Source organism: Falco rusticolus, chromosome 6, assembly GCF_015220075.1.
Source record: "Falco rusticolus isolate bFalRus1 chromosome 6, bFalRus1.pri, whole genome shotgun sequence".
Classification (NCBI taxonomy): domain Eukaryota; kingdom Metazoa; phylum Chordata; class Aves; order Falconiformes; family Falconidae; genus Falco; species Falco rusticolus.
The window spans coordinates 1,899,974-1,970,974 of record NC_051192.1 but is presented as its reverse complement, the minus strand read 5'-3'; the positions used below and the strand labels follow the sequence as shown (position 1 = coordinate 1,970,974).

General features: G+C 45.5%; 1 protein-coding gene across 7 annotated transcripts; it reads left to right on the top strand.

The window, feature by feature from the left end:
• The first annotated feature begins 13,888 nt into the window (after positions 1-13,888).
• On the top strand, positions 13,889-60,925 carry PELI1 (pellino E3 ubiquitin protein ligase 1). Of its 7 annotated transcripts, none has more exons than XM_037391585.1 (8): positions 13,889-14,265; positions 14,969-15,020; positions 51,713-51,857; positions 52,919-53,048; positions 54,614-54,715; positions 56,725-56,922; positions 57,037-57,225; positions 58,188-60,925. In XM_037391585.1, exons 3-8 carry the CDS (start codon positions 51,787-51,789, stop codon positions 58,752-58,754), a joined length of 1,257 nt encoding a protein of 418 aa, XP_037247482.1. In that variant the 5' UTR covers positions 13,889-14,265; positions 14,969-15,020; positions 51,713-51,786; the 3' UTR covers positions 58,755-60,925. The 7 variants fall into 7 exon arrangements, with proteins under 7 accessions (XP_037247482.1, XP_037247483.1, XP_037247479.1 ...); XM_037391586.1 differs by having other exon boundaries at positions 13,912-13,944; XM_037391582.1 differs by lacking the exon at positions 13,889-14,265 and adding an exon at positions 27,525-27,689 and having other exon boundaries at positions 14,281-15,020.
• The last annotated feature ends 10,076 nt before the right edge of the window (positions 60,926-71,001 follow it).

Below are 71,001 nucleotides of genomic sequence, written 5' to 3'. Positions count from 1 at the left end.
CTGGGCTTATTGCCTGCCTTGCTGTGCAAGGGGGCTCCCGCAGCATGGCATGGGGCCATGACCTTTGGGCACAACCCCTCCTTCGTGCCTCACCCCCCCCCTCCTCTAAGCAGCACCCGAGATGAGGTTTGTGGCACAGCCCATGGTCTGAAGGGCTTTCCGAGCCCCCTCAGCCTGGACTTTTGGGGGAGTGCAAACTCCAGCTGCAGGGAAACATGTTCTTTCAACAGCAAGCTCTGGCTTTTTTGGCTGCCAACTATTAATTGCTTTGCAGGGAGCACATCGATACGAGAGAACCTGTCACTACCCGGCTGCTCAGAGACCAGCCACTGGACCAAGATCTGGGGTTTGGCTTCTGTGGTTCCTAACGCACAGGGGCCAGAGCACCACAGCCGCGACCGCCTCTGCTCCAGCGCATCACACGGGGGTCACTAGCCCACCTGGGGCTTTCTGCACCGCACAGCAAGGCCCAGGAGCCTCCTCCAAGCTTGCCGCTGGGTCAGGCCACCTTCTCATCATCTGCAGGCACACGGAGGATGAAACTGCTGGTCAGGCCAGCGGCAGCCCACAGCTAACCATCAGCAGTGGCCTCCATTCACCTGCCTGGGTGTCACTGCAGATGTTACTTATTTGGTTGCCCTTTTTGTTCTGTATTGCATGACCTAGCAAACATAAATAATTGACCGTGGCAGGGATGAAACGACAAGTAATAACCAGGTAAGCACAGGCAGATTTGCACAAGAAAGAGGCAAAGTAGGTGGGGCCGAGGTTGGAGGCATTAAAGCAGTTTAGGAGCAAACTCAGTGCAAAGCCCCGTTCATTCTTTTCTTCTTTTGGTGTAGACCCGATTCCAGCTATCTCAGGTAACTCAGAAATCCAGGCTAAGCTTAGCAAAACACTTATAGAGCTTTACAGGACCAATTTCAAAGCTCACACCTCCAAAACCAGGCAGCGTTCAATGCAGACACAGACCCTGCAGGCCAAATCCTGCTTCAGGCTTTGCCGCTGATACTCCTGGACAGGGAAAACCAGTTTGATGTGGTTGAGCCTGTGAGTGTCTCCCTTTGCCAGAGCATCCACCTGAACCCAGTAAAGCAGTGGTGCGGCAGGGAGGGGACGTGTGCTTGGGTGCTCCTATGGGTGCTGAGCCACCCTGAGGTGTCCACTGCCAGCCATCCCTGCCTGGCCATGGATGGAGCTACCTTGTCCTGGTGCGGTTGTTTTGGGACTGGGGCTCCAGGGGACGGTTCACTTGCCCCCTCAACCCACCTTGCAGACGACGGCTATCCCTTTGGGGTGAGAGCTGCGCTCCTCACCCAGCTCAAATGATACATCTCGTCTTACAGTTAGGAAAGGATGCGGTGGTGTTCCACTTTCTCACATCTGCTGCCCACCTGGGATGTTGGGGAAAACCCCACCTTTTTCTCTCCCCTTTTCTAATCTTTGTTGTAGGAGAAAGACTGCGACTTCAAAGCAAAAAGGGATAGGGAAGCTCAGCTTGAGGAAATGTTAAAAAATAAATTAAAAAAAGCTTTTTCTCTTCCCAAGGCCTAAATTAAAATGTTTTGTTGTGCTTTATGTGGTTGTTTTTTTTAAAGTTAGGCCACAGCTCTGCTGGCTCAGACAGATGTGAGTTGCCACAAGGGCTGACCAATGCTTTGCAACGATTGCCCAGCTCCAGGACGGAGCGTGGGGAGGCAGCGGGCGGGCGGCTCTGCTGGCAGAGCAAGCTTTGCCTCAGCACCCTGGGACCTGCTCAGCACCCTGGGACCTGCTAACCACCCTGCTTACAGCCCCTCGAGGCTGAGGACAGCTAACAGAAACCCTTTCCCTTCCCCAAGCCAGATCTGCAGTCGCTTTGCTCCAGATTTGCCAAGCACCGGCAGAGCTTGCAAGCCTTCCTTGAAACAAAAGCTCCATGGGACCATATGAAGCTGAGAAGGGTCCTAAATTAATAAATGTAATAGTAAAAGAAAGCCACACCAGGGCAGTGACTTTAATGGAAATAAGCTGCTTGCCTTTGCCCTTGAAAGTTTATGGCGTTTAAAACAATTGTAAACATGTCAGTGTACATGGATACGGTTTCTATAGCAGCACAGCAACAGTTAAGGGCTTGCTCCCAAACATACTCCAAAGGAAACTAAAAATAGTGTGTCTGTTGTATCAAAATCTGTATACATATTCGGGAAGATATACAGAAAGTAGGAGTTTGTGAGCCTTCATCAGCTTCCGCCCCGCCCCCCCCCCTCCGCCCCTTTTTTCCCCTTTTCTGGAGGAGGACTGGGAGGAGGATGCTGAATTAAGCAGCAGCGTGTGGGGAGGGATGAGCCTGATGCTGGCGGTCCCCTCCCTGGTCCTTCCTGGCCACGGGGATGCTGTGTCCTCTCCTCCCCACCCTGGCACAAACTGACCCTCCAGCCAGCAAAGAGAAATCCGGTTCCCTCCTCTCTGCTCTGTCCTCATCATCACCTGCTTGCAAGCCATGCCTGCACGTGCCCAACGCCCTGCCACCACCTCTGCCACAGCCTGCAGACCAGTACAGCTGCTGGTTTTCACTGGCAGCAGCACCAGAAGGCTGGAGTACATGGCGTACATTGTCTACATGGCGTTGCCCGTCCCTTCCTGCAGCGTGGCAGGGGGCCAGGTGGGGTGCAGCCTTGCCCGTCACTGCAGCAGGGTGGGTAGCACGGTGGTAACGGGGTGCAGGTGCATGTGACTTTAGGATTCGGGGCAGTTTTGTTTTGCAGTGGAAGCAGCATTTAACCGTACAGCTGGTCACCCTGTGAAGCAGGACCCTGCCGGGGGGCAGCAGTGCCTCCTCGCCGTGGCTTTTGCCCACCAGGGCTGCCACCAGCAGCATCTGCTCCGGCAGCCCAAGGTGGCCTTAGAAGCAGAGGGAACTGGGCTCCTGAGGTTTCGCAGCAGGAAAAAGGCAGTGAAGGGCCTTTCTGGGAAGGAGGGCCCCTCCCCGAAAGAAGCCTTCAGAAACACTCGTGCAGCTGCATGGGAAGGTTTGGCACTTCCAACGTCCTTCTCGATAAGAGTGCAAAAGTCCACTGCATTCCCAAGGGACCGTGTGTTACGTGTCACAGCAAAAACCAAGGCACACAACAGAGAAGCAGACCAAAATACACAGCAGACACAGCACATCAGAGCCAGCACTGAGAAATGGAACCTGATGCAAAGCAAGGATTTTCAAGGTAGGTATGGGCACTCAGGACCTGCCATGGGCTATCCCTTTCCCAAAGAACACAGTCTTAATGCCACCTTTTTTCCACGTGCTTTTACAGGCAGGAAAATGCCAATTATAAACGTTAAGTGAAACACAGGAATACATAAATCCCATCCTTCACAGCAAAACCGTCTCACTTCTTCCTTTCTTTTTTTTTCTAAAGCACCGCTCATTTCATGTCGAAGTACAAAAGATGCTGTTAGAGCTAAGCGCCCAGCTACCCCCCGGCAGCAGTGTCGTACCCAACGCATCCCTCAGAAACGCAGCATCCCACCAGGCGTTTGGGAGAGCCGCAGGCACAAAGATCATTGTTCGTGCCCGCTATCTTGACTGGCTCTACTCACGCTAAAACGATGCCACTTTTAAAACATAAATGCTTCATGCTTTTTATTTATTCTTGGCTATAAGCAGGTGCCTTCCTATGTTTTAAATAAGCTTTGCATGCCATAGCAGTTAATGAGTGACCAGTCCCTGCTAATAAAATCTGCATGAGTTGATTTATTGTGGGCATTAGCTTGCCAAATAATGCCTTAATAAAGAACCATTGCAGGGGAAGGCTTTTGGACTGCGGTCAGTATTGGGGGAAATCACTTACTAGCAAGGTGAAACATCATCCTCTTCAGCTTTTTGGGGGTTCTCACTGGGATCCCTCAGAGAAGAGTGGCAAACGGCACCTAGTGCTGCTGCAGCACCTCTAACTGCAAAGCAACGGCATCTCACCTCTCTGCCTGCTTCTCTTTTGCAGAGTGCCAGTTCCTCTGCTTTGACAAATGTCATTACTGAAAGTTTTGTTTCTGTGTTCCCCGAGCAGCATACCCGGTAAAATGGGAATCACAAGCTGTAGATGGCACATTAAACCATAAGGAAGGGAAAATGAAGGAGCTGCATCCCAGCACCTCATTGCCTTTGCGATCTGCCTGGGATCTTGTGGTTTGTCTACATTTCATTCCAGTTTAAGGTGAGTGAAGCGTGCTGCTGGGAAGGGTGATGTGACTGCAGCGGTGGCCTTGGTGGCTCCCATGGGTGTGGGACGGGGTCCAGCTTTGCTATCTGGCCATGCAGCCCTGTGCTCAGAGAGGTGGCTGTGGCACCACATGCCCTCCTGCCTCCTGCTCTGCCCTTCCAGCGGTCACATCCCTGCGCGGTGTGACTGCCACAGCGTGACCTGCATTCCTGTTTGTTTGGGGAAAATGGGTGCTGGGGCAAAAATACCCTTTGGCTGAAGCCTGGTTATGGCATCAGCTACGTGTTTATGCAAGAGGAGGTGTAGCAATGGCACCATTCCTGAGCCAGCTGGGAAGATGGTGCCATGGACTGAATATCTTGACTTCACCTGGTCCTCCCTGCACATCCTCTCCCCGCTTCCACTCAGTCATTACCCTCAGTGCCAAAGAGAAAAGCTCTCCCCACCCCAAGACATCCAGAAAAAGGTCATGCCCATGCTCAGCCAGGGTTAAACTGCAGTTTTGGCTTTGGTCTTGCATTCCCAGCCACCTCCGCGCAGGCTATGCCAGAGCAGAGCCCAGACACACTGTCTCCCAGCTGATTTTACTCATGGGTTATTTAAAGCAGACATTGATAGCTTTGAAGTCGAGGCAGCTGAGCTCGGCCGCTAGTGGCTAATGAAGGTGAATGTCAGGAGTCATCATCGAAGTGATTAGTATAATTAAACTGAGCCGCGAAATGCCAGCATGAGCAGCAGAGAAGTCCCTCTGATGGGAGATTTTGCTTCACTGCATTGAAAAGTAGGTGCTTCCCTTGGATCTCCTGATGTGTGTGCTGGTCTTCCTTCGGTCCTGACACCGTCACTGAGCGCTGCCTGCATCTTGGCAGCTGCTCTTGCTGTGACTGTGGACAAGCTGCTGCTTTTTTTTGGTCTCGCTTCCCCAAGCTGTAAAGCACGGATGAAAATATTTAGCTGCCTACCTGACAAGGCTGATGTGCAGATTAATTAATATTTCTCAAGTGCCTTGAAAATTGCCAAGTATTATTGCTACATAACAACTGTTGCTATGTAGGGAAAACGCCTGCCACCGGATCCAGGCACGGACGCCGCACCTAGGTTTCCTGGCCTTGCAGAGGTCAAAGCCCGGCTTTGCTAAGAGCACGTCGCCAGAAAAATCCTCCTTTTGGCACCTCTGATGCTTTGCTTGTGTTGCCTCCGCAGCTTTTGTTATTCCCTTTGGTCGGGCGGTGCAGGACAATGCCATCAGATGCATCTGCGTGCCCCATCCCCCAGCAGCACAAGTGATGGTTTCTGCCAGCACCAGAGCCCAGGAGCAGCGGGTCTTGGCATGGCTGGGCTGCATGACAGCATGGCTCGCCCCCGCGGGGATCTGCTGGGCGGCCATGGAGCAAGCCCACCTTCCCTGGGTGATGGGCTGTACCCAGAAACTGTGCCAACACCCAGCCCTGAAGAACTGCTTGGCTCCTGCTGGGAGGCAGCGAAGCAAGGGTGGACCCGCCAAGCTCCGCGGGCCGTGATACCACACCTTCACATCCGAGTGACTCACGAGGCGCTCCACGAGCAGATGACATCATTTCTCTTTCCCTTTCCACGCAACCGGGATATGAGTTCTTAAAAAATACCATGTTTCCCTCTCCATTCCCTAGTTTTCCTTGCAGGAAAGCCTTGTTTCCCATAGATGTGAACATTGGCTTGGTGGACATCACGCTGGACACTCCTGCCTCAGTGTTGGGGGCATGGAGGCAGCGGGGTGAGCATGGGTTACACCAGTGGCTCTGGGACCATCATCAAGCCTCCAAGACAAGATATATTAATAAATTAAGTGTTCCCCTGGTGGTTTCTTGGTCCTGAGGCCAGCTGGCAATGCACTGCTGCTGTCAAAGTCTCCTGCAGCCCCAGACAGGGTGGCCCCACCCAAACTGCCTCCCCCGAGTGTTCCCCAGCTCACACAATTGCCTGGGCAATGCTTGGGCTTGTTGGCCTGGTCCAGAACAATGCCAAGGCTCCGGCATGGACCATTTTATTGCCATAGACACAGCCAATGTGTTTAGGGGCCATTTATCATCAAGCCATTACAGGCCATTTGGTGATGGGGTCCTGGCAAAGACCACCAGCAGTGGCTGGAACAGTGTTGCATTTTCCTCAGCATCACGCAGGACCCAGTGGAGGCACCAGAGCCTGGGCTGGTGGGCAGGCAGGGCTGAGTGTTTGCCGGGAGGGTGGGATGCTGGCTCCTGTTAGTGAGCCTGTGCTTTCACAGCTCTGATTCATTCTGGGTTGCAGCAAGCTGCCGTACCCTGAGCCTGCAGACACCAGCATGGGACGCGGTGTTCTTTGTCGTCTGGATAACATTCAGAGCAAGGCTTTTTCTTCACCAGTATCACAGTGATTTCTTTCAGGTGAGCCCAAGTAAAATGGAGGGGCTGCAGGAGGGGATTTTTCCCAGGTGCAAGGACCAGATCACATCAAATGACATTCAGTGATGGTAAATGCAAATTAAAGCACAGAGGCAGGAAACATTTTGATCTCTTCAGTGAAAGCAAGGGGATTTGGTATTGGCTTTATCAGCCCAGGATTGAAACGTGGCTATGAATGACAGAGTCTGGACTCTAAAATCCACCATTGCCCCTAAAAGCAATAAGAAATCCCAAACCAGTGGTAGGGTCCAGATGCAGACCCCAAGGAAGGGGCAAACACAGGGGGTACTGGCTGGTCTAGTGCAGCGAGACCAAGCGCTGCTGCTAGCCCTATCTCACAGGAGCCTGCAGTTAAACGGAGAAAAGCAGAGAACTGAAATGCTCGGCACACAGTCCTTGGAGCTCTCTTGTCCAGCGCCTCTGTGGTTGGTAGGAGCCTTCCAGTTCCTCCCCCAGAGATGTTGCCCGTGGCACCCATGGTCTGAGCCCCGCTGTGGGTAGTGCTGGAGAGACCAGAGGAGACCTGGTGGGTCCAGGCCCACCAAGCCACCATGAATCTTGCCTGCGGCATCTTACCCCCCTCGAAATGGGTGGAAGGGTTGAAGGTGGCCGTGCTGACCTGGCCCCGGCAGGGCTTTTGATCGGGTCCTGGCTGCAAATCCCCCTTGAGCAATGATTAAACAGACCTTGTTTTACAGAGCTCACGGTGGCCTCCTTCCCTTTAACTTCTCCCTTGGACTGCCAGCCTTCAACCAGCCAGAAGACACCATCTTCATCATAATTTTTTGAGTGGGAAAGCTGAGGGAAGAGTATTACTCTGTTACCACGCAGCCAGCTCATGTGGCTTAAATCATAGCTACAACGGGCCCTCTGGCATATGGCTCCCAGGCAGAAAGCACAGGATTTTTTCCATAGCATGGGGGGGTTAGGGAAAAAAAAAGAGCTTTGGCTGCCTATATTGAATGCAAACAAAAATACATAGACATCTGCGGTTTTGTGTGTTTTCATGGGATTTAAGGACTCAAAAGCTGCTTTGTTTCTTCAACCAACCTGTGGTTAGGCAGCGTGGACCTGGACGTGGCATAGGCTGGTCTCTAAGTGGTAAATCAGCAAGGGGATGGGGGTTGCTTTGCTCAGAGGAGGGTAGAAGAGGGGAGGATGAGTCGTCTGGATGGGAGATAGGTGCTATGGGTGTCCGCACTGCTTGCCAGTCTTTTTAATATATGGGTAAGGTACCATCCCAGCATGTCCATCGCTCATGCTCCTGAGCTGGCCCTGATGCTGCTGATTCTCTGGGCCAAGCCCCTTCCTTTTTCTCTGCCTCAGTTTCCTCATGTGGAAAAGGAGCTGTGGAAGTCACCTGTGAAGTGGACCTATCCTATGGGCACCGACAGCACTGGCAAGCTGATGTTTATGTGCTGATTTTCTTGTTACCTCACCCTCCAGACTGATACACCAGCTCTAACAAGTGACGCATGGTGTTTTCATTTCACCTAATTACACATTTAAATGTGCCTTGCTAAAATAACACCTGCCTCCTCCGTTTTGCTGGTTGTGTCGAGGGTTGGATGAGAGGGAGATGTTAGCACATCCTCCTCTCTGGGAGAATGCATGGGGTTGATGTCCTCCTAGCCAGCAGCTTCAGAGATCATGCTTTAGAGAACAAAAGAAAAAGAAGAAAAAATAAAAAGTAAATTTAGGGACTGGGTGTCTAGAAAAGCTGAGATGTGTGTTTGCACAGTCCGTGGGAGGACCGCAGCAGCCGAGCACCTTCTGAGTCACCCGCAAGATGCTCCTGGGGTGCTGCTGGTCAGGGGCTGACTGCACCTAGTGGGGTGCAGTCGGTGGAAAAATCACTGCAAATGCCCAACAAACTTTCCCTCTAGACCCACGTGTGAGGAAAAGCAATGAAATCCACACCAGAGCCCACAGGGCACAATCCTGTCCTCAGCAGAGGGGCGAGAGGCTTCACATGCTGCTTAAGCTCCTCTTTTGCAGTTGTCTTCAAGGGGAGGTCCTCTGAAAGGACTGCAGGTTTTGTCCCTCCTCATTAATTAATGTACATCAGCCAGATTGACCTGCATCCATCCGGGTGGATGGCTGGGATGCAAGCGCCAGCATCCTTACTAAACACCGTGCTGGTGCAACAGCTCCATCCCTCCCTCCCCTCTGCTGTTATGAAGTGCCTCTTGATTTTACATCTCTGCCAATATGCTTTGAGAAGGTAGATGTTTGCTTATTAACTTAACAAATTACATTTCTAAGAACCGGTGGAAAACCATGACTTAATCGGTGCACACAATGGGCCTGGCTGATGGTGAGCGATGGCACAGCCACCCCTTCACTCTGCCCAAGTGCTGGCGCGCGGCCCCACCACTCTGCCTGAAAAAGGAGGGACCGGCTGCCGGGCTCGGGGGGGGTGTCAGTTTTTCTACCATCATTTGATGTTGAGTTCTGGATGGACCCAAGGCTGAGTTTGCAACGAGCTGGTGGATTCGGCACGTTCCTTTCAAAGAACTCAAAATCTGGTGATCAGGGCGATGCCTGCTTTCTGGGTTGCAGCATCATGTCTTATGTGTGACAAACTCTGACCTCCTGTCATCCAGGGCTAAATATTAATTTGCTTAGCCCTTTCAAGAAGGAATTCAGCATTGACTTGTAATCTCAGATATTTTCACGCGACTGAAGCCTGACTAATGACTTAATCACAGCTCGTGGCACTGAGCCATGGTGATTACCCACGCAGACATGCACGGCAGCACGTTGTGCCATCAGCAGCTGCTCAGCGCCTTGTCATCACACTCCATCCCAACGGCTTTGGTCCCTGATGAAGTCTGTTTGGGTGTGGGTTTGCATCCCTCCAAATGTTACAGACTGGATGGGAACGGCGATGCTAACCTCCAGCCTGGGGAGGCGGCTGGTTCAGAGGGGCACAAGGACACTCCTTGGGGACACAGGTTCTCCACTAAGAATGAGGGACCTCTCCAAGGTTTTGGGGAGGACTTGGTGAAGTATCCTGGCAGGCTGAACTTGGCAGCCCTGGTCTAGAAGATGACCTGGGCACAGCCAGGAGATGCACTGGAGCCAGAGGGGGAGTTTTGGACCAGCCACATGTTTTGGGGGATGCAGGGTATTTAGCGGCATGACTGTGAGCCCAGCAAAGCCACTCCGGCTCAGGGTCATTTCATTTAATAACGTAGGCAGGAGCAGCACGGTGCGAACGAGCTGTTGCTGCTGGGGCCATGTGCAGCTCGGAGCAGGCACAAAGCTGGCCAAGAGCCTTTACTGTCTTTTGTCGCTGCAGTGATCTCACAGGACCATACGTGCTCTGATGGGAACATTAGAGGGGACCATGTGTCATTTTATTTTGCATCTGACTCAGAAAGCCTGTTCGACACGAAGGCTGGAACAGTGTGTGGCTGTCAGAAAACAGAAAATCGTTTAAATATCAGAGATGATTTCAGAGCTGCACTTCACTGGGTGGCAGCTCCCAGTTTCAGTGCCATTTTTCCCCCTCCAAAAATGGTCTGAAACGATGTGGCTCAGCAGAGGTGACGCTACCCACCTGCCCTCCCTTTGCCAACCGGTCACCCACGGTGCCAAGTCACCCCAGGACAGCCTGGCTGCCCCAGAACACCAAGCCCTTGATGTTTCAGGTCCCTGGTGTCTCACTGTGGAGGGGTACAGGCTAACAGGACACGGGGACTCGAGGAATTGGCTCAGAGGACTGTAAGCCTCAAGCGTGGTTGCTCTTTTTCCATAGCAAGGGACGTGTGTTAAATATAAGGAAATGGCAAAAGCAGCCACCAAACTCAGCTGTTTCCTCCCCCTTATTTTTCTTTTTTTTTTCTTTTTTTCTTTTTTTTCTTTTTTTTTCTTTTTTTTTTTTTTTTAAGTGGGGAAGGAAAAGCTTTCTGAAAACTGTTCCTACAAGAGGAATGCTTCATAATGCTGGTTTGTCTTTTCATCTTCCTCTGAACTGTGTTTGAGAAAGAAATGAACCCCGAGGAAGCCTGGAGATGGGGAAGAAAACTGTGGGGACTGAGCCAGGGGGTTGCGCGAAGGATAAACGCCTGCACAGTTTACGACGGTATCGGGGCAATAATGATCCAGCAGCCCATCAGAGGCTATTCATCTAGAAGATGCTAATTTGGAGTTAAATCAAAAAGGGTCAGCGATGGGACGTGAGCCCTGCTCCTGCTGCGGGTGCTGTGGATGCTCCCCTGGGACAGAACCAGGCTCGGCTCTGGCTTTGGCACCCACGGGCAGCAGGGACACAGCTGGAGCAGGGGAGCTGGGAGACTGCACATCCCTCATCGGTGCTTTTGGCTTCTGCAGGAGGGCGGCACGGCTGGGCAAAATCTGGGAAAAGCATCACAGGGGTCGAAGTGATAAACTCATGGGCTGCTACAGAGGAGCGCAGCAGGGGACAGCAGCCCAAAGCAGCTCTTGGGAGCGGACCAGGACCCACCCACCATGGCAAGAGGGACCCGTTGCCGTGTCAGGGCACGAATGCCAGGGGCAAGGCTCTGTACCCTGAGTGCTGAGCTCGTCCTCTGTCCCCAGGCTTTCTTCAGCATTCTCCATGGGCTCTTCTGCCAGCTACACCTAATTCCTACAAGGCTTAGTAAGGTGAGCATGGGACAGTAGCATGAGGTCTTCTGCAACCTCACCCCTGTAAGCCCCAGGCACAATATTCACCACTCCGTACCTCAGTTTCCCCGAGTAAATTGGTTAATAATGAGATCTATTAACACTGCCATGTTACATCACATGTGACAAGTGATTCATTACACACAAAGCTCCGAGCACGTAAGGCAGCGCGCAGATGTCAGGCAGCTTCGGGCTCATCCTGGCATGACGCCGGTGCATGATAGCAGTGGCTTTCCACCCACCCCACACCTTCTCCCCCATCTCAGCTCCCCCAGCTTTTGCCCCCCATCCCAGGGAAGGAAACACCTGGTCCCTGGCAGGAGAGATGTGGCTTTTTCCCAGGCAGGACCCGCCTTTGGTGCCGGGGTTCGTGCCAGCAGCTATGGGGAGATGTGGGGTGGGCTCCTGCCCAAGGGTGAGGGTACCACTTGCCCAGTAGAGAGGAATTAGGGGATGCTGGTATCAACAGAGAGGAGATTAAAGGATGCCTCGACCAGAGGGCTGTAAATACCTAGGCTGGAAATAAAGCCGAGATAACGGGCTGCAGAGCGCGGGGAACAAAGCCTTAGCGGATCCAAAGGCAAACCAGTAAACGCTCCATGGAGGGCTCTGCTTCCACACTGGGCTTTGCCGGAGGCAGTCACCAGAGGCGGGGGTGAATTTATCATCGGGGCTGGTTTTATTGCAGGTGCCTACACTTCTTTGAAAGAAATAGTGCCTTTGAGGAAAAAGCTGGTTTCGGGATTCCGAGGGTTACGCACTGGAGGTCAGAAGAAGTGATGGCCCTGACCCTTCTGTTCTTCTAAGCTGGGAGCTGCGCGTTTTAGCTCTTAATCTCTTTTAAGAATCCCAGGGCTGATGAAACTCAGGTTAAGGGCTGGTGGAGCCGTGCTTACGCAGCCCAGCACTGCCACCATTTCCAACCCCTGCTAATCCTTCAGCAGCTCTCGGTGTGACGGCAACAAGAGCATCTCCACTGCATCATGCTGGGGCAGGACTGTGTTGTTTTCTGAGCAATGCCATAGTAGAAACTCCCCATTTCCCTTAAAAATCTCTTTATTTGTTTCGTGCTGTGTACAAGAGAACAAAACTGAGGTTGAAGGCCACAGCCGGGCTGTGATTTCCCTTAAGCTACAGAAAACATAGAGGAAAACCAATTGATGTGGTTCTTTCCATTGCTAGAAGGGTCTTTCAGCTGAAATAGGATTTCAGTTCCCCCATGAACATATTTTTGTCCAAACCGATGCTCCCGCAGCACTCCCAGAAGCAGCAGGGCTGCAGCACCCTGCCATATGGTGCGAGCTCCCTGCCGGGCTGGGATGCGGGTTCAGGTATTACCCGAGCCCCCCCACCCCGAGCCAGCCGTACCCACGCAGGACAGGGCAGCGCCCCGCGGGCTCCAGCAGCCAGGCCAGGCCTGTTTCAGCCTGGCAGAGCAAGGTGCCAACACCCCCGGGGGGCAGGGCCGCCAGGCAGCCCCTCTGCTGCGGGGGGAGGGGGCTGCTGCGGAGCGGGGCCACTGCGCGGGGGGCTGCGGGGCCAGTGCAGGACCCACCGGCTGAGGGGTGCTGGGGCACCCCGCCATATATACGTGCCTCATGGGATATGCGCATGTGTGTATTTATGTGCAGGTGTGTCTGTGTGCGTACATAAATACACATAAACTCATATCCACATGCATAGACATAGACATACATGTGTACTTATGTACACATATATGCATATACATACCTGTGTATATACACATACCTATACATATATGTGTATACATATGCAGACATACATGTGTGATGTATAGACACATGCATATTTATGTATAACTGTATGCATGTACATAGACATCTAAACACGTACATAAGTGCATGCGCATACATATATACACATGCATATATACCTATGCATACATACATATGTACATATGCACACATATATGCATATACATGTGTGTGCATGCACACAGATATACACATATATGCATATATACACGTGTGTGATACACACATGACATATTTATGTATAAGTGTGTGCATGTGCTTACATATATACATAAATACATGCACATGCAGATGTATGCATATACATACACATATACACATATATACATATGTACATATGAACATATGCAAGTATGTGTGCACTTATACATTCGTGTGTGATATATACACACATGTATATTTAAGTCTAAATGTGTGTATAATCGATACACCTGATTATAGGCGATGCATAGACATATACACATGCACAGCTATATACCTATATGTATGCGTTTATACACTCATATATGCATATGTGTGTGCATTTATACGTATATGAGTGATAAATACATGCATGCATAGTTATGTATGGGTATGCATGTGCATATATATTCGCGTGTGTATACATGTATGCACATGCATAGAAATATGCATACGTAAACACACATATATACACAGACACACACACACACGTGCCTGTGCAGAGGCACGCACACATGTGCGCGGGAGCCACTACAAGTCCCGCCATGCCGCGCGGGGGGCGTGTCCGGGGCGAGGCCCCGCCCCTCCGCCCCGCCCCTCCGCCCCGCCCCACCCCGGCGGTGGGGTGCGCGAGCGCGAGGCGGCAGAGGCAGAGGGCGGGCGGCGCGCTGAGGCGAGGCGGCGGAGGCGGCGGCGGAGGAGGCGGAGGCCGCGGCTGTGGTGAGGGCGGCGGGGCCGGCGTCGATCGCGTTGTTCGCTCCGGTCGCTTCCCGGGCAGCTGCCGCCGCTGTTTTGGTGGCCGTGGGTCGTAGCGCCGGGGCCCGCGGGGGCGGAGGGAAGCGCTGCGGGGGCTCCTTCCCCACTGGGCCAGCCGCGGCTGCTGCCCGCCGTGGGGCCGTGAGGAGACGGAACGGCGGCCGGGGCCGGTGCCCCTGCCCTCCGCGTCCGGCCTCCCCCCCCCCCCCCCCCCCCCCCCCCGCCTCGGCCGCTTGCGGCTGCCGGCGCGGGGTGCCTCTGCCGCCTGCTCCCTTCCTCCCTGGGGTGAGTATCGCGCCTGTCGCGACAGCCCCTCCGCGCGCCTGTATCGCGAGGGGGGGCCGGGAGCCTGCCCGCTTCTCGGGCTGCTGCCCCCCCTCGCCCCCCTTCCCCGCCGCCCTGTGCGCTTTGTGCTGCGCCTCGCCAGGGCTGCCTTTCTGGTGCTGTTCTTAAAACAATTCTTTTTTCTCTGTGTGGTTTTTTTTTTCCCGGGCGTTTGGGGAGCTTGTTACCTTTTTTTTGTTTCGTCCTTTTTTTTTTTTTTTCTTGTTCTTTTTTTTCCTTCCCACCCACCCGGAGTTGCCGAGCCCCGCTCTGGGGCTGGATGTGCTGGGGAAGCTCTTTGTCATGCCCAGCCGCCTGCCCTCGGGAAAAACAGCGCTTAAAAAAAAAAAAAAAGACAGAAAAAAACCCCAACAAAACTCGTTCAGTATTTGGACTCCCGGGTTCTGTTGAATTCGGGCGGTGGGTTTTTTCGGGCGGCAGTGGTGTTACATTTATTCTTTTAGGGGAAGAAGGAGCCCCATCCCCCCGTGAAAGTCCAGGCTCCATTGATCGCAGCCCCCCGTGCCGGAGCGCTGGCTGGGAGCAGCATGCAGGCGGGGGAAAACAAAACAAAGGGGGATTTTGTTTTGCTGTTGGTAACCTGCAGAACCTTGGTGGGAAAGCTTGCTTCTGTGTTTTTTGTTGTTTTTTTTTTTTTCCCTAGTTCTTTCAAATTTGATGTTGTTTTACTCTGGAAGAATCCAGACTCCCGGTAGGTAAGTTGGTGTCTTTTTTTAATTTTAGTCTTCTTGGGGGGAATCGCAAGTTTTCTTTCCCGTATCCTCAGCCTTGGCTCTTTTGTGAGCAGCCTGCCATCCAGTGCAACTTCAGTCGGGTTTTTTTTTTTTTTTTTTTTTTTTTTTCCCCCCCCCCCCCCCCCCGTAGTTAAATAATGCGGTTTCAGGAAGAGCTGATAGCAGGGGGACATTTCTGCTTGTAACAGCCGGGAGAAGATTTTTAAAAGGGAGGAAGAGGAGCAGTTGTGTTTTCAGTTGAATAATTTTTGTGTCTTGAAGGGGATATTTTAAAGCAATTATTACGTTTTTATACTGAAAGCTTGTTGGGTTTTTTACCCCCCTTTGTTTTTGTTTTAACTACCCTCTCGAAAACTGCAGCTACTTCACCTCTGCAAAATGCAGCTTCTAGAATACATGCAAGCAAAACGCAGCCTAGCTGTAACGCTTGTGTTTCTACCCTTACCTTTCAAAGGCCACCCATTTGTTTTTGCTGGGACTCCTCTGCCTTGAAAACACACCACATGGCAAGTAAAATTATAAAGCATTTCAGCTAGACAGAGCTGGTGGTTCTGCATCCGAAGGACGATGGGTTTATTTTTTCCATTTTGAACACGCATAGGGGGTGGGGGGAGAGCCGGGGGAAAAAAGGCTGTTTCCGGTTTCTGTTCAGCAGCTTTTCATATTCTGTTTTTTACAAAGAAGCAGCCAGATGACCTGTTGATGATACATCTTCTGTCACTTTCTGGGTGGAAAGGCGCCGGTAGGTTAGTGGAGATGAAAGCTTCAGGCGAACAGGCTACCCAGATTTTCATTTGCATGTGTCGGTGTGGCTTTGTAATGTTCTAGGCTGACAATTTTGGAGTGAGTAATGTAGTGCCAAAGTTCAGAGGACTGCACGGGACACTTCTCCCTCTTCTCTGGTGCGTGCCACCCCTCCCCCCCCGAAGAAAAAGCCTGGTTTGTAGAAAATTGAGCACTTGTAGTTGGAAGATTAGACCCGTAAGTGTCCTAAATCATTTTGAAGTCGCATGAATGGCCAGACAGGAAGCTTTAGGAATGCATTCGAGTTGTAGGTAGGCAACTACTGGGTACCTTAAGCTTAAATGTCTCCTATTTCAAATGAATTAAACCTGTAGGAACACCTACCTTATGCAGACTGTAGTCCTGTGAAGTGTGCCTAGTGAATGTTTCAGTTCTTACTAAACACTGAAATGTGTTTCGCAATGCAGCAGATCACCATGCTAGTATTCATCTTGGAAATTAAAGTTTTGAGCAACTGTTGGTATTTCAGTTAAAGCAGAATTTCGTGTAAAGTATGCCTGCCACAACCGTTTTGTATTTTGGTATCAGTACTGGTTTCTGTTAAGAAACTAGGCATGGAAAACAGGATCCTTTCACTTCAGGACTTGTAGTTAGCTGTTGCGTTCATAAATGCAAAATAGAGCATCATCTGCTTGGAGCCAGTAGCATTTAAAACTCTTATTCATTTGGAAGGAACTAATTACAAGTATATTTCGATATGAAATGTCTTCTCAGACAGGAACTCTGGAACACAGGAAGGCAGAAAACTTGAAGCTGTTTATAGATCCTAATCCATGCCCTGAGCTAAAAAAGGAAGAATGAGGGTATTTCATGAGAAATCAGTCACCTTTAAGTGCATACTTGCAAGTGAAATTACACAGTTGATTGGGAATTCCTGCAGGATGCCAGTAATTGGAGGTACTTGTTGCTAGCTGGTCACTGTGCGCCTTGCTGGCTAGATCATAAAAGTTTTGACTGTACATCAAGAGGAAAAAGTCCAGCTCTTTTGCTTTCCAGACGTTCGTTCCTTAATCTCCAGATTCACAAGCATCCTGACAAACTGTCAAAGGAAGTGACAGCAAAGCGATGGTGTAGGAAGTAGGTCGAGCGTCACTAAGTACTGCTGAGAGAGTTTCAGTGGAAAAAAGTAAGCGTGTTTCCATCTGATCTAGTTTCTGTTTCCTTTCAATCTACTGGTTAACAGGATGCACCAGTAAATCTCATATTCCTACTGTAGTACCCCCATTCTACTGAAATTAATACTGCAGCCCTAATTGAGCCCAGTTAGTCTGCCTGGATGGAAAGGTTCATGGAGGAGAAGGTAAAATAACAATTTATTTCTGATTCTGTGGGGTGCAAATCGTGTCAGTTGGACAAAGCTGAAGTGACTCTGTCTCCCAGGAGGCTGTGGGCAGCTTGTGGGGTGGATTTCCCCTCTCCCTTTGCTGCTGTAGGCTCTCTGGTGGGTGGCTGGGGATGGGCTGGGGCAATAAGGTAGCATCACGGGGCGTTCTTTGTGGCCTTAACATTTTCCGGTGGATGTGGCAATTAATAGTCACAACCAATTGTGTTTCTTGTTTAAAATGTTTGAATTGACATATTGAAAAACCTGCCTTCCAGGTTAAAAAAGATGCAAGATTCTTTGGCGTGCTAGAAATCATCCTTAAACTAAAAATCCACCACCACCCCCCAGTCCCCCAAGCTTTCAGTACGCTGTTGCCGCTTTCTGCTAAAAGCAGTAAAAACTACTGACAATAACTTGTTTTGCAGAAGAATTATAGCTTTGCACTATGAATATGTTCTTATATTTATATTGGTTTGAAAAGGAGATCTTGCTTCCAGTAGGAAGAGGTGCTTCCCTGCTTTGCATGGCTTATGGGCTACCTAGGTGAGCTCTGTGCCCTGGACTTCTTTTGCTGATCCATGTCATGTGATCTGGAGCACCAAATATTGTTAGCTGCTCAAAATGACCTTTCTGGCATAACCCCGTAGTCATGAATTAATGTGAAATAGTTGCCTGGAAACTACAGGCTTTACAGGAAAAGTCTGTTGTCCTCTCCTGGCACCCAGTGCTTGAAGGTGTAGGTGGTCATCCATACCAGTCTTGCTCCAGCAGTGTCTGCTGGCTGGCATACTAGGTGTAAATGCTGTCAGGTGGTGTTGCAGGACATGGCTCAAGCGTGAACTAGTTGGCAGCTGGTTTGATTCAGGCTGAACGCAGCACCTGGATGGAGGCATTTGGTTAAGGATTGCTGGTATCTTCTGGTCCCTGCCATGCAGGAGCACGGTTCAGTTCATGAATAGGTAATAAAAGTTAATCTGCTGACCTTGTTTTTTAATCCATGCTGCTGAAGTCAATCTTCGTGACCTGACTGCCACCCGTGGTACATACTTATATAAATGCTGAATTTTTGGGCTTGAATCTCATGTACTCAAGAGCGGAGTGGACTGAACCTTGCAGTGCATTTCTGGCTGTGGTTTTGGGATTGGGAGTGTCCTATAATTTTACCCTTCTAGTTGAAGTTGTGGTAGTTGTTGAGAGTAGGAGTGATCAAAACCTCTTACTCTGGTCTCGCACTTGTATTCCTGTTGGGAATAGGATTTGTTTGATTCACACTCACATTGCAGTACATTCCTTGTTCACCAGTAGAGTACCTTGTAGAAGATTTTGGGTATATGTCGTGCTGGCTCAAAACACTCTTGATGTCTCTTGATGTTAGCTATACAGCTATGTCAACCAGATGTTTTTGTGCGCCAGCCCCATTTGTAGTGGATTAATTGCGTAGTTGTGGTTTTAGAAGGGAGAAAAGCATTCCTTTCGGGAGAAAGTTCTTTAATAGCATAGAGAAGTTTGGGCTGGAGAGGTGCTGTCTGGCTATATTGGATATTATGGGCATGTATGTATTGGGGGGGGGAGCACCATTTAATTGATGAAAGTTAAAGTCCCAGGTGTAGGCAAGCTTTTGCTGATGGATTGGGTTTGTCAGCCTGTTAGTTTACATATTCAGTATTCAGGGAGGTAAGCATAGCTGTTATGGCAGAAAAGCTTTTGTCACTAAATGCTGCATTTCCATTTGTGGGTCTGTAACATTTGCTATAGTGGCTGAGGCTCTGCCTGGTAGACAAGTCTACAGTGCAGCACAGAAATGAACAGGTAGGAAAAAGCTGATGTTAAAAAGACTTAAACCTGAAGTGATATACAGAATATTTTTTAAATTACTAGGATAGTTGATAATATGAATAGCTACTAGAGACTGCTGTTTTGTGGGTTGATTGAGCTTCTGAGTGGGATATTATCAAAATATTTTGTAGATGCTTGCAAGATACGGCATCGGGGCAAGTTGGTTGAGTAAGATTCTTTGAAGGATGGCTTATTGGAGCTAGGACATGAAGAAAAGATACGGGGAAAAAATCCCAAGCAAGCCCTCCCCTCCAAAACCAGAACAATAATAAAGCACAAACCTTACCTATCCAAAATGGTCTTTAGGTAGATCACCACCAATGTTTTTTTGCTTCCATTGCCAGTTGATTCTTCTGGGTGTACTTAGCTGCTTGTATTTCAAGTATGCAATGTTTCTGCAACTGTATAACCCCTTGGGCTTTATTAAAAATGCTTAAAAATACTCTTTCCTGAGCTAGGATACCTGTTTTCCTTCGTGGGCATGGTGGGGAGTAGAGAACATTTTTGAAGGGACTGCTTTGTTTTATGTTAAGGTGACTGTTAAGGTTTGCCATTGGCATCAGTGGAGGTCAAAGCCTGCAAGAGTTTATGGACACACAGCAAGAGCAAACTTAGTAATCTGGCTTCAGGATCTCACCCTGTCCTTCTTGCCTCTTCTGTGCTCCTACTTAACAGTCTGATGTTTTGCCTGAACAGAGTAGCGAGCAACTGGAAAGTAGCAGATGTTGAGTTAGTTTCTCCCTTCCTCCTGCCAGCTTGTCTTCTAGGATCGTAACCCCTTGACCGGGGTCAACAACTTGAATGTTTTAATTGTTCTTTGGGTCAGGGCAGCCAAACTGGCATCTCTGGGTTAGGTCTAGCTTGTAATGTTTCCACCCAGCTGGTCATCTTTGCCCAAGAAGTGATCACTAACGGCTGGGGCAGTACACAAAGCACCTAGATGGAACTGTGGACTTCAGCTGTGGGAACTAGTGTGCCTGTGTAGCCTGCACATATGGCCCCCTTAACCATCAAGTCCATTGCGATATGCTGTAAGACAACATTAAACTATTAACAAAATTAGGCTTAGGGGTTTGTGTATTTGTAGCTCCTTTTCTTGTGTTAAGATCGTGCCTCTAACAGTTACAGATCTGCTCCAAAGTGCCCACTTTCCCTGCACTCAGTTCCTCCAGCTTTCAATGGTCAAGCAGTACTAAGCAGTAAAGATTTGATTTTAAAAGTGTACAGACTTGAGTACTTCATCTGTATTTTCTTTGTCCCAAGACAAACTATTCATGTTAAGTGATTAAAGTGGTCCCTGAAGAATTCCTGCTGAGAAATCTCAAGGCTCCTTTTCTCTTAAGTGTTAATATGTATCCTGAGATTTTTGTCTGATGCTACCTTGATATCCTTTCCACTTATCTGAAGCAGTTGTAGTTCAGTACAATATTTTTACAAGAACAGATGTTGCCTTAATCATGGTTTAACACAAGGTTCAACTGGGAAGATAAGTAATGGTTCTTTTGTCATGTCATGTAGCTGAACTATTTATTTGGTATGAGGTTAGGGGAAAAAATCCAAAATGCATCACACAGGGAGGCCTACTATAAAGTAATTTGTTTCCTTTTAAAGAACTTGTTGCTCATTTTCCTTCTTTAATGCACCTCTTGGGATAAACTGCTAATTCTAAAAATATGTCAATTCCGCCATTTCCCACTAATACATTTTTTCTTTGTTTGGCTTGGTTTGCTTTTTCCCTAAGCCACTTTAAATACTCCAAGGAATGCTCAACATGGAAGCAAATAAATGCATGTAGGTAAGTGAGTTGCTGTATTTAGATTGCTGCTGTATTTCAAGGCTAGCGGAAGATGACTTTGAACTTCTGATTTACAGTGAGGGTACTTCAGCCCGTAGCTAATGTTGCGGGTAGGGTATCTGCTTCCTCTTGGAGCTGGCTCCTTTCTGCTGGGTGAGCACTCAGTTTTGAATTTAGGAAAGAAAATGTAACATGCTCCTAAGGATGTCAAAATCTGGTAGAAACTGGGAGAGTTCCTCATGCGTAGGAAACCAGGGTTGTTGACTGTTTGCATGTGGGAAACCAGAGTTATGGACTGTTCAGCTCGTATTTAAGATATGCAGATCAAATTTTGATGGTAATTCAGTTTCAGATTTAGGAATGCTGCTTTCAGAACTCAATGCTGCATGATGCCCACCAGTGGCATGAGTGCATTGGCTGTCCATGCACAGCTTCCTAGGAAATGTTTTTCCTTAAACTAGGTGTGCTCTGGTATAATCAGTCTCTGCTCTGGTATAATCAGTCTCCTGTGCTTGAGTGGTAGGTGGCTGTGTCAGCTCTAGGACTCGACCTAGGCTGGAATGGTTGAGATAGATGAGACTGATAAGCTTGGGATGGAGAGGAGGAGGAGTATCAGTTGCTGTACACTTGCTAACAATTTGGTATGTTCAAGTGATGCACTGTTTTGTCTTTTTTTTTTTTTAATTTCTTCAACAGAATAAATTAAAGCCACATGTAAAGACTCTATTTTTACCCAGAAAATGTTTGCAGGTTGTTACCACATTGGATATTGGTTCTATTTAGTTGGCATTGTAATGTTAAAATATTTTAAACATTGATAGTGATGATTAGAAGTTGAATAGTTAGAGGGGAGAAGATAATAGTCAAACTGTAAAACAAGTCATTGCATTGTGATAACACCTGACTTTGACACCTGCTATTTGTGTGTGTTAAGGGGATATTTATTTAATATACCTTCACCAAAGAGCTGGGAGAGAGCCAGCTCAAATTCCCTGAAGCTTTTGGGGGCAATTAATAAAAACTGCTTTTTAACAGGGAAAAAGATCTAAACTTTATTTTCCCCCCAGTTTTTCAGATGGGTAGTGTAGGGAACCAGAAGGCCCAAAAGCAGGCTCTTAAGAGTGTTTTGTTTGTTCTTTTTCTCGTGATAGGTAATGTTGAGGCAAATTTGTGATGGTAGTGCTGACACCTTAGATAAGGATTGCTTCCTACTCCACTCTGCTGTCCCTGCACCTCTTCTGAGTTAAACCATTAGAGTGGTTTTATATACATATATATAGAAACCATAGATATATATATATCTGTGCACTTCATACCCTGGGATTAGCAGACCAAGTTTAAGACAAATTATATTGTATGCACATTAGTCTGAAGACAGTTGATCACCCCTTTGTGCTTAGGTGACTTTCATGGCCAAGTCATTTTCTCTTGATTCCTGTGGTAGGTGGATCCATCATACTGGGTCTTCATTCTTTGGTATCTTTTGGGGTTTTTAGTAGGGTAATTACCATGCTGCTCATAGTCCATGCCAATTCATTTGATGCTGTATGTCATTGATTAGAAATACTCCAGTAGAGCTTTCCCTTTTGGTGCAGCATGAAGTGTTGGTTAAGGTTTCTGTAAACTAGTCAAGGTTGTTGCAGAGGGCTGGAGTGTACCAGTGTACCATGGTAAGGATAGCAGCTGGGTGATTTTCATTTTGTGTTGTGTTTGTTTTTTTTTTTTTTAATGAAGTGATGTGTTATTCTGCTGAGGCAGTCAGCCACTTGCTGAAGTTGAGAAACTTGACCATGCAAACAGATAAATGCACGAGTAGTTTTAATTTTTCTCCTTTTATCTTCTTGCACATGTATATTTTTACAGTCAGTACTGTAGCCAGTGTATTAACTTTGTCTGAGGCTTTCTGAGCAACAGATGTGAACATAAAGTAGGTCCATGTACCTCTCACTGCTGGCTGAGAAAGACCAGGATGCTGTAGTAAAATGTGGGGGCTAAGCCACTTGTGACTTAGATAAAGCAACTGCTTTTGAATTTCTATGCCAACATATATAGACTATTTAATTTTTTCCTCATTGAAATCACTATTCATATTTTACTGTTCTGAGACATGCATGGTTAGCAAGGGAAACTCCTACCTCTAGAGGGAAAGTGTTACAAGCATTTTTCCTGCAATCTTTCACTTACTGTAACTTTGGGGAGGAGCTCATTTAAGTTGGCAATGTCTAAACAGGAGCAGAGATAGGAGCCTGATCTAAAAGATGAGGGAAGAGTTAACCTTTACTTTAAAGCAAAGAGGGACCAGTTGCAGGGAGAAGTGAGGAGCTTATTTACCATGTCAGTAATCATGTATAGCAAGCATCTGGTGTCTTTCAGTCTCTTAAGAGTCAGCAATAGCAAGTATTGTAGGCATGCTGCTATTAATGTATCGCTATTAACGAGGAGGATTAACAGTCAGATTTATCTGGCTGTATATACTACATAACCTCAGTCATCAAGAAGTAGCAGTTTTGAAGATCTAGGTAGTGCTTGGGTTATGTGTAGAGTGAGGCTTATGTGTAGAGTGAGGAAGCATGAGAAGTTTCTTGCTTCATGCTGGGCAGATGTCAAGTGTAGCATCACCTGTGTTTTCTCTTTCTCTCCAATTTTCCAAGGCAGGGCTGGAGCTGTGGTTCTTCTGTGCCAGCACCTTACACTGGCCTTAAAGACAGGAGGGGTCTTTGAGGGTGTGGGAGGATGTGGGGAATGATGTGTAAGCCCTCCCACACATAATAGCAGAAAGCCTTACAGAGCTAGAATTGCGCTCCACTCTCCTGTCCAACTGGCAGCTCAGTGTGTGGGAGGTGGTAGGGAGAGGAACCTGTGAGCTGGGATGATGGATGATGTCTCCAAAGCCCCAGATGAGTGTTAGGTTTGTCTTCTACTCCCCCCCCCCCTTTTTTTTCTTTAATTTGTCCTTATTTTAATAAAGGTAAGGAACCCACAGGTGTGTTGATGCTTAATTTGATAATGTTTGGAGGCTGCTACAGAAATGTGCATTAGTATTCAGTTACTAATCAAATCTTGCTCTGCTCTGAGGCATGTAAACTAATGAAGTACCAACAAATGTGAAGGTGGGGGAAAAAACTGATGGTGTAGTGTGAGTTCCCCAAGTTCACAGTTCCCATTTCTTCTGCCTCCACTGTGTCAGATGTGTAGAAGTGTCAGCATGAACAAGAAGCAGGTACAGAGCTTATGTGAGAGACAAGCTGGATGCTGAGGAGGAAAGCACAGTGATGTGGAATGTGGGGAGGTATAACAGCTGTTCGTAACCTTTGTCACAAGTGGAACGGATTATAAAATGACAAATACTGATTCTCTGCCAATTGGCATATACTCAATTCAGTATTGCACAAAGCACACCAATTAGATTTAATACAAATGTTCCCTCAGAAAGATCACCTTGATTTAATTCTTTTTCAGATGCATGGAGTAGAAATGGTCTGAGGCTTTCTGTTTGTTCTTTAAACACTAAGTGCTATATTTCTAGCTCTTGGCAGACATTGTCCACAAGTACTTCATGTTCCATTGGGCTTATGCCAAATTTAATGTACTGTGTGTACCGAAAGCATCAAAACCAGACTTACTTTAATTTTAGATTTTACAGCTACCATTATTGATTTTTCTTAGAGCTGTTCCATTCAGTCTGCTATTGTTTTAGTTCCTTTTCCCTGCAGGAATTTGGGGAAGGATCTTGATAGTCTATTTGTGTGGCTAGGGACTGTTTATGTGAGTGAGAGCTGTAGATCAGGCTTGTCTGCCGTGGCCAAACTCTCCATTTATAGAAGCTAAATCAGCACACTGCATTATTTGTGAGCTCCTGTCTTTAATACTGACTGGTATGCTGTGACTAAGGATAGTGTTATAAACAGATTCCATCAACTGACTTTCAAGAAACTTGAATTTTATAAAAACCTGAGACGGGAAAGGACTGATACCATCAGCTAAACATATCAAAAATTGTGAACTTTCATTTTGCAGTGCTTGTATGCTGTATGACTAGAAGTCTGCCTGTAAGGCCTTGGACTCTGAAGAGACCAAAAAGGGAAGAGATGGGGGAGAGAAACAGCACAAATAGGGGTTACAGTAGGTAAACAAAGAGAGGAAGGAAATAATTGAGGGAGAGAAATAGGGTGTAGTGCAAAACAGCCAACCAGCATCGGCTGGAGCATTCATAACACTACAGTCAGGTCTGCTGTGATCCCTGCCTGACAGCTGTGTTTGCTGGCCTCATATTTTGGCTGTTCATCTTTTATTTTCAACCCTCAGGGCCAAGTAGCTGTGCATAAGCATGGCTTCTGGCCAGGTGGCTCAGAGCCCTCAGAGTGGAGCAGGATTCCCTTCCATTGTGCTGGTGTGGAAGAGCATGGTACTCTGTGGAGCCTGGGTTTTCCCCCTCCTCTTCTTTTACTCCTATTAAATGACAAGTCTGGTTTGGTTTCTGCTTTGCAACTGTACCTTCTGGTGGTGTTGCTAGAGTAAAGTTGCTCAGCTCTTCAAAGACATGCATTTAAATGAGGAAGAGAGGTGTCCCTTGATACAGAGAGACATAAAATCCCAAGGAGTTCTACGCTCCTTGTTAATAGTCATTATTGTAATTAGGATGTGTGGGAATTCCTAGTTAGCCTTTATTGCAGGCTTAACCATGGCACTTGGTGTTTCTTCTTAGGCCTAACTCTTAAGCTGAAGGTTTTGAGTGTGGTTTTGAATCTAACTTCAGTTGTTCAGTCCTCAGCCATAGTTTATAGATCAGACTTTACTCCGTCTTAAAGATGGTGATTAGTGTTCAGAAGCATTACTTAAGCTTTCACAGACTTCTTCAGAAACGCTATTTTCTGCACCTGTTTTCTCATTCCACCTTGGCACACATGCTGGAGTCTGTTGAGGCCTGTTCAATTTGTGCCGTTTACCTTTGCCGAGCAATGTTAGAAGATGCTTTCCCAGCATGCAACCAAAAGACCAATTTGGAAGAATTAACAGTAGAGGATTTTTTGCAGCTGGACCCCAAGATGTGTTAATTTTATTGTAGCAGCTGGTTATGGAAGTAACTTGCATTAATGTTAGCAAACAAAACTGTGCCTCCTTTTTGCCTTACAGAAGTGTTTTGGTAATTTTTATCTTGGTGGTGTTCCTCACCAGAAGAATTGGTGCTACAGCATGCCACAGAACAGAGTAGGAGACTATGGTGCTTGTGCTCCTCTTGTCTCTTGAGTTGTTCCAAGTCCTAGAACCCCAAGCATAGCAAAAACTGTAATAGAAAAATTGTCTTATGGGGAAATGCACAGGGAATTACTAAACTTGATCAAGACAGAATAAAGGGTTGTTACAAGTGTGCTTTTGTAACTGAGAATTTGAAATTTTTTTATTGCTGTTAATGTGCTTGTTTTCAAGCTTAATTTTCAAACATCCTTCATATAAGCTTAGTATTAACTCAGTATGTACGCTAATAAGATTATTGCTGTACTAAGCTGTCTTTTGCTGATGAATATAGCTTTTGTTACCTAAAGGAACAAAATGAGTTGAATAGAAGAGCGAGTATAAAGAAAACAAAATTAGCTCCGAAGTTCAGAATAGCAGTAGTTTTGTTCCCTTGTTTTTCAAGATTAAACACAGCTTTTAAGTACTGCTTAGGAACAAACTCTTTATTTCCTGTCATCTCACTGTTAATTAGTCCATGCATTTAAAAATACATCATTTTGCTCTTTCTGGAAGTGAACATGAAGTCCGCTGTATGAAAGGTGGTCCCACCTCACTGTCTCTGTCCTGCGTTCAGATGTATGTGTGGAACCTGGTAAATCCACTGGAGGAACAGATTGGGGCAGGAATCTGGACACCATGGTGGTGCAGAAGCCTTATGTCATCTAAATGGAGGGCAGCAGGCAGGACTGCCCTTTTTGCAGGCCATGGTATCTTATGCTGCCTTAAAATTGCTTAACCACAGAATGTGCGCTTGCTATATGTTAGTGGTAACAGCTAAGTGCAGGCATTCCTGCAAGTCATGAAACTAGGTGGTAAATAATAGTTCTGTGATGCAGTAGTTCTTTGCATGCAAAGCTCGTGTCTCTGCACTAATGGCCAGGTTTGTCAATGAACAGAATAATGCTTTTTGTGTGTGTGAATTGGGGATTGCCTGGTCCAGCTCACCCTACTCAAAGCAGTTTGAAGTTAAAGCCAGCTCCTGCATCCCTTTATTTTGCATGGTCTCAAATAGCGTGCAGCCAGGTTGCCTGCTGACAATACTTGTCTAATGCTTACCTGCAACTGTCAGTCTTCTGTAAATGTAAAACTTAGGCTTATCCAGTATAATTCTGGAACATGTTCTTAAATTTCAGTAACTCTTGATCATGCTGAAACCAACTGATGGGTAACTGGGTTCTTTGATTAATTCTGAACAGCTGAGTGTTTTGAGTTGCTCTGCACCGGGAATACTGACCGGACACAAGGATATATGCTACGTTCAAAGATGTGTTAAATGCACTTTGAGAAAAGCACAAATATTCCAGTAGACACTGAGCCAACATTGATAAACCTCTACAAAATCGTTCTTCAAAGAGGCTGTGGGCAACAGGTGGACTTCCCAGCTGACAGTTCTCAATTGCTGATGCTAGCCTTTTGGTGCTAATGTGGATGGGGCTTAACCATATGGTCTCACTCTGACTTTCTCTCACAGTGTTGAAAAATGTTGTCCTGTCTGCACTAGCAGCTAACTGATCTGAACCCATTGTTGACAGTCACCATCATCAACAGGTCATTTTCCCTCTGCGAGTGTGACTTTTGATTATGTATCGTAAATCGAAGTGGAAGTGCGGTTACAATCTCGTGGTTCTTGGACATGGTGAGTTTACATCTACACAGTTGCTCTAAGAACAGACTTTCCTACTTGCATCTGAACTGCTTCTCTAGATGAAAAATTTGAAGGGAAAACTCAGTAACAAGGGAACTTAAGAGTTAAAATGGACCTTTTATTTACCTTTAAGATTTTGATTCAGCGTAGTTGCTAGATGTACAAGTGTAGAACAATACAAAATATTTGTATTCTCTTGCTGTTACTGTCCATAGTGGTATCTGTTCTTTAAACATTGTCTTTTTTAGTTAAGTGGGGAGAGAATGCTTTAAGTTGTTCATTGGACATAATCTCTCTACAGCAACCACCCCCAGCTTTTATAAAACTGCAAACGATTGTATTGGAGAGATGCCTCCTCAGCTGTACCACATTGTACTTTCTCATGCCCTAGTGTTGGGTTTCTACTGCAAATTATTCCCAGAAGCTCTGAGCTGATACAGGATTTAGTGCCTGCTGAGGGCTGTGCCTTCTCCCTCCCATCTCCCTGGGCTGCGCACACACAGCTGCCCTTCCCCAGATCCAGGTTGTGCAGCCCTGCACCCTTCTTTGCTCTGGACCTGCTGACCAGAGTTTTTCCATGAGCTGACTTCTCTCACTAACTGGAGAAAAACAAATTCAATCACAGGAGTTTTCTGAGAGGTTCTTTAAGTTTTGTCATTACGCTGACTATATACCCTTCTGATGTGTTAAGCTTAAAGTTCTTGCCTTGCTTTCCCTAGCTTTGTCTGTGTATGTATCTGTGGCTTGTTCTTTTTCCTTAGCCCTCTGGTTTGAGGATGACAGCTCCTGCCTCCTTTTCCTATTGCTTGCACCAAAGCAGTAATGTAGGGTTGTGAGAATATCAGCTGTTCCTTGCTTGAACCAGTTTTCATACCAAGTTAATGCAAGTGGAATTGAAAGTACAACCTCAGGTACAGCGGGTGTAATTAATAGTGAGAAGACTTCTAGCATATAACTTTGAAAATGTTTACGGTTTTAGTTTGCATCTCAGGGGACTGGAGCAAGTAGGCATGAGATGCTAATCATAATAGTGTTTTTCATGATCAAAGGTATCAGTACTTCAATGGCTGCTATTTTTGTTTCAACTGGCAATGCCCTAAAACTGGTTATGAGCAGTCAGTATTGGTCATTAACAGCCCAAAACATTTTAAGTACAGAAAACACCACTTCATTATTGATTTCCTGTGAGTTTGCTGACTTGAATTTATGCTGCATATTTATTTTAGTTTCTGATCAGCTGTACGTTCTGCTGCACCTCTCTACTTTCTGTCAAGTTTCTGTCATGAGTGAATTCTTATTTCAAAATCACTTTGCCATTGCATTTCAAGGTGAAGCTCAACAGATAGTAGAATATGGCTTTAACAGTAGTGTAGCTGTTAGAGATTTGTTTTATCAACTCAGGAGTCTCATCTGTTAGGAAGAAGGTTCTATCAAATGAAATATGGTGGGTCAGAGAGGACTTGCTGTGTTCAAGTACTTGTGTATAAGCCAAAATGCTTGCAACAAACTTAGTGGGAGCGTCTTTCCTTGAGAGTTGTGGGATGCCATTGAAGCTGGTGGCTTGAGAAGCTGGAAGGTACCTGGCACTGGAGTGCTTCATCTCTTCAGACAAACAGTACGCAACTTAAATACTGTAACCGACATTGAGCATTGCTTCTGACGGCACTGTAATTATTCTGAAGGTCTGGACCTTATCCAAAATCAGAGCAGTGAGTTAAATTACACGTCCAGCCCAGATTGCTCTAGTACAGTCTTGCCTGTGTAGGCTGATAGTGATCTTGCTTATGCTGGTTAATTCAGTTGCCTTCGATGCAGTTGAATCCTTACTTGCACCTGCATAATTGGGCTCAGGTATCAGGGCTGATGGCGTGACCGGGTAGACGAACAAAAACAGAATTTGGACTTTACTTTCTTTTCCTTGCTAAGTATGCTTTTACTTTTTTTTAATGCATGGTATGTGTAGAAACAAAGTTCTGTTGCTCAATACAATTGATCATCTGTTAAACAGATGAGCTACAAACCTCAGTTTTATTTTTGCGAAACACTGTGAAGGCTTAATGTAATAATGAAAAGAGAGCGAACTCAGTCTGTTGCTACATTACTGTGCCAGGAAATAATCCTTCCTCCCTGACCAGTCCCTTAGCTGTTCCAGCCATGGTATGATGTAGTTTTATTTTTTTAACAATGGCTTTATTTAGATTATCCTTCTAACTAATGGTTTTGGCATGGTTTAAAAAGAGTCTTAAGGAAGAGGATCTTGTTGCAGTATTCCAGTCTGGGCTAAACTTACAGGCTGCAAGTATTTTATTTTTTTTTTATTTAATTAGAGATTCTTCATTTGTGCCACAGTATAAACCATCTTTGGAGCATGTTTGCAAGCAGTTAGCCAAAAGGCTGAAGTTTTGTCAAAGGATGCAGTCTTCTGTAGGCTGGAGCTGTTTTAGATTACTCTGTGCATTTTTGGTTGGGAAGAGATTCCATGTAACAAGAAAGCTTTTCTTACGGTCTTTGATTTCAGTTGGCTGCCACTTCCCTGGGAGTTCCAATTGTAATATTTCAATGCCTCTTTGTGTTAGGTCTTCTGCTATCTTTGCTCAACTTTTGTGTCCAGGGCCTCTATTTTTTGCAGGTAAGCAAGACAAATCTTGCTGCTTCAGTGTATACAATTATATAGGGTATTGTTTTGAGGGTGGAGATTGCAGCCTTTCTTTTCCTTCTTATCTGATTCTTACGTTTTAAGTAGACTTCTGTATCAAAAGGTAAGGAATAAGCACTGTGCTATACATTTGGGAAACACAGATATTTAAAACTGCTAATAAAAAAATTGGTAAGTAACATGTGAGGATGTTGGGACAGAAATCACATTTATTGTGATTGTAATAACCTTTCATTTTGCTGAATGAGGGAAGGTGACCTGGAAAATACAGGTCTAAGATGTTTAAAGAGGCCTAGTAATTCCTAAACTCACACCCCTTAATGTTAGGCTCAGCCGTGTTCTTAAAAGAAGGCCTTAGGACAAGTAAAACGCAGTTACTCCCATAGTTGGGACTTTTGCAAATCCCAGCCCAGCAAATACAAGCATGCTTGCTTTTAGTACCAGAAGGAGAAAAAAATAACTCTACATTGCAAAACTAGGATTTTAACTATGATGGTCACAGGTAGGTTTTAAAGTGAACACTTTTTTTAGAAGATAGGCTTTTTGTATTTGCCTGGTTTTATAATTTTTTACTTTTTCTGCAATTAAAATGAAGTGCCTCCCTTATAACAAGGGAAAAGCCTCAGTCAGCTTGGAAGTGGTTACTGAAAGAAAAATGCTTCACATCAGAAACTAATGAAATTATTAATGCTGATACACTCCATACACTGTCTTGGCTTGCTAATGTTCTATGGTGTTGATAGCATTTCAGAGTTGTTTGGTGCTGCTGACCTCACATCTTTTTGTCCTAGTGGTCATGTTTACAGACAAGCACAAAGTATTATTAAAGAGCAGCTAGAGGAGGGCGAGTTTGTGATACTGCTGTGTTTATTTGTATAGTTCAGAGTTTATTTTGGGTGATGTAATTCACTCGCTTCCATCAGTGAAATGCTAAAAGTACAGAATGACTTCAGAGTTCTGAAGAGTACAACACTGGCTGTGGAGCCAGATAAAGTCTTCCTTTTATGTTTGGAGAATATATATTGCTTCTGCAGCTGGTGTTGGAGTTGAAGTGAGACTGAGTATGCTTGAAAACTTGTTCTTGAAATTCTAAATAAAATGTTTGCCAGTAAGTTGTATCAAGGCAATACTAATCAATGTATCAATGCTGCTAAAGGTAGCAACTTGCCTATTGTCTCAGCTGACAAGCCTGACAAACTTGTAGCTTTTCTCTTGCTCATCTGACAATTCATAAACTCATTCTGGTGGTTTAATATCAAATTGGCTACAATGATTTTGCTGTATGGTAGTTCTTTATTTAGTATGTCTGCTGCATAGTTTATTACTTGAATGTGCTTCCTTAAATGCTGGTTTTTTTACTTTGAATTTGAATTGGTCCAGGAGCTTGAATGAGCCTCTGCTGAGGCTGGGTAGTAACTTCTTAATGTGTACCAGCTTGGTTGCCTGTGCCTGTTGGTACCCTCTGCAGCTGTATGGCCTTCTGCTCCACAGATGACTTGAGACATCCTTAAGCAGGAGGGTAACTAATGACAAATGGCAAACTGAATGTGAGGAGAACTACAAACCTTTATGAAGGCGTGTGAATGAGGCACCACTGTGCTTAGTATGAGCAGCTGTTAGTAATTTGAAGAGATGTTCATAAACAATGTCAGTCCTGAGAGGGCTGGTCTACCCCTAAAAACTTGCAAAGATGGCTTCTGAAGAGCCAGATTTCTTGGAATGAATCATTCTGCACGGAAGGGCTGACTAAAAAAGGGCAAGTGAAACAGCTCCTCTGTACCAGATTATTGCTGTTAGCTTTGCTATACTAGAAAAACAGGACTTAAGGTTTCTGTGGTATGCAGAGGTGCACTTCAAGATACCCATACAGACTACCAATAGATGGTTATCTGGAGTGCACACCGTGGGTTAAAGTGCAGGCTGCTCTCAACCTCTTTCTCAAGATTCAGAAAAGTAGTCTGTGTTATGTTAACCACTCGCTTTGGTTAATAAATAAGTGCACTGAATGCTGTAAATCAAACAAAATTGATTTCAAAACTGTGTGAAGTACTACTGTGTTTCAGATTGTCTGGTGCTGTTTAAAAATCACTTAGTTGTGGTGCTGTCAAAACTGCAACTTCTTGTGGCTAAATGCTCTTTTCAGTATATTTGCCCAATGGTATTTTGTGTTTCCTGAATGGAAAAATTTTTCTTTGAGAGAAAATGAATGCTTCTTTGCTGCTTAAAGCCTGCTTCTCGATGCATACGGGTACAAAGTGCAAAGCCAAAGTAATTGCTAGAGGTGAGTTTGCAAGTGTTGAGATATTTCTGCATTTATCTTTGCATGTTGGAGAAATATCTGAAATGGGAAAGAAAGGCAGAATTTTCTTTCATGCATGTGCTAACGCCCGTCTAGCCCAGTCAGTAACTGCTCAGCTACACTTGGTTTTGAGGATTTTTCAGGTAATTTTGGAATGTGAGCTGGTATGCACAGTGAACCAGAGTCCTAGCCAGGGTACAGCTTTAAGCATGTGTTTTTTCAGAAAAAATTACTGAGCTCTTTTGCTTGAGAACTTTGTGTGGGAAATAAGTGAACTTGCATTGGATGATGAGAAATACATTGAACTCGTGTCCCCAAACCCCAATTTTAGGAATCGTATCAATTTCTATGCCAAATCTTGAAGGTTTGTATTCACACGGAATTCTGAGTTTGGTGGATCAAGGGAGAACATAGGGGTGTGTTGTCTTCAGTAGCACTTTCCTCACTGTTAACATTACTGAGAGTCAAATTGCTGTCTTGCTAATGTAGTTTCATTAGGGTTAATGATGTGTTCACATTACTGAAAATGTGAGGGCAGTCCATGAAACTACCAGCTGAACATTATAATGCTGCCTGGCAGTGGGTGCACGCTTTGACTATTGCTGGATCAGTGTTCTGCCACAGTGACAACTCAGTATCCACACACTCCACTGATTTAAAATTGCTTTTGTCTTCATATGCTAGACTGTTGTCTGATTTAGTGACATACTTTGAGAGGACAAAAAGCAATAGAGATTCCAAAGTGCATGGCTGTTTTAAAAAACAAAAATGCTACTATCTTTGTGCAAAAATACCTTTTGGTGTTTTTCCAAACATGATCCACATGCGTGAAGAGTATTTTTCCATCAGTTCTGGTTGCAACTGAAGACTACACTAACTTCAGAGTTGCCACATTCAGCTAGATACTTTCTCTTACTTGAAGGTAGCATTTTTCTGTATACATAGCAAATTGAAAACTTGAAACTAGTGACACCTTGAAAACTTTCAACAAGAAGTCAAATGTTGATGATTTCCTTAGCTCTTAATTAAAACTAGGCCATATGGTCAGGCTAAAGTCCCTTGGGTCCCTATGGAAGTAGTACTGCTTCATCTCCATGGCTGAGGTATTCTGTCCTCGGTGCTTTTTTTGGTGAGAATATGTTTGGCACAATACTGCCAGATGTCGTATACGACGAGAGCCAGGAGTACTGACCAGCTCTCTCCTTGTACCTGTAAACAACAAACTGGATTCCTGTCTCAACCAAGGAGTAAAATTTAGGGATGGCATCCCTACAACTGAATTCTTACTACTGTTTGGGAATGACCTTTTTGGTGTTAGGTGCTAGTGCCTGCATAGAGGTGAAGTGCAACTGCCTGTTTATTTTTATAAGCAGCAAACCTCTTATCCAAATTGGATTAGACGTGCAGGAAGTAAAGTATTGGTCCACTCTAGGCATGCTAAATTATACATGGCCCATGGGATTATAAAGGGGGGAAAAAAAAGGTAAATTGAATAGCATGGTTTTCTTTCTCTGAGCAGTAACAAGCTGGGACCAGGTAGGTGATGTAACACAAGGAGGTGGAAGAGATACCTGAACTTTGTCCTCCTTGAATTGCTGGCTGTAGAAGGCGATTAACATGGGAACTTAAGTGTGCCAAAAGTAAGTTTTGTGTTTATGTATAAATACAAGCTGTATTAGCATAAAAGCTGGTTCACCTCACTGGGTAAGAGATGGCTTTTCATGTATCTGGAGATATTTGAATATACCTCTATTAGAAACCTATTGTACTTGCAAAGGAATCAATTCTTGCTCTCTTGAGTCATTGTCTGAAGTAACCTTTGTTCTGCAGCTGAGCTCATACAACATGATTTAAAATATTCCTAAAGAAACAGGCATGAATGTCAGAAATAAAGGAAATTGAGGTACCGACCAGCCATTTATGTGTAGGGCTGTAATATATCCTATCGGGCCACTATAAAAACCTGACACCTGGCTTGCAGAGAGTAGGCAGACCTCTGACAGCTATCCAGAGGTATGTAGGTCATACGCTTTTATATGTAAATGCTGGAGGTGGTATGTTTAGAAAGGGCCAGGTTTTGTACCTTATATAAAGACTGTCCTGGAGGAGGAACATAGGAAGATGGTACATTTATTAGCAGCGATTTACAGAATATTCAGGTACGAACTACAGACTTGGGTCATTCACATGCAGAGGTGAGGAGAGCAGTGTGGAGGTTATCCAGCACTTTCTTTATTTTACAGGAATTGCAGATGAACTACGGTCAAAATGATGAATGTCAACAGTGTGGTGAGGAGTTTAGGGTAAAGCAGAGGGAAACTATTGGATAAACTTGGCTTTAGTGTTTTACAGCCTTTCCAAATGAAAAGGTACTTGCCTTATTTAAGATGTCCATTTGTGTGATGTGGGAGTCTAATAGAAACTGTACTGAATAGTTTTTAAACTTTGTCTCTCAAGATTTTTTTCCCTCCTCACCTAGAGTGTGAGTGTGGGGAGTCAGCCAGTTACAGATTAATTTCTATAACTGAATACTCTTTCTGTCCTTTTTTTGCTAATCTATGTGAAATGTTTTTCGCTACTGAAAGTGATGTAAAGATGTGTTAATACTTCTAGTGACTGTCTTAACTTTCTCTGAGGAAGTCTGTGGTCAAACGATCTAGCTTTATGGGAATGAAAACTTTCAGGTAATGCAGGTTCAGCTAGTTCTGCTAGAAGGTACCCTGAAAGTTTTGCAAGCAGGAAAACTACATCTTGGATATTAATTCAAATTGGGCTTCCCTTTCTTTATGTAGGGGAAGCCACAATACCTGAAGCTCAGTGAATCTGAGTTTTGCTCTTCAAAGAACACAGAACTACAGCTAAAAAGTTCTTTGAGGAAGTGCTTGTGCATAGCCTAGGCTAAGTGAACTTGCAGATACAGTATTTGACTTGCAGAGTTTTCAAGATCCAGAAATGTTCCTGGAGAACTTTAAAATAAAAAAAAAGTCACAATAGCTGTTTCCAGGTACCTGAGAAACTCAAGTTTACTCTCTTGGAAAGAAGCCTGGTGCAAGTACATCTGTGTCTTTCTGTCTTAGCGGGTGGTTTACATCGGTTTGACCTTTTGGGAAATTAGTGTGTTTTCTTCAGAATGCCTTCCCTATCATCCTTTCAGTCTTAGTTTTTTTAGGAATCCAGCATGTCTGATGCTTCAGGCCATTCTTGAAAGCCAGGTGAAGGACCATCTTACGAGCAGCTCAGTTCCTAAATGTCTGTCTTGGGTAATGATTGCTGTGAATAAGAGTGTTGTAGTGTCAGTGTCGAACTGCTTATTGGGACACATTTGTTTTGTGAAGCTGTTGTAAAATACAGGGTATGCTGTAGGTCTCACTTTCAAGTGTTTAATCAGCCCGAACAATCTTTGGTGTGGCTACAGCAAGCTCACTGCAGTAATTTTTGCCAATTGTTTTATTTTAAGCAAATGTTGAATCAAACAGTCATAGGAAGGCTGTGAACAAATGCGAAGCTCCAGACTGGTCTGCAGGACTGCTTGTCGGCTGCAGTTGTCCAGTGTTCAGAACGCCTTTCCTGTCTCCTGAGGGAATGCGTGTCTTGACAGGCCATTTCATACATAAAGCTTCCAGTCTGCTGCAGTAATAGCTTGATATCTGGGAAGCCAACTCCTGCTTTGAGCAGGCGGTTGGACTAAATGACCTCCTGAATTATCCTCTGATTCTGTGAAGCCCCTTATGAAGAAAGGAGTTGGCTCAGCCTCTTGGAAACGTGTTAAGCATGTAAGTCAGCAGTCCTGCTGTCCTGTAGGTTATTTCTTTATTCCTGCCTGAGGTTCCTTCAACTCATAGTAAGGTTAGTGGTGAAATATGTTCTCAGTCCAAGGATCAGAAATCTTGCATGCACTTTTCATGATGGGATCTCTCCCCTAGGAGGCTGAAAATAGTTGGTACAGTGCTAAAAACCATGTGTGCCTACTAAACCAGAGATGAAACTAGAGACAGAGGGCCTGGGTTTTTTCAGTTTGGCTTTTTTCAGTCTGTAGGGTGGGATATGCATTGATGGTAACATGCTGTCCTTGAGTAGAAGGGCCTCCCTGGTGTACCTGAGGAGCAGGCACACAAAGATCTAAGGGTGGAATAAGACTTTGTAAGAAATGCTCATTAGGTTTGATGGCAAAGTATGACTCGTTGTGGGAAATGCCTCTCTGCAGCGTGGTGATTTGTTGCCTGTCTGTAACTAGGCTACTGCAGCTTCAGTGACGAATTGCTCCACAGTTGCCTAAGGATCACCATGGTTGTTGGATGACAGACATTTTAGACTTGGCAAATCCCTTTGAAGGAGAATTTGCTGTCCCTTAAGAGCTTGAGATTCTACTTAGATCTTTTTGTCAGCTGTCCTGCAAATCTAATTAGCCTCTCCTACCCCTTCCAGAAGTGGTCAATGTGGAAGAGTTCATAAAGTACCATCTACTCTTCATGTTACAGAAACTTGAGATGCAGAAAAGTGTTATACTCTGAAAGCTGTAGCTATAACAATGGGCCTTTGTTTGCTCAGCCCTTACGAGCATTTTCTTACTTCTTGCAACAAGGCAGCACACAGTAGTGCAGGGGATTAGGTCATTTCCTTCCCTCCTCCTCTTCCTGCAGATTTGATTAACGTTTCTGTTGTATACTCTAAATAGCATGTTCTTGGCTTCAGGCAGCTCACCCCCTGCCCCCAGTCTCCTTAAAACACTGTAGTAAGACTTCATTAACTGTATAACATAGGAACTCCTTGCACAGAGATTACGTGTGACATAGCAGAATGAAAGACTAATGGGGCTGGGAAGCCAGTAAACTTACTTCCTTTCTTCCTCCCCTGTGCACCTGGGGTTAGACTTCTGGGAACCCCCTAACAGTGTTAATGCTTTGTAGCACATCAAATGTTTGTCTCTTCTGGGTATCGTTGTCTTTGATCAGAGTTCAGCCACTGACTTTGTGGGAAGCAGAGGTAAGGTGGTGTATAGCACATGTTCAGCCTTCGGTACCTTCAGTAGTCAGTGTACAAATAGACTTCCCCTTTGGGATCGTTGACAGATCCTAGTCTTTCTTCTATGGTTTTGCTCTCTTTTCTCAGTGTTTCCTTCAGTCTCTGTTCCTTTGTACCCTGTGTGCAGCCATTTCAAGCACTTACCCTGTGTGGGGTTTTTATCCGCTCCCTGCCTGTTTTGTTAAATAAAATTATCATCAGACATGTTTAAAATGCCTGTCCTGAAATCCAGTAGTAATATACTGATCAGGTTAACTCTGGGGTGAAGAGCTTGCCATTTGGGCTTCTGGGCTGTCTGCACACTAGAGGACATAACGTTTTCCTTTGCCTGTATCTGCAAGACTGTCTTTTTAACTGATACAGCTAGAAATGCATTCCTTTTCAAAGCTCATTTTGAATGTCATGTGAAATCATATAATTATATCAAACTGTACAGCATCTGCTCATGAGTCAGATAGAAGAACATGACGATACAGTCCTTTATTTCTTCAGCAACTTCAAGGAAAGAACCTCCCCTGCAGTTAAGCATCACTTCATGAAATTAGCAGTGATATCTTGGGCTACAGATTTTATTGTTGTAGTCTGGCATGGTCAGCAGCATCTCTGCTCCGGGAAAAATCCAATAGCTTGCCTAGCGACAGTGAGGCATTTGTTTCCAGTCCTCAAGGCAGAGCACAGTTCTTGTGTGGAGTGGGAATCATTCAACCCTCCTCTTAATAAAAGTGAGGGGCAGTGTTGACACAAGAACAGATGAGTAGAGCATGGCTGAGAGTAAACACAGGCAGGGAAACAAGGTGGTTCAAACTCTGTCTAGCAAGGTTCTGAGGCAGCCACGTAGCAGTGAGGCTAGGGGCAAAACAAGCCCTCAAAAAAACGTGCTTTAACATGGGGCACAATTAGCTCCAAAAAGGGCATTATGGGGTGTATTTGCCTGATAGCAGAAGACTGCACTCCAGAATACCCACAGGGTCACTAGTATAAAGGCAGGTGGGATGCAGAGATAAGGACTGTTATCTGCGGGAGGCTGGCTTGGGCCATAGAAGGTATAGCCACCAGCGTTTGTTCACCTGTGGCTTCTTATGGGGCTGCAGCATAAAGTAAATCCATAAGCATATTAACCTGGACGCTGAAGAGTGGCATCTGTAAAATAAGAAAGTAAAGGAGCTCTAGAAGCAAACTAGTCTGAAGTTCTGCTTTTTGGAATGAACACTTTTAAAACAGTACAACTCAAATGTTATGGCTTGTGTGTGAAAAGTAACGCAACCTAGAAGTGGTATCTGTGTGTTAAGTGATACTAATACAGGCCTGGTGTGGTTGTATTTTCTTTTTTAGAAAAAGCAAAAAATAACCAACCACAGGACAGCATTAAAACTGCCAGCCTTGTATAGGCCAGGACAAAGTATAAAATAGTTGAAGGTGGTGGGAGAGATGGGGCTGGGCAACAGTTCCACCCCAGTAAAAAGTGCCGTTTTAAGGTTCTGCAAGTTACCAGTGGAAAAGCTGGCTTAATGTGCCAGTGGCGTGAGGCTGTTGATACTTGGCAGGGGGCAGGGCTCAACTTTAATCTCAAGATGTGGCTTGATGAGGCTGGTTTTACTGATGAGACTGATTCGGAGGGTTCTTATCCCCTCATTTGCATTGGTATAGTGGGTTTACAGAACAAATCCACAAACAGATAAGCAAAATTATTCGAGGTTTTAAAATAGTTGGGGTTTGAGTATTGTTTTGGGTTTTCCCTAAGCCCTTTACCAGTTTAATAATCTGATAGCTGTGATAATGACTACACAGTCTCACATCAGAGTTCAGTAGCATGGTGGTTTTAGTGGCCAAAAGAGTTGGAAACAAGGGACCAGGACCACTTGTACGTTGAAGTTTCTCCAGGTACTTCTCAGTGTTCAGCGGTTGTGGCTTAGTCACTTCTGTGGAGCAATGTGATACCTTTGTGCTTAGTAATCTATGATAGGAGGGGAAAAAAAAAAAGTATCTCGGAGCCTCTGTATAGTTTTGTTACCCAGAATATCCTATGGTAAGGTGTTCTGCAGTTGAGTTTTTCAGGTCAGTGACAAGATCCTCTAACAGGAGGACAGCCTTATGGTATTACTTAGGGAAGGGTGGCTGCGGAGTACAGGTTGAGGAGAGAAAACAGGTATGCATTCGCCTTGTTCTCAGCAATGAAACTGAGTTATGTGGAGTTGCAACTTCTGCTGTGTTACGGCATGATGAACAAAAAGCTGGTTTGACAGTGCTTAGCTTTGAGCACTGCTGAGTAATGCCGCTGCCCTTCCTGCCTTTGCTTTTGCTGGTATGACTGCATGGCCATGCTGTGAGCTGAACTGGGAACCAGATCCAACTGAAAAAAAAAAAAAACCCTCTAAAAACATGGACGGGTCAGGGAAACCATTCCATAAAGTTGCGCTTGCAAAATTGAGGTGGTAAGCCAGGGAAGGAGCAGCAGAAACGGAAGCAGTAGTCACCTGTAGAACTTGGAGGTCTCGGGTGTCAGCCTGCATATGTGCCGCGTGAGCCAGGCTAACGATGCACGTCCTCTTGGCCCACTACAACTGTGATGTAAAACTTGATGTGAAGGTTACGCTGTGTCGTATCATGCTTGCAGCAGCCTCTGAGCATTTGCATGATCAATTCTAAGAGGCAGTAACTTGGAAGCTGCGGTAAGTTGATCACCATTATATGGCTCAGACATTAAAGTTATCCCACCCACTGGCTTGATGCAGTGATTTTGATGTTAGTGGAATAAGAAATGAGCTCAGAACCTGGTCTGGCATGTGCAGGTTTGCCTTTCTGAACGTGCATGCTACAGCAATGAGCTGTTACAGCATTGTTGGCTACGGGAGTCCAGTATACACGGGTGGTGTCTGCAGGTGTGTTGTGTATCCAAATCTAAAACATTAGTGAAAATAGGGATAGCGATGCCTGAAGAGTTTCTGCTGGCTTAACTCTCACTGTATTAAGAAATCACTTTTTGTGTGGGAGGTGAGGAAAGCTATCGGGGCTAATAAATGATGATTTTAAAAAATAAATAAATAAAAAGGTATAGCATGCATGGGTACAGTTATGTAAGAAAAGTGGAGAAGGAAATAGATCAGCGTTTCTCAAAGAACCTCAGCCGCAGATCTGCTGGGGAATTGGGCTGCAGGATCATTCTCATCACACCCTCTGCTTCCTTTTTTCCTTTTTGGGGCCAGAGATGGATGAATTTATAGAGCTGCAAGGAGGATGCAGGCTCTGACTCCAGCCAATGGTGCGTGGCACAGCGGTGTTTACCTAGCTTACGCAAGGCAGAGCCAGCCCCTCTTCAGTCAGAAGGCACTACCCACAGCTTAAGTAAAAGCACACAGAGCAGAGGCACTCAGTCTAGCAGTTGCTGAGGGTTTAAAGGAGTTGGTGGATTTCAGCTGGTTTTAAACAAGATCGAAGGGGTGGGTTTTTCTTCTCTACTGTGTAGAAATACTGAAAGGACAAAAAGATACTGGTAAGTGCTCTGCATGCTGTCGTTTTTTCCTTTCTGGTGTTGTATTGTTGCAGTCTCTTACAAAAGCCTCCTCAGTTGCAGTGTTTTTGAGTGAGAAGCTAAAAGATAGTTCAGTGATATGGTCGAAAGGGAATCTGAGAACAGGCAGTGTTTGTGGGCTGCTCTTCCACCTAAAATAGGAAGAGACGTTCAAAGTGCATAGTATAATAAAGGCTTCTTGTTTGTAAGAAGTGTCAGTTGCTTCTCATTTTTAGGGTGCAAGAGCAAGATGCCTAGAAACTGTCATTGTTAATGAACAAAATCATACTGAGGGGAGTTTTTCACAGAGCTGTTAAGTGTTGTCTAAACCAAGAAAAGTAATGTATTTGTAATAGGAACTCCTGTTTTTGCAAGTTTCTGTAATATGCTATGTGAACAGGCTTTGGTGTGATACAAACGCCTATTTAGCTGATACTTTGGTACATGAACTGCCTCATCAGGAGTTCAGAGGCTCATAAAAAGCAAAATGGTAATGTTCAGATCAGTAGAACAAGAAGTCGTTGTGGTTTTCTGTGAGCACAGGGTCCTCGACCGTGTATTCTGGTTGAGGTGCACCAGACAGTAGGTCTCCCTGGGCTCAGACATCAAAGCGTAAAAAGCTCCATCTATTTGTGTATCTGCTCTTTGAAAAATAAAATGCCTCTGTTTTGGTATAAACCCTTAATCTGTATAGGGAAGTTGTGCTTCTGTCACCAACTTGCAGTGAAAGTTGGGGCTGCTTATTTTTAAAGTAATACTGTGTAATTTGCTTGAAGGCAGTAAAGACAGTGATTTTAAAGGATCCGACTGCAGAGTTCTCTGTATCAGAACTGCACTTTTGCCACATTGTGCCAGTATTCTACAGAGTTTGTTGTTTTCCTGCTTACACCTTTGCAAGGCACTCCCTGAAGATAAAATAGGTAGTGCTTTACTAGCATGCCTCTGTCATATTGTTTTGTGGCTTCATACTTTACAGGCTATATAAATAATCTTCATTTGATAATCTGAGTATGAAATCAAAACTGTCCCTTTTAACAAAACAGTTTGTAGGAACAGCTGAAGTGCATGTACAGCCAAAATTTCATGTAGAAAGCTGCAAATTAATCTTAAGTAGCTTGTGTGAATAACTTTCACAGGTAGTTCAGCTGATGGAGCAAGTAGAACCTGTAGAGTTTGGCCCTCGTGCTGCAGGGGTGTTCAGCAGTGGAGCTTTGCCTCGTGCAAGGTTGTGTGCATTGGTACTGGTATACCCAAAAGCTGACGTGGAGGACATGGGTGGTAAGGGGGTGTAGACTGCATGTAAATGTAGCGGTTTAACTGGTGAAGAACTTTCAGCTAATTAAGGTTACAGATAATATTGCAGTGACAGCTTTAAAATAGACACCTTGTGCTAAAAGACAAATGTTTTCAGCTTCCCACACGCAGCCTGAATTACATCATTTATAACCTGTAGGAGGCTATCGTGGTTTCCTCAGGGGAGGATCAGCTGTTACTTTTTGTAGCTGAAAAAAATGCTGGATTTTATCTTTTCCAGGGGAGTATTTTCAGAATTGATATTTGTCAGTCTGTTGGAGTGGATGATTAGCAGTTACATGAATCTTACAGGTTTAGTACGCCCAGCCACGTTCTCATCCCATCGATGGCAGTTCAGAATAACAGGCCTGAAGTTAGCAGAGGTCTGATTGAAATCAGGCTCCTGTGCTTAGATGTTATTTTCCATCTTCTGAATAGGAATGCTATTTTTGAGTACTGTCACAAAGTGCAGATTTTTCTATAGGTGCCTATAATAGAAGTCTTGTTCTGAACCACTTCCCTTGTTCATTGAACAAGGTTGCCTGTCCTTACAGCGCTGTTCCTGACTTCCCTAAAATTGCTGAGAACTACTCAGACTTGCTACTGCGGCTGGAACAGAACTTGAAGGAGCACACTGGATGCCAATTCAACTAAATCTGCTGTTTCTTAGACTGGAAAGATAGGTGTAGCCTTGGTGCAAAGCAGTAGGTCTGCCCTTGTGTATCAAGTTAATGCTTCTTTTAAAGTGTCTACATGCAACATGCTTTTTGTGTGTTTGTGCTGTGACTCTTGTATGACTTGTTTCCTGGATGATGAGCCTACTACTGGCAGATGTCTGTGATAAAAAGATGCTTTTATTCTGTTCATGAGCATGAAAACCTCCTCTACTGAGATTTTACAGATGTTCGCAAGGCGCAGCAGCAGATAGTTGTTTGCATTGTTTTATGCTTGGTGTCCTGTGCAGGAGAGACTGCTCATTTCAGAGCTTGGCTTTGTCTTATTTTCACTGCTTTCATATCATAAGACACTTGTCTGTGTATAGTGGATGACTAAGCTTATTCAGAGGTTATAAAATAAAAGGTGAAAAGTATAGACAAAGGAAAGAGTAAGCCACACAAAAGCAAAAGGCTGGACTGATTTTCCACACTGTCAAGGCTTTTTTTTGTTTTGGTGCTGAAAAACTCCGTTTTCTGGAAAGGAGAAAATTAATTAACTGTCCTTAGAAAGGTAAAGTAGGGCTACTATCTAAAGTGCTAATGCAATTTGAATACGTAACAGCTGCATTACTATACCTTTCCTGTGCGTATGTAGTGAAGGATGCAAGCTGGAGACAGAATCTGGCTAATCTCACAAGTGGAAGATAAAATCTGCTGAATTTACAGTTCTGAGTATGTGTGTGAAGGAAACGTGAAGGTGTTTGTAACTGGAAACTGGGAGAACTATGGTTGACAAACACACTCTTCTGCATGCTCTTTGACCCAGGTGATTGCTTCTAGTAAAAACTATTTTACTAAAAGTTTCCAGAAAGATTGCTAGGAAAAACAGTTAAGGGAGAGTAACTTTCCAGTAGTGATTTAACCATCATGTAGAAGAAAGTGATTTCTCAATCTTTGTCTCAGCTTTCAGAAATGTAGTGATGCAAGCAGCTGATTCCCTGTTGCTCGCATCAGTGGAGATCAGCAGTAACATCATTGATATTGTTTGTGAAATGTGGCAACCTGGACTTCACAGGGACTCGTAATCAAACAAGAAGTCGGTCTGCCTGGAATTACTTTTTTTTCCCCCTTCTCTGCCATTACTTACTGCCTTTTCCTTCTTCCATGCTTGCAGATACCTTCACCTTGAGAAACTAATATTCCTCATGGATCCTTTTTGTCTCTTGGTGACTTTAACTTTGATACTCTGGTCCTTTAAATCTGGAAGTCAAGATTTTGCCTTTGAAGGGATGAGGTGTAACCGTAGACTAGAATATGCAGCACTGAAATACTGTGCATGCATTCAGAGGAGCTTGGTTCCTGATCTTGCAGTCATGAGATTGTCTAATAGAAATCAGAGTGCTAAAGAGCATGTATAAATGGATTTTGGCAAACTCGGGTCCTACTTGTGTCTTGTCAGGTAACTGCACTATTCAGCGTGAATTCTTTGTTTGAAGAACAGTGCGCGGATTTAAATCCAAATAAAGCTATAGACAGTAATGTGTAAATCTCAGGAGGATTAAGATAAACTTTGTTTCATTGGTAATGGAGTTGCTCATTATTTACGTCTAACTGATCAAGAGTGCACCGATAAAATTGCGTTTGGCTTCCCAAAAGTAATTATTCCTACAACAGTTTAGGTTGTGAAGTTGTCTGGTCCAGTCCCCCTTCTCAGAGGCGGACTGAACTGCCTTAAATCAGGTTGTTCAGGGCCATGTGCAGCTGAGGTTTAAATATCTCCAAGGCTGGAGATCCCGCAGCCTCTCTGGATTGTTTTTTGTCCCCTAATAGCTGATCAGGATTTTCTGTGGTGCAGCTTGTTTGTTGACTCTTGTCCTGTCACTGCATATCTGTCATAAGGACTGGGTTCTATCTTGTCTGTATGCCCCCTAATTTAGCACAGAATTGCTGAGGGAAGAGCTGGATATGAGAATTGCAAGGATAGTAAATGGAGAGCTACAAATAGCAAATTGTATAAAAATAAAAACATCAGTAGAGACAAGCAGTCTTGTGCTTTATTTCTAAAAGCCAATAAAAATTTCCGAACCTTAGAATATGAAGATGTAGAACATAAAGAAGATAATATTACAAATGGGGGGAAATCCAATTTTTGCATCTGAGTCAGCATATTTTTATTTTAATATACTCATTGACAGAGGACTTCTTTTTATACTGTGAAAGTGGTTTTTTTCATGCAGTATTTTAGAAAAGGGCTAGTCTGGCACTAGCTACAGTTGCTAGCAGCCTATAATGCTGGCTCTGTGTTTAGAAAATGATGGTAATTTATTACAAAGAGACTTTTATTTTAGTATTTTTAGCTCACAGCAGAGTGTTTAATGAATCTCAGCTTGGGCTCATTGAATTTATGTTCTCCCCTCCCCCTGTCCCATTTTAACCATTAAGATACTGCCGCTATTGCTGCAGTTCCAAAAGCTGCACTTGGTCTACTAAATAGCACACTTATTCATGAGGTGCTGTGCCTTAGTGCAAACAAGATCTGAAGACTTTCTGCAGAAGCCACCAAAGGCTAGTTGTGTAGAAGTCTCATGACCAGAAAGGGCAGCTGAATGATTGAGACTGGCTGGTAAGCTGGAGCTGATAGTTCAAAACCAACCAAAATTGGTTATATCTCTGCCCCCCCACCCCCCCCCACCCCACCCCGAAAATGGCATGTTCAGTGAAAATGGGCAGGCTCTTAAACTCTTTAACTACTCTGAAGCATGGGTTGTGAGGCGGTCTTCCCAGAAAAGTCTGCCTCTAGATTCAGACTGGTGTGTGAATGTGACAGGAGAGACTACGATGATACAGCTTTTCCTTCTGCTTGAACATAATCAGAAATCTGTGTCTTGCTTTCTGCCATAGCAATCCTTGCCCTCTGTGACTCAAATACTGAAGAGCAAGAAGGCTTGTAAGAAACTGGATTTCCATTCCTAAAACAAACTTTAAATACTTTTTTCAGTTTAGATGTCATCTCTTTCCTGTCCCTCAAAACAGTTGCACATGACAGTATTGCACAACTTACCTTCATTGAGCTTTCCCCTGCCTCTAGAGGAACCAGTGTTAAGAATAAAAAGGTAATACCTGTTCAGGGGTAGTTCCTGTCCTAGTTTCCTATTTTTGTGACTGAAAGATGCTAACTGGTACCCGTTGTGGTTTTGTGCTAACTGTAAATGGTCGTACTCACCTCTTGCCCAACCAAGTAATGCCTTTCTAAAGCAAGTTTTTTCTGTGTGCAAGTGGCTTTACTCACAAAATCTTTTTAAATTTTATAAAACAGGACTGTGTACAGTTAGAGTTTTTCAGGGTTTGGTCTCTTCTCTGTAGCAGAAGCAGAGATCTCAATGTGAAAATGTGTTGCTGCCAGTTCTATGATTTTTGGAAAAATGTTCATAGAATCACAGAGTAGTTTGGGTTGGAGGGGACCTTAAAGATCATCTAGTTCCACCACCCCCAGTCCATAGGCTGGGACACCTTCCACAAGACCGCCAGGTTGCTCAGAGCCCTGTCCAGCCTGGCCCTGAACACTTCAAGGAATGGGGGTGTCCACAGCTTCTCTGGGCAGCCTGTTCCAGTGCCTCACCACCCTCACATATAAATCTATCCTCTTTTAGCTTAAAGCCATTCCCCCTCATCCTATCATGATGTGCCCTTCTAAAAAAATCTCTCTCCAGCTTTCTTGTCAGCCCCTTTAGGCACCCCCAGAGCCTCCTCTTCTCCAGGCTGAACCAACCCAACTCTCTCAGCCTGCACAGGAGAGGTGCTTCATTGATCAATCTTCATGGCCCTCCTCAGCTTGCTGCAACAGGTCCGTGTCCTTCTTACGCTGGGGACCCCAGAGCTGGATGTTGGATGGGGTGGAATCTTGTAATTGACACCTTGTTCCTCATCAATGCTGAAAGTTCTTGGAGGAGTTTAGAAAAGTCTGTTGCTCAGAGCCTATTCCGATGAAGCCTGTTCCACCAGTGTATGGAGATGCTGCTGCAAAAACCAGTAAAAACCTAATCTGTGCATATTTTGGTCAGTCAAGTCACTTCCCTAGTGGTATATGGCACCTCAGGGCCAAGTTGTCTTTAATGTATTTAATTAGCCTTTCCTAACGCTTCCAAGAAGTGTCCTGTGTAGGAATAAAAACTGGTCAGGTTGTACTACAAGAGAAGGCTTGTTCTGTAAGTTAGTGGATCCTTCCTCTCAACTCAGGAGCACTCCCTCCCATAAGTTCAAAATGCTTTATCCAGCTTTAAATGGTCTGTAAGCCTGCTCTGCTTCTGGGGTGGAGATGTTATCCCATGGCCTATTAGACTCATCTCCAGTGTAGCAACACTGGAGTTTTATTTGCAGATGTCAGATTTCACTTGGACTAGTCTTCAGGACTTCACTGGAAGAATATAATTAATCTTTCTTATTTCTGGGGAAATAAGTAAAGTCTTCTTTTTGGGTACAGTGCATCAGGCAGATCATACCGGGTGAGAAGTAGTGTCCATGTTGCACTGATTATTTTTTTTAGGGGTGTTGAATTTTGTATGTGCTTGAGTTGAAATTAACTAGGTGTTAGTAGTTGTGAAAGTGGTGTGTGCTGCTCATAAAGGTTCCAAGATGTATTTTAAAAAAAGATCAAGTTCAAACATTCAAGCCATGCTTTGGAAAATGTACAAGCAAGCCGTTCTATGAACGATAGCTCTAGTTTTCTAACTCGTAAGCCTTCCTTAAGTCAAAGAAGTGGGTTTCCATCATATGTGCTGGTCCCAAAATAAACTTCGCTGGATTTCTTTAAATGTGAGACAAAAAAGGTATTAAGGGGGAGCTGAGTGTTAGATGTTGGACACTTTTATACAAAGATTTTCTGGTTAACTTCTTGCATTGCTGAAGTCTGTCACTTGGAACTGCCGTCCCCTTTTATGGTTTCTGCTCAGTTGTCTCTTAAGAGGAGGTTACTGGCCACCTGTTCAGGTTACTTTTTAAAGTCAAGTCTCCTTTAACTGTAATTACTTTTAATGAGGCTCAGAAGCTGACTTTGTGGCTGGAGATGTATTTGGTAGCTTTCCATGAAATTGTTCATATGGGCAAACGGAAGAGAAGTTAGACCAAACCTTTTCTTGTACTAATGGGGAAAGTTAAAGTTATTTCTAGCACTTGCCTTCCCACCTTCTCTAAGTGAATGGAGTAGCGCTGTAGCAACCACCGTAGAGTTGGGTGGATACTATTAAAATCTTCTTTTACCTTGTCATGGTATTTACTAGTCCTGTGCTATTTCCCAACGGGCGGTGCTGTAGATTTCACAGTGGTATTTTTTCCGCGTTGTTAAATGTCAGTCCAAAGGACAACCATTATGTATTCTAGCAAAGAAATGTGAAGCCTTGCATGCAAAATGCAACGGCAGAGATAAGAGTTGAATGTGGAGAAGACTGAATTGCAGAGGAGAGGCTCCTGGGGCGATCAGTATTCAAGCATAAAATAGGTTAATCATTTGGGGAGGCGATTAAAACCCGAGGAGCTGTTTTGAGAAGACAATATATAAATAACTACAATGCTAGATTATAAAGCAAAACAAGAAATTATGACCTTGATAGTAAAGATACTTTATAGAAAATATTTTTATATCTTTATTTTTATATACAGATAAGTACTTCAGATTTATACTCAGTTCTTAAGTAGAAGGACTTCAGAAAGGTGATGTGGCTGGAGAACCAAGCACTATTAAACTCCTAAGAGCTATATAGTTGTCCTGGTTCGGGTGGGATAGAGTTAATTTTCTTCCTAGTAGTTGCTTCCTAGGAGTGCTGTGTTTTTTGATTTGGTATGAGAATAATGTCGATAACACACTGATGTTTCAGTTGTTGCTAAGTATTGTGTACAGCGAATGAAGGACTTTCCAGGTTCCCATGCTCTGCCAACAAGGAGGTGCACCAGAAGCTGGTAGGGAGCAGAGCCAGGATAGCTAACCCGAGCTAGCCAAAGGGCTACTCCATACCACGGAGCATCATGCTCGGTGTATGAACTGGGGGGAGCTGGCTGGGAGGCATGGGTTGCTGCTTGGGGGCGGGCTGGGCATCCAGCCTGTGGGTACTGAGCAATTGTATTGTGCATCACTTGTCTGTACTAGGTTTTATTTCTCTCTCTTTTTGTTGTCTCCCTTTTCATTATTATTACTACTAGTATTTTAATACTTTAATTCAGTTATTAAACTGGTCTTGTCTCAACCCACGGGTTTTACCTTGTTTTCCTGATGCTCCTCCCCATCCTGCTGGGGCTGGGGGGAGCAGTGAGTGAGTGGCTGCATGGTACTTACTTGCTGGCTGGGGTTAACCCATGACGACAGCTCAGTATCAATGTCAGTAAACCACCCCTGCAGTGTTTTCAAAGGCATGTGGTTTGAGAGAATTGCTGGTGTGGTGCTCCAAGGCATAGGGTTGTAATCCCAGGTGGCTACAGCAAATGTGAAAATTGTGAACACAGTTAATGTTGTTGTTAACCTTGTTATTAACTGTCTATCAAATGGGACAATCTCCACTTTGATGTGTGATGATAGGAGTTCAAGGTCAGATTTGCATATAAGTTGGCTTTAAATTCTTCATTTTAGAATTCTAGAGGCAAAATCTTGAGCCCCACCTATAACACTAAGTACCTTCACAATCCCAGTGAAGTTACTGCTACATGTGGGTCAGCAAACTAGAAATGCTTCAGAGCAACCCACACTGCTTTGCTCTCTTCTGTGCCGCTGTTGCTGTTCCTGTGTGACAGATGGGGACTGCTGCATCAGTAAAAGGCACTTTCTGCACCAGCTAAATGATGGATATCCTAAGGCGTGAAGCAGGGTAGCTGGGCTGCCTGGTGAAAACGTGCAGTGCCTCCTATGCAACAAAAACATGTTGGTGTAACTGTCATGTAGACGGGACAGACACTTCAAGGTAAATGTTGCGCAGATCAGGTTTGCTACAATGCGCTCACACATCTAGCGGTGGAGTCAGGATACTGTTGTGATAATGCTACATGTGTGCTAACCACAGCCTTCAGTTAACTTCTTTCAAGCATTATGAAATCCACAGTACCCAGACGTGAGAGTAAAAGAGAAGAGATTTGGAAAATAATGAGAAATGAAAGGAAACAGTAAGGTTTTGCTTTAGCCTCCTGATTGTGTTCATAAGGCATCACAGAAAAAGTTTGTAGGACAGCAAGATGTCCTTGCACATATCTGGGAGGGTCTCACACAGATATGTGGGGTAGCATGTAAGAAAGCGTGAAGGAGCACACAGAGTTTTCAGAGAGCACTGTGAGCTGATTGCAGGTGGGGATGAACACATTTATGCTGAGTAAGAAATAGGTATATTGAGAAGAGACTGTGAAGCTAAGCTTCTCTGTGAAGAAGCAGAGAGGACTGGGAGAGGGTAGCCCTCAGGCTGGTAAAGGGATCTTTGCATCAGCTTCTGAACGAATGTGAGCAGGGCATCAAGCCCTGCCACATCCTTTTCTCTGTTGTTAGGACGTAAGATGGGGGTGTATCACATCTGCACGGTGATGTCTCTTCTGCTAATATCTACGGTCTGGTTGAGGCAGAAGAAAATGGGGATAGAGCATTGTAGTTGTGATCAGTTGATGACAGGATTGAAGAAGTACATGAGCCAATACATGTATTTGCACAGAAGGCAGCATGTTAACCACCAGTACTAAAACAGCTTAATAGCCTTTTGAGTTGATATGAAAACTTCCCTGGAAGGACCAAGGGAATGTTCTTATTTCTGTTAAAGAAAGCCTCCAACAAGCTACCATCAGCTTTATTCTTTATCGAGCATGTGCTCTGCTGGGTAGGCTTTCTCTGCAGGATGGTCAGAGGTGGGTTGGATAGGTCAGAGGTGTCTGGAAATGTTACTAATGAGAAGCTGTAAAAAACATCAGTGTGAACTGTTCCTCAAAGCAGAAGTATGAAAAATTGCACTTCAAGAGATGGTTCTCATTAACAGTTATGTGGGAAGCCCTTGGGAAATGTTCGGACAGCTGTTTGTGTCATTTGTGTCTGGTTAAACATGAGAGATGACAATGCACACCCCAAACTTGTAGGGTAGACTCAACATCAAATTGTCATACAACTTCTATCTGCAAATCCAGATATTTCTTGGAAAGCTGAGCTAGATGCTTTCCAAGAAAACTTACTTCGAGCTGATGAACTGCTCTTGCTTTGGGTTTTGTTTTTTTTTTGAAATTTAATCCCTATCAGGCTCTACTTGATAGTTGAACCGAACATACTAAATGAAGCTATATACCATTTATCCTAAAAACTAGCATGAAGGAAAACAACTGTAGCTGTTTTATCAAGGCCATACTGGAATTTGCTAAATGCACTTGTGGTTTTCTTGTAATCTGGTAGTTCTTCCAGGCAATTCAACCATAATTGATGTGGTTTTATATGTATGTTCTTAAAATTATTTCAGGCAAGACCAAAATACGGAACACAAAATATTGTACTGATCATATCAGATGTGCAGGTTTGTGTAATTGTTGGATTTGAGTCTTTTTTTCTTACACTTAATTTTATCTTTGTTTTTACAGGAAATAATGAAAAAAGTGTGCCACAACTCTTGATCAGAGACCTGAAGTTTGAGAAGAAGTCATTAGCTAAGCTCATGTTTTCTCCTGATCAAGAAAATCATCCATCAAAAGCACCAGTGAAATATGGTGAATTGATTGTATTAGGGTAAGTGCTTGTGTCTTGGTTGGAAGGGAGAATGAAGGTGGAACTTCAGGGTGCACTTAAAGCAGACAGAATGCAAGTTGCTGTGAGATGGTCCCACAACCTACCGCTTGAACTTCCTCTTTTGCATTCTGTCTGGGGAGTGTGCAGCTGAACAGTGAGCTGACCTCATGTAAAGGGGGTGTGGAGGGCAGGCTGCCGTTTTCTGTGGCAGCCAGGCGTTACACATAATGTGATAGATTGCACACTGCGGCACAGCTTTCCATACTTTTTTGTGATGGCATGAGCATGGAGGTAGGGCTCTAAACACTTGAGTAGATGCAAGGTGATTTTCAGCTCTTGCGTTCTTCCCAGGTAAGCGTTTTGTGACACAGGCAGCCAGTTTTGAAGGTTTCCCAGTTGGTTCCAGATTGGGCCCCAAGACATGTGACTAACATGATAATGCGGAAGAGTTCCCTAGGACTTTAAGTAAAATAAAGAGTTCTGTAAGAACATGGTAGCTGACTATAATATCCAAGTGCAAATGGAAGATTTTAATAAAGCAGGTTTGCCGCCTGGCCTGTTTATGTTGATGTGTTCAAAGTGAGAGTCTGAGGGTTTTCCAGCTGATTAAATTGGAGTCTTGGAGGAGCTGTTTCTTACGGGTTTTATTTCAGTCCAAGTTCTCTAAAATACAAGCTCTCCACCAGGGTTGATGAGTTTTTAGTCTTTCATTTCCAGTATGAACACATCATTTAGAGATAAAGCTACAGATATGATCTTACTTGATTTCATGTTTGGGACCTGGGTCTTTTTTGATTGTCAATAGTAGCTTTGAGATTAATCTGGGTAGCATTCCTTGTCCTACAAGCTTTGTCTGTATTTGCTGTGGTTCTGTGGGCATGTTTCAATATTGTGTTTATAAATTCTTGGATTTAAATGTTATTAATTGGAAATCTGTAATTATTAATACCATACAAGAACATTTTTTTGCTTAGAATGAAAGTTCTTGTGGGTCTGTATCTCACCAGAAGCTAAGTCATACGGGAAGATGGACATTGTTCTTTTTCTGTGCTTTTTGATAGGTACAATGGGTCTCTCCCAAATGGAGATAGAGGAAGAAGAAAAAGTAGGTTTGCTTTATTTAAAAGGCCGAAGGCAAATGGGGTGAAACCTAGCACTGTGCATATTGCCTGTACCCCTCAAGCAGCAAAGGTAAGCTTGACTTGTCTGGTTAAGTCTTATTTCGCCTGGTGCAGAAATGTTCAGTGAAGTCAGTGCTGTTATGCTGAGATGAAATGATGTAAAAAGCATGAGGTTCTGGCAGCAAAAAGAATGGTTCATGTTTATCCAAGGTTTTTTGGTACGTGTCAGGGTTAGCAAGCAGCCGTTCAGCAAAATAAATCTGGTGCCCAGTCCTTGCCGTGTCCAGAAAGAAATATGTTTATTTTTGAAACATGAATGTTCAAGGCACAGGCTAGTCATTTAAAACACTTCTTATTTTGTTTTGCTTCCAAACTCACTAGACATCTGTTCTAGACTTCCTGTTTTCGCACTCACTCATGCTTTAGGGCTAACTTTGCTTCACGTGAAGCTGACTCTTAAATGATCCTTTGGCAAAGCTCGGCATGCACTTGCTGCTCCGTCCAATGGGTAGGAGTTCCCCAGGGGTGAGGACAGGTGGTTTTTGCAGGGCATGTTTTACAGAGCCTGTAATCAGTTTCAGAGTTCCCATTAAGAAGCAGTAAAGGCAGGGCTTAGGTCCTGAAGCGAATTGTGTTTCGTGTCGAAACTAACATAGCTAAGGCATTACCCTGAAATACTTCTGTGTTGTTGTTCAGGTGTATCTGCAGTTATGTTCAATAATACGGAGCATTTCCACTAAAACTAACGGAAATTGAGAATGCTCAGTGGTGGTTTAGAGATTGCCAGTGTCAAGATCAGGCCCTTAAACAAATACAGTAGTGTCAAGTGTCTCACCCCTGAATAATTACGAATATTAATTTACACTTAAGAATATTAATTCCCAAATTCTGGGAATGACATCACGTATTCTGAAATCAAAAGCATTTTCCTGACCAAAGTTCTTGTAATAGGATTACATCTATAGGGTATCTGTGAAAAGAACGTTTATTTTTACCAATTCTTTATGGTCTTCAAGTGCTATTTAGAAGCACTTCTAGAAGAATGTTTGTTCAGTTCCTAGCAGGTAGTTGCAGAATGAAGATCTAGACTAACCAACTGAAACCTAGATTACTTTGCTACAGCTTCTGCAACCTGCGCTGAGTTTCTCCATTTTGCCATTTACCAGCACTACTTCTTATGGTTTTTGTCTATGTAATTTATTAATCATCACTGAATTTAGTAGGAGCTCAGATCCTTGTCACTTTGCTGTTGGAGAAGTTCAGGCAGAGAAGGCCATGAAGGTGTTACGTTCAGTTTTAGCCTTTCTGCTCGGTTGTTCTGTTCTTTTGTGTTAAGGCCGTTGTTGCTTTAACATGAAGCTTGACTAATAATAGGTCTCGGTTACACGTATTTTGTTGCAGCATGCGGTGAAGAGACCAGTTTGGTCTGTTGCTGAATCAATCCTGCAGTTTCTTTTAATGGCCAGGACTGGTTTTTGTGAAGTTTAACTACAGGTGTGTCACTAATAACCATCTGCCTTAATGCATTAATTGAGCAGAACAAGAGCCTGGTTATATATGTTGTCTCCTTTTGCTGCTGTATTCATGAGAGTTACTGTTTACTGGTTCAATAATACTTGGCATTCTTTTCCATAGGCAATAAGTAACAAGGACCAACACAGCATATCTTACACTTTGTCTCGGGCCCAGACAGTAGTAGTTGAATATACGCATGACAGCAACACAGATATGTTCCAGGTATGTGAAACAAATGTGATGTATACATGTATTCTCGCTTTTTGGGTAGTTTCTAACAAGATACTTTCTCACGCTTTTTCCCTCAGAGCCAAAAGTTGCCCTGCGACACTTTCTGCACTTTACTATATTCACAGACGTTTTAATTCTGTTCGTTCCCCAGGCCATCACATGAACAAAGCTGTATATCTGTGCATCTGTTAGGCTTGGGCAGAGGTGAAAGTTGGGTTTTTTGTGACTAACACACAAGATTATGGTTTTGACTTTGATTGCTGGTCTGCAACTCACATAACCTGTCTCCTAGTCAGTCCTTGCAAAATGAAGAATAAAGTGCACAGTTCTCCTTTTGCACTTGGAACTTTGCTTCTAGCATTTATGAAGGGATTTGGGATCAGCTAGGTGGAGGCAGGGTAGAAAAAATACATGAAAATACAGGAAAGCTTTTGACGCAACCAATACAAAAAATACCCCTAACATCTTTAAGCAAACCCAGAAATTTCAAGCACTGGGAAATGTGGAGAGAGGAGGCCCAGTTCTGACGTGCTGGCAGTTCAGAGCTACTTTGCTGCGGTTCCTGTATGTATGAGAACGAACCACAAACACATTTGCAGCTGTGGTGTGCGCTTAAATCTTATAATTGTTTCCTGTTTTTCTCAGAAGGAAGGGGTTTGTTTTGGGGTTTTTTGGTGTGCTTTGTTCCTTCTGGTTCCCGGACTGATCTCGCGTTGAATTATTTTTTTGTTGTTGTTGATGTCGTCACTAATTGATGGCAAGGAGTTTTGCTGTCACAGCATTTAGCTGTGATGCCACTGCAGGATCTAAGGAGGTGGGAGGTGTGGGTAAGTGGTGGAGGAAGCTGCTGTGCAACTGCAGATACCTGCAACACGGGGCAAAAGGGCTGTGACGAACTAACTGCAGCATAAGCTATTGTTTGTGTAAGTGTTCTCTCTTCAGGCGTGCTGTGGCGTGTTTGCTGCTCTAAGATCGCCAGTGGCAATCCCTGTGTACTGATGGGTTATCCTGCCTAAGCAGCAGTAGAAAAATACACTCTGACAAAGCAGTTTCAGTCTCATGAAAGCTCTCCAGCCTTCACCAAAAAGCACCTCAGGCTTTTAGGTCTCTTGCCCAGCAGTTGATCAGTCTTAATATAACCAACTATTTTATAAGCTGAGAGCTCTGGAAGTGAGTGAAAAGTAGTAGTGTGTAAGTGGGCCTTAAACCTGGCTATGTGGATGTTTGGGAGAGGGATATAATTTCTCATCATACTTCATAAGGAAAAGGACAAGATGAGTGGACTGGAGGAGCCCTGAAACCCATGTGGTTCTATCAAACCCAGTACACTTGTGTGGGACTGCAAAACTCATTCTTCCACGCAGTCAGAAAAGAAGGCACAGCTACAAGAAAAATGTGATTGTAGTCAGATGTTGTGTTCTGTGCATGTTAATGTAACCCCTCCCCACCACAAATACTTCGTACCTGGTCTTTCCTGACAGATTTGCTATTCCTCAGTGCCCCACTAGAGCAGGAGAGTCAGCTCACATAACCAAATTTTCCTATATCTACACCTCTACCTAGTCTGGCATCGTTCAGAATATTCTGGGCATGCAAAGTGGCTGAATGTCACACTCCTGCCTAACTGCTGTGTGCTGGCTGTGCTGGTGCTGCTGCAGCTGCTCTGGCTGACCTGAACGTAACCTTTCTGATGAGGCGGCCTTCAATGGGAAATTGTCTGGGAATTGACTTAATTATATCACTTTATTTCCCCTTCCTTCAGTAGGCTGTAGTCAGCCTTCAGAATAACTTCGGTCACATGGAGGTGGAATAACTCATCAGTTCAGATTAGGCTTTAGAAACCTAAATTGAGGTTGGTGCAAAAAGGAATGCTTCAAACTGGAATGTCATGGTTTTTTTCTTGATTGCTTTTAAATGTTTTGAGTTTGGATGTTCCTAGACCCAAGTGCAAACTTCTAAACAGTTGTGTGTTTTGTTTTGTTTTTTTAATCCCTTTCCAGATTGGTCGGTCAACGGAGAGTCCTATAGACTTCGTAGTGACAGATACAGTGCCTGGGAGCCAGAGTAATTCGGATACACAGTCTGTGCAGAGCACTATATCAAGGTTTGCCTGCCGGATCATATGTGAACGTAACCCTCCTTTTACAGCAAGAATATATGCTGCAGGATTTGACTCCTCAAAAAACATCTTTCTTGGGGTAAGGGAACTCTTTTCTTTTTCCCCCCAGAGTTCAGTGCCGGCTTATTTTTAAACTGACTCACAGCTCTGCTTCAACCAAATTGGAAGCTTTCATTGATGTAATTTCTCTTAGGAGAAAGCTGCAAAGTGGAAGACGTCAGATGGCCAAATGGATGGACTAACCACCAATGGGGTTCTTGTTATGCATCCTCGAAATGGATTTACAGAGGACTCCAAGCCAGGGGTGTGGAGAGAGATATCCGTGTGCGGGAATGTGTTCAGCCTCCGTGAGACCAGATCAGCTCAGCAGAGGGGGAAAATGGTAAGAGTAGTGCCCGACGTTTTATGCGACCTGTTAAAATGGGTACGGCTGTAGGTGGTCAAGCTTGGGTATAAACAGGGGCTGGGATCGGCCTCATTCAGTGTAGATGTTGCCTCTGTAATTAGTTACACCGATGACTTATATGTCTGTCTTCATACGTGAAGGTGTCTTGCTCAACCTGAATAACTGACAGTTTATCTGCAAACTAGTACTTAATTGCAGATCTAGACTGTTCTCCTGGCTTGAGTTGCCAGTCGACTGTGCTCTTCTGCAAACTGTCAGTCGTGCACATTTTAAACAGTATTTTCTGATTCTCCCTCTTGATTTCATGCTTGTAAGATTTTTTTCCCCAGTTTTTTTAATGGAATAATAAAGAGGAATTACAGTTTTATTGACACATGACTTTATACCTGGATATCCTTTGCTACCTTGGTATTCTGAGTTTTCCTCTTCCTCTCGATGCCAAAGCATTGGGAACATTTCCAGGGGATAATTGTTTTTGATATGACTTGGGATCTCTTAGCAAAAAGAGATTCAACATGAACACTTCAGTAAGTGACACGTTTAGCTGGGAATGCCAACAGCTGACTTTGTTGAGGAGAGGAGAACCATGTGTAAAGGTGTCTTTGAAGAAAACAGTCTAAAAATGTGATGGAGGACTAAAACAAGACTTGTGACATTGGGAGTGCGATAGGGATGGAGTTGAGAGAAGTTGTTAAGGTCAGAGAGGAGCTTTTTGTGCTTTTTTTTTTTAATGGACACAATCTTTTTTAAAAAAAAGGGGGGGGGTGGAAGGGAGGAGTTGATCCTGGGCTCTCCATGGATATCTTGTATGGAACGGTCAGGAGCTGCTTGGAACTTCTTGGCTGTACGTTTGAGGCAGATTAGTGTTATGAAAGTGCATTACGTTACTCTTCAGGTAACCATAGGTGACACCTCTCCTTCCCTTTGTCTGTCCCAAGGTTGAGAACGAAACGAACCAGCTCCAGGATGGCTCTCTGATCGACCTGTGCGGAGCAACGCTGCTGTGGCGCACTGCGGAGGGGCTCTCCCGCACTCCTACTGTCAAGCACCTGGAGGCGCTGAGACAGGAAATAAATGCAGCAAGGCCCCAGTGTCCCGTGGGGTTTAACACCTTGGCATTCCCCAGCATGAAGAGAAAAGATGTTGTAGACGAAAAGCAGCCATGGGTGTATCTGAACTGTGGCCACGTCCACGGCTATCACAACTGGGGAAACAAAGAGGAGAGAGACGGCAAGGATCGCGAGTGTCCCATGTGCCGCTCCGTTGGCCCCTACGTGCCTCTGTGGCTTGGATGTGAAGCGGGATTTTATGTGGATGCAGGACCTCCAACTCACGCGTTCAGCCCGTGTGGACACGTGTGCTCAGAAAAGACAACTGCATATTGGTCCCAAATCCCTCTTCCTCATGGTACTCACACTTTTCACGCAGCCTGTCCGTTCTGTGCGCATCAGCTGGCTGGTGAGCAGGGTTACATCAGACTCATTTTCCAAGGACCTCTCGACTAACACATGTGTTACCAAGGACTGCAGTAAACTGATAAGCTAAGCGATTCTGATTTTTAAACCAACTGTTTTTCGTATTCTCTGGGCTTTGCTGGTTTGCATTAAGATGAAGAATTTTGGGGTTTTTGTTACAACAGCTATATTGCTCTCTATTGAGAAAAGTCTGGAAATGGAAGAAATGGGGGGAGGGGGAAGGGGAAACTGCTTCTTTTTTTTTTTTAGTTAATAATTACTTCTGAAGAGGTGAAGGAAGTGTTGTAGAGTGAACTTCGATGCCTTCCGTTTAATGCTTTCGAATCACATGCCCACAGTGTTTTGAAAGTTGTTTCATTCTTTTTGTACATGGAGGGTAAATAGTTCAAAGAACATTAGTTTACAGCTTGGATGCAAACATTGTAAAATATAACATGTATATTAACTCTTTTCTATTTATCTTTATTATTGAAAATACATAGAATGTTTAGTGAGTAGCATGGTCATAGCGTGTTACATCCAGCAATCGGATGTGTACAGTAGTTCTGGATGGAGAAGGACGTGAGATGGCAATGGTAGAAAAATCTTTTAATCTAAAATACTGAGTTCTTAGAATAGTTAAAATGCTTTTGAACAGAGCTAATGCAGATTACAGTGGCCTAACGGTGTGCTTTTAACCGTGTTGAAAGGTAGCTGAGGAGGACTTCTTAAAATGTCTTCTTGGTAGGACTGTACTTAAGATCTGGTTATGAGGAGAATATTTACCAGACTCTTCGAATATGCAACTTAGTCTAGATTAAGGATTTTTTTCTCCCTTTATGCTAACACATCTCTTTATTTAGCATTAGTGGCATTTGTGAGGGTTTTTCCAATGTTAAACGTTAACGAACCTGAAAGAGGAGGCTCGGTTTGTTCCTTGCTGTTTGGGGGTGGGGGGACACAGGTGGGGAGGGGAGAGGTGGGGGCACCCGTGCCCCCCACATGTGGGGAGTGGGGAGCAATCTGCGTGTGACAGGCTTGTCGGTGGGACGTGCTGCCTGGCGCCTGGGGGCCACGGGCTCCGTGCTCGCCTTCACCTCGGCCGGGCCGCGCGGAGCAGAGCTGGAGCCTGTACCCCAGGGTGCACGCCCGCGCCCTGGCCGCCTGGTGCAGCCTGATGGCAGTCGGCTGGGGGGAGCCCGAGGTGGGTGCGGGCTGCGTGTGTGACACCTGCTCCCTGCTCGTGCTGCCCTGGGCTCCCAGTAACGTCCTCTCTGCTCTCCCCTCTCCACCCTCCTTCTCCCTCTGTATCCACCAGAAAAGGCCAGTGCACTACATCCAGCTTTGCTGCTAACCCACTGTGCTTCATTGCAAATACACAACCGGACCTTTTTAGGATTGAGTTGAGCTTTTTTTTTGGCCAGCTTCATACTTTTTTTGTTTTCCAAAATACGTACTGTATAATTGACAATAGCAAATTTCTGTACTTTATAGCATAGCTTTAATTTTTTCTTGTCAAAGCTGTTCTAAAATTTTCTTGTTTGAGAGACCTATGTTGCTTAGATGTCATGAATTGCGTCAATTGTTTCTCCATTTAAAAAAAAATATATATATTGTTTGGTTCACTCAGGAAATGCATGTGTCAGGAAACCTGTATTATAAGTTCAGTTAGCTGTCATGTACAAGTAACTGCTGTTACTCCCTTTCCATAGAAATATAACTGATTTATACATTTTCCAGATTATATGCATTAAGTAACGAAAGTTATGCAGCAAGAAATCCCTGTATTGTAGTTGTTCTAATCATCTTATTCAAACTATAGTATACTGTAGTTTAATTTTTATTTGCAAATTAATTTATTCAAACTATGTGAGTAAACACTTTTCAAAAATAGAAGTTCTGGGATTGTCTGTTGCTTTGCTTCCAAGAGATGGGACAAGAGGCTGGAGATGGCCCTTCACCATCAGGTGAGGTGTCTGCTCTGCACATGTGGCTTAAGAGCACAAAAAGAAAAGCAACCGTAAAGTTTGTGTTATCCTGGTCCTGGATTGGAATGGTTCCTTTCAGGTGTCGCCTCTCAGTGTGTTCTGTATTTAACTCCACATTCACAAAGGCAAGATTGTTGTTCAAAAGAAGCAGTTAAATGATTTCTTCCCTGAGAAAGTTACAAATAATGGGATGTAAGCAAAAACTCTTGAGTAAATGGCTGGACTATTTGCAAATGTTGAGAGCTCTTGATTCCTTCTTCCACAAAATCAGATTGGTGCTGCTTCTCTGATTGTGATCTCGCTGGCTACGAGGATATGAAATATCAGAAAAGGACACGGTGAAAGCTACAAAGCGGTGTGAGTAACACAAACAGTGAAAACAGGTTGAGAAGGGGAGGGTAGTGGACAGGTGACAGCAGTGCATGGCCCCGTGCTGGAGGCGTGGCTGGGTGCTGCCCCGGTGCCAGTCGTGCAGGTGGGAACATGCACAACTGACACCTGGAGGGGGGAAGAAGAGGTTCATGCCCAACACACAGACCATCATTAAGCCTCTGCCCCATTAAGATGATACATTAGGCTTTCATTATACTTCTTTGCCCCCACCCCCGAAAAAAATACAAAGAAACTCCCCGGGAGAGGGTGCTGCCTTAGCAGAACTGGTGTTTCCCTGGGTACAGTATGCTATGGCAGCCCTCAGGAGCGTGCCCTGTGCGCTCTGCCTGTTGCATGCTTTTCTGGACCCAAGCTGGGCTTAATCCGGTTCTTACAAGGGCAGAATGTGGGCGTTCGAGTGGCTGCGACACGGAAATCCCGCTGTCACGAGCAGGACGGTGGCGGCTGGGTAGTTGGGGAACACTTCCCGTGCGCCGCACAGGCTGACTAGGAGCAGTGGCTGCGGTTCCCTGTCTGAGTTCTGCCTGGGCTTCTGTGCCTTAATGAATAATTTAAATAGAAGGTCTTGTAGTCTCTAAACTGTGAAATGAATGTTGGAGTAAAACGATCCCTTTGAGTGCAGCCAGCTGATGTAAGCGCCCTGCACCTTGAAGCCTTTGCAGCGCTGGGTGGTGACGCGCTGGCATTGGGGCTGTTGACTGTGTGCAGCCGGACCAGCCCCTGCGGACCCACGGCCCGAACCCCCTTTCAGAGGCGTGGAAAGAGGCATCGGCGGTGCCAGCAGCAGAGGGAGAGCGCAGCTCTGCGGGGCTCCCTGCAGGTATGTGGTGCTGGCGGGGGTTGCACGTGGGTGTAAGCGGAGGCCCTTTGGCCCCAAGAGCTCGGGGATGCTGCACGTCGGGGCTGAGCGGGCAGCGTCCCGCTGTCGGCTGGCACGATCGGCCGCGCTGTTCTGCATGGTACCTGGTGAGGTGTGTAATGCAGGTGATTTAATGAGCTAATTTGCTTTTCAGCTGTAGGAAATTGCACGGATTTAAGCCTGGTAAAAGGCAGCAGCTTGGCCCAGCAGCTGGCTCATGAAAGCTTCATTCCCCGAGCAGAAGCGGAGCAGCTGGGCGAGCTGGCTCACCGCAGGGCAGGAGGCTGGCGCTGGGGGCTTGCTGGGGGCTTTCCCCAGGAAGGCCTGGGGAGCCCGGCCGCTTCCCTTTGCTGACTCAGCCGCTGGGTTCCAGCAACACCGCGAGCGTGTGGGATGAGGGTTTCTAATCCCATCCGCGCGAGGCTCGTTACACCCATGGGAACAAGGCTGGTATCCCAGGAGATTTAATGACATAACAAAGTCACTCAAGCAGCCATCCCCTGTTTGGAGGTACTCTGCAAATCCCATAATGACCCTGCTGTGGCATACTTGATCTCTTTCTGAAGAGAAGCTTTCCGGGATGGATTCTAAAAATACAGTTTGAGTTCTGCAATGTAAATCATGACTACAGCTGCCTACCTGCCTGCTGCCTTTCAGACGGGGTTAAGCCTGGCTGCTGTTAAATTAGACCAGGCTTCCTGGTCCCAGCCTGGGCTCCCGCGATCCCTCCTTCCTTTTCTGTAAAAACACCGGCAAAGCTTGTCTAATTCTAGTGCTCAGCTTTTAACACCAGGGTTGTGGTGATCCTGGAAATGCAGCTTCCAAGGTTCTGGTGGCTGTAGGAGATCGCTCATGCACACCTTGTTGTGCATCCTGTGTAAAAGATGTGGGGAAGCATCTTGGTGGGAGCCACGATGGTTGCTGTGACTCGGGGGCCCACACAGGTGGCAGTGAGCCTGTCCCTCCCCTGGTGCCTCTTCCAGGGCAGCAGCAGCAAGAGCTCGGGACCCCATTTTCTTGCAGAGAACAGCCCCGCATCGAGCTGCTGTTTTGGTGCAGTATCCCCTGGTGACAACGATCCCAGTGACACCAGCTGAGCTGGGGAATGTCAGTGGGTGCTACTGCACAAGGAACAGCCATGCTGGGTGGTCCTGCTTGTCCCTCTGGTCCTGCCTCCCTCCTGACAGCAAAAGATTTAAAAGAGCAGGGGAAAAGTTCTTTGATTCCCTCAAGTCGAAGCTGTCGCTGTGGGAGCAGCTGTCCCATCCCGGCCTCGGGGACCGCAGCACTTGGAGTGGGACCGGTGGTTTTGGGCACGTCAGAGGCTGTGCATCAGTAGGGAACAGCGTTGGCCTAAGCCCCAGTGCCTGAATCTTTGTGTTCCTGCCCTGGTTCCCCTGCGAGCTGCTGCCCGTCCTCCTCCCTACAGCCCTGGCAGATACGGCCCTTTCTGCAGGCGACTTTGCAGGCGCAGGCCCGGTTTGCCCTGCCTGGTGCAGGCACAAGCCTGTGTGGGATCAGGTTAGGTGCGGGGTGGTGGGGGTGGTGGTGGTGGTGAGGATTAGTAACCGGGGGCAAAGTGCCAGCTCTGGCAGTCAGGAGCTGCCGGCCTGCTCCCTGCCACTTGGTTTGGCTGCTGGCACGGCCGGCTCTCCATCCTGGTCCTGCTGCCCCTCACAGGGCTGGCAATAGGAACCAGCACCAATGCCTGAGAGGTTTGCCTGGCTCTGCTGCAGTGAAGGCACCAGCAAAGACTCGGTTCTGCCACCCCCACTGAGCACCCATCGCTCCTGTGCAGGGGCTGGGACCTCTCCCGTCCTCTGTGTGGGCACGAGTGACCTGATGGATCCACTAGAGAAGCACTTTCCTGCTGGCAGAGGCAACTCCTCTGTGATTTGGCAACACCTGCAATATTGCGATGTTTTTATTTTGAATGCTTTTTTGCTGATTTAGTGTCACTAAAGAGCTCTGAGGCAGGAGCGAACCATTAATCTGCTCCTCTGCCTGTGTGCATAAGGACAGCTCTGTGCTGAGCTCGCTGCTGCGGATCCGCTGCCTTTCAAAAATACAGTGAGGGAAGAGCCCTTTGGACTTACAACTCAGCCAGGATTGTCTGGTTTTCCTCTTCCTAGTGGGAAGGCCTCATTAAAAGTCTTCCCCCCCACCCCACCCCAGCATGTGCCAGGCTCCGCAGGATTCCCCACGAGAGCGTGAGCGGCAGGAGGGCACGGAGGGGCAGGTAGGAAATGCCAGAACAGCGGAGGAAGGCGCAGTGCATGGTTACATCACTCGGGGGTGGGAGGTGTAGCTTCCTTACGCGTATTCTTCACTAACAACTCCCAAGATCATTCTGTCTGCTTCTTTATAGCTCATTGTCTTTGTCCTTGGATTTGTTTCTGCTTCAACTCTCCTCTCCCACCCCCCCACCCCCAAAAAAAAGATAATATATTAAATCAGATCAACTTTTCGCTGAGCTGTTTTATCTGACAGCTTCTCAGTCATGTTCACTGGGGTTATGACTTTCTCTGTGTGTTTCTATTGAAATACGTGACTTTTAATGCACTGAACCACGTTGGCTGGACTGGGGCCCTGCAAAATGTGTTTGGGAGGGGTTTTCAGTCATTATCCTTCAGTCTAGGTAGGGTTTCCCTTTAGTCTCTCCTGGAAAATGCTGGAAATGTGAGCTGGTCAAGGATAAGGGAAGAGCAATGGCTTTCCTGCGAAACAGCCACATGAAGGATGAGTCGTGGTAAGCCCAGTGTTTCATCTCCAGGCTGAGGGGATCCGCTTTGTCCCCAGTGCCCCCCATGTCCCAGCCCTCTGACACCTGTGAAATAACTTTTTGATACGACCACCTTGCAAACGGGATTTACCCACGCTATTCCCTTTGGTCGGTGGCAATTTAGGAGGAGCTGAAGCCTTTAGTGCTTCCATATCCTCTTCTCTCCAAAATAATATTTTTAACTGATCCCAGAAGATTTGAAACAAAACAAATGCATGCAGCAATATTCTAAACTTGCCTGGATGCAAGCTAAAAACTGCAGCTTGCTGTCATATGCTGTAGGAAAGGAATTGAGTCAACTCATCCTTTCCAAAAAAACCAGGCTTTTTTTTTTTTTTCCCTGTCGTGTGGGAGGAGGAGAGAATTAGTTATTCAGTGGAACAAGGACAATTAAAGGCAAACGCAGCTTCCAGTGATGCCATCATCTGTTCTGTTAGCCCTGAGCAATGCAGAGACAACCTGGCTTTTTAATTGGCCTCTTTTTTCCCTCTCTGGCCTGTGCTTCTAGTTGGCACAGTGGCTGACATTTTCAAAAGACTCCTCTGCAGGACTGGGATGCAGGCATGCCCACTTCCATTTTGCTGGGACAACCCCCTACAATAGGACTTCCAAGGGATTAAGGGCCTTTAACTGTGGATTGAGGGGTTGTGGTCTCGCCTGCCCAGTTTGCCTTTCCATGGAGTGTTGCCCTGTGATGGAGACGTGTCCATGGGTCCCATCACAGGATGAACCTGTGGTGCCACCCTCCACCATTGCTGGAGAATAAACATTGTCCGAGATGGGTCGCAGGGCTGCGGCACCTCTCCCATCTCCTGCCCCTTCCCCACAGCCTCTAGTCACAGCAGCCGGCTGGGCAAAGCCAGTCCCAGGCTCTGCAGAGCAAAGTGGCCAGGCCCTTGGTTCGTTTAATTAGCTTGCTTGACTTCTGAAGGGAAGTTGAATCAACCAGCAGTTCTTTTAAATGCTGCATAACATTAGAAGAGCACGGATATCCAATGCTTTTCCACTTATTCATATTAAAAGTGGTTTCAGAGCAGCTTTCCTGAAAGGCAGGGTAAGCAATGCCGGAGACCTCAGCTCCACCATCGCTCCGGGTGTTTGCAGTGTTACTCAGCGTTTCTGCCAGCGTCACTCTTTATCGCTTGGAAATCTCACCCCGCCTGTTCCTGAGCAGGAGAAGCAGAAGGTGTGTGCGAGCGCCTTTGGGCGTCGATGAATCAGGGCTCATGTCACACTCCTTGGCAGCTCCTGGCAGGTGCCTGCCAGGCAAAGCTGGGGCCGAGTGCCTTGGCAAAAGCGGGGGCTTGGCTAGCGGCTGTGCCAGCCCTAAAGGAAAAACACCCCCCGCCCCCCCATCCTTAAAACAATATTGCTGATCATGCAGTATTTACACAGTGGAGTGTTTTTCATACCATGGAGGCCTGGGACTAGCGTTCCTCACAACAGCATAAATGTATTTATAGACCATATGTGTCTGCATTTTGTTATATTTTTATCTTTATAGGCTAACGGTTAATAAAGCCAGGCTGTATTTCTGTTTCTGCAGCAAAAAATATGCTGAATACAATCACGCAAGAGGCTGTGTTGGCCCCAAATAATCTTTCAGACTGTAATTTTGGTGCGAATTCATGCTGCAGAAGCATAAAGGTGGGATGTCAGAGGTTGGCTTCCCCAGGACGCAGCAGAGGAAGAGAGGAGCAGCTGTGGGAGTCCCCAGGGTGGGGGTATTTAACCCACCTTTGCTCTTAGTACTCCAAAAAAAAAAATATATATAAAAAAGCAATGCCTCCAGTGTGTTCTGCACAGCAGCAGTTTCTAGATTACTTTCCTTAGCCCAACTTGCTGCTTGGCAGATCCTTACAGCCCGTACACACACTGTCAGTGGTCCTCTTACATTTGCCCCCAGACCCTGAGCAGCGATGCCGAGCAGGGTCAGGGCCAGGTAACTCTGGGCTGAGTCTGTCCCATCTGTGGCAGAGCCTCCATGGGAGAGCTGTCAGCTAAGCCGTTTAACGTGGGCTCTTTCTGATAGGGGAGAGTGCTAATCTTTTAATCATAATGTCACTCCATACTGAGTCAAATATCTTACAAAACACCATTATGACTTGGCCTTTTATCCGCCAAACTTGTTATCTCAAAGGAGGCAAGCAGGCTTGCCAGATGTGAGTTTTTCTTTAAAAAAAAAAAAAAAAACCAACCAATCAAACTTGATTGGCATGTTATTTTCCTTTATGTGTGAGCTCTGATCAGCTTTCCCTTTATTTTGCTCAGTATGGATGTCAGATGAGCTAGTCTAACACTACAGTTCTTGCTCTTTTTTGAGTACCTCGGTGTCTCTGGAATTTCCTTACTATTTCAAGGAGGGAGGGAAACAAACCAAAAAAACCCAGGAAGAGTTCCTAGGTTGCATCAAACAGGATTTTTTCCCACAAATTTTAGATGTGAGCTTCTTTGTATCAGCTGGTTTTAAAATGCATTGTTGATAAGATAATCGTGGACCCATGGGAAGCTCCTCCCTGTGTTGGCCTGCCCCATGGCAGGGTCAGTTCTACCCAAATCCCGCTCGTAAGCATTCAGCCCGCTTACCCTTTCCAAATCTGCGGTAACGGAGACTCCACAACCTCTCTAGGCAGCCTGTTCCTCTGTTCAACTATCCTTCCAGTGAAAAATTGCTCCTCATGGTGAACCTAAAGCCCCCCCGAAGGAAAGCTTTAGCACATTACTGCTTGTTCCCCCCTGAGGATGTGGAGGCAATAGTTTTTTCTCCCTCCTTCCAGCAGGCTTTTACACAGCTGAAGGCTATAAGTGTGTCTCTTCTCAGCCTTGCGTTCTCCACGATAAAGAGTCCTTTTGATGTTTTTTCGTAGGCTGTTTGCCAGATGGCCAGAGTTCTTGCTCCCGCTTCCTGAATGGTGTCTTCAGCTTCGCGATGTCCTCCTCCCCGAAGCCCTCCACTTGCTGAGTGAAGCGAGCAGGTCCCTGCCTGTGTCCTCATGCTGTATGCCCCTCCAAAGGGTCCTAGCGCCTCCTCCACTGAGGAAAAATATCCTGGTGGTTCTTTGTTTCAGTACGTTTCTGCCCATTGAGAAGCATCTCAGTTCTCCTGCAGCACCACTAATTCACTGCTCCTCAGGGCACAGACCCTGCTCAGGACCAGTCCTACGCAGCCCAACGGTCCTACACAGCCAAGCTGCTCCCATCTTCCCTGGGAAACCAACTCACTAATGGAGCTAGAATTCATCAGCTCCCACTCTAATGAAGTAAACTGAAGAGCAAGTTGAGACTGAAGACTTACCTGCTCTTTGGGTTTTGGGGTTTTTTTGTTTACTTCTAGAAAAAAAAAACCTCAAAGCAAAAGCTTTTGTATTCCAAGCACTTCCGCAGTCTGGAGATAAAGGTGCTACAACTTTCTGCAAAAGGTACGCCTGTTACCGCCCGGCAGCTTCCCCTGCATGACACTGAATGAGCTTGCCCAACAAGTGTACATAGAAGAAAAAAAGGGTGGAATGGCGCCTAATGAGCCTTAAACCTCTGATACTCCATTTATTAAAATTTAATGATGAGCTATTAATAATGAATGCAGCCGGGAAGATGGGAGAACCGCAGTATAATGTCCTCGAGATTTTTAGTTAGCCAGATTTCTCTGACAGCTGGGGAAGAAGAGGGCAGCTTTCAAGAGGATGAAAAGGCTCCTCAGAGGGACAGATGTAAGCAGCGGTCTGCAGCAGCCTCTGCGGGCTGGGTAGGTTGCTGGAAGAGTATTTTATGTGTTTCTTTAACAGCTGAACTGGGGGTGAGTGGCACATGTGTCTTGTAAGGAAAAGATGCTCATGAATGCCAAGACCTTGAGTATAAGGTAGGAAACTGGGGTCATCGCGGCACTGATGGTGGTTTCCTGTGTGAAAGGAACTTTCCCCCACATCTCCCATCCCTCGCAGTACGCACAGAGAAATACAGCCTCCTGCCTCTTTGGCCAGACTTGGGGAGCCAACGTTCCCATGGCAGCAGCTGTCAGGGTCATACAGAACCAGGGGCGTGATGAACGTTACACCTTGAGCATGAACAACTTGCCTGTTCACCTCGTAGTAATGTTGTCTGGACCGTTTCCTTTGGTGGCCACGTGAGCCGGTGGTGTTCAAGGGAAGATGCAGCACTTTGGTGGCTTCCCTTTCCCAGCTGCCGGCCCAGCTACCTTCTCAAAGAGAGAAACGGGCTTGGTTAGACATGGCTTGGTTTTGTAAGCCCGTAACGGTTGCTTTGGGATTGTGTGGGCCTTTAAGATTAACTAATGCTGTATTTGGGTGTCCCCCTAGGTATTGATAATAGGCTTTCCGCTCCTGTGGGACCTCCCCCATCCCCTAGAGTTTTTATAAAGGTTTTCGCTGACAACCATCTGATTAGTTTCTTGAAGGCCCCAGAGTAAATGTTACTTGGCCCTGCTGACTCTGAATCTGTCTCATCTCTCTGAACCATTGTTCAGGCTGTTATGTGCCTCATCTGGCCTGTATTTCCTGTCTCTGGTTGTTATGTGGGACGTGTTAATAAGCATCTGGATGCCATTAACATACTTTGTGAGAACAGAAGCAGGATAAAAAGTAGGAATCGAAGGCAGAGGCTACACAGAAGTAAATCTGTTGTCTTTTGCATTTGCACCAGGAGCACCTTCCCAGGAGACGGCATCTTTGCCCCTTTCTGATGCTTGTGAAACAGACCACTAGGAATGAGTAACACCGGTCAGTAGGTGTAACGTCACAGTACGGACAAGGGAGTTTTCACATGGCACTGAGAAATGCTTCCACGGGATCCAGAGGGTATCAGGAAGAGCCTGGTGTGGCTCTGGTCATCTCAAAAAACCCCGTCCCAATAAACATCCCTGTTCTGGCTCTCAGAGCAGGGAATAAGAAGGGGCAGGATGGAAGACTGATGGTGGCTTTGCTCCTTGCTTTCCAGGCCAGGTAAATCCGCAGCGCGTATCTGAGGCTCTTCTGAGCAGTCACGGGCAGATGAAGTAGCGCGAGGCCTCTCCCAGCACGGCTCACACAGCCAGCCGCGGCAGGCCTGCCACAGAGCTGCTCTTCAGTACAGCACGAATGTCTCAGGCGCTGAGAAATGTCACTTTGATTTTGACGTACTACTCACAAAGCGTGATGTGTTTTCTCTTATGGGTTGCTGTCAAGGTGAGGGAATGAATTAGCATGGATTTTTAATTACTTTGCGTTTGAACCCTTGTCGTAAGTTGGAAGGGAAACGCTGTCCTAGATGAATAGAGAGGTGGTGCGAGAGCTGATCCGGCCCCCGGTGAGGAGCCAAGCCCTGCAAGAGGTGGCTGCGGTCCTGTTTCTGTCTCCAGCTGCTTTGATCCAGTGGCTGGGTTCACACGGAGCCTTCTACCGGGGCGAGCAGGCACCGCTGCCAAGAGGAGACCCGCGCTGCCTGAAGTGCCGGCAGCTCCGCCGCCGAGCCTGGGGACAGGCTGCCATCTGCTGTGGCGCAGAGCGCTTGCGGGGAACGCTCTGAGCTGACTCAAACGGCGGCAGCCACGTTGGAGCTGGGGTGAGCTCAGGGCAGAAGCAAGGTAAGACACGAGAAGAGGAACCGTGTGCTTAAAGGCATGTCGATGCTTTCCACGCAGATCACTCTCCTGATAACAGCTATTACCTATTCCTACAGAATCATGCCCGTAGAGGAAAGGAACCATCCTTGTGGTCTCCACGTGCTTTAACCCCTGGGATTTCCAGCCGAGGGCAGGGATGGGCGGGGGGGGACCGAGGCACCGGTCAGAGAGCTGCTGGGGGGGGACCGTGCGCTGCTCCCTCGGCTTAATCCAGGCACTCATGTGCTTCCACAGCCTCTCGGCTGTCGAATTCTAAAGCACACAAAGGTGTGTGCTTTTCCTCTCAGCGCTATGTGCGTGATACCGAAGATAACACCAAGTTAGCTCGACTGCCTGTACGTTACTCGGTTGGGATTCCTGTGGCCATACCCTCTACCAGTGGACCTTGCAGCCCAGACCAGAGCAAAGCTGAAAAACATCTATCGTTCAGGGCCTTTATCTCTGATCTTTAAAATAAGATCTGTACTGAACTCCGTGCTAAAACCAGAATCAAATTCATATCTCTAAAACTCTCTAAGATCCCAACCCTGCTTGCTTGACACCTTCTTTAGATACCACCAACTTGGTCTGTTTTTTCTGTACTTTTTTCTGTTTCTCACTCCACATCATCACTTGCTTTGAAACTGCACAACCTGACTCACAAGTAGTCTTAGAAACAAGAG

Excerpts from the sequence above, each read along its gene's own strand:
- PELI1 (XM_037391582.1), top strand. The coding sequence starts at position 27,635 with ATGTATCGTAAATCGAAGTGGAAGTGCGGTTACAATCTCGTGGTTCTT. Across the intron at positions 51,858-52,918 it reads GGTGAATTGATTGTATTAGG|GTACAATGGGTCTCTCCCAA; the intron begins GTAAGTGCTTGT and ends GCTTTTTGATAG. Across the intron at positions 56,923-57,036 it reads CAAAAAACATCTTTCTTGGG|GAGAAAGCTGCAAAGTGGAA; the intron begins GTAAGGGAACTC and ends AATTTCTCTTAG.